The sequence below is a fragment of the Myodes glareolus genome, chromosome 4, assembly GCF_982192425.1.
Source record: "Myodes glareolus chromosome 4, mMyoGla1.1, whole genome shotgun sequence".
Classification (NCBI taxonomy): domain Eukaryota; kingdom Metazoa; phylum Chordata; class Mammalia; order Rodentia; family Cricetidae; genus Myodes; species Myodes glareolus.
The window spans coordinates 86,509,600-86,579,936 of record NC_142029.1 but is presented as its reverse complement, the minus strand read 5'-3'; the positions used below and the strand labels follow the sequence as shown (position 1 = coordinate 86,579,936).

The following is a 70,337-nucleotide window of genomic DNA, read 5'->3' as shown; positions in this document are numbered from 1 at the left end:
TATCTGTTTGTTTTCTGAGACAGGGTTTCTCTGTGTAGCCATGAAGGTCCTGGAACTCACTCTGTAGACCAACCTGGTCTTGAACTCAGAAATCTATCTGTCTCTGCCTCCCAAGTGCTGGAATTAAAACTGTGTACCACCACTGCCCTATTATCAGTTTTTGAGACAATGTCTCACTATGTATCCCTGGATGTCTTGAAAGTCACTATGTACACCAGAATAGCCTTGAATTTACAGAGATCCACCTTCCTTTGCTTCCCAAGTGCTGCAATTTCAAAGCAGGAGATATCATACCTGGTCCATATTTAATGTTAGTTATGTATTTAGATTTATTTACTTTATCTTATGATAAATGTCTTATGAGTGCTTTGCCTTCACGTATATATGTGCACTATGTGTGTCTGATGACTGAGGAGGTCAGAATAAGGCAGCAGAGCAACAGATGCTTTGGAACTGGAGTTATGGATGGTTGTGAACCACCATATGGATGCTGGGAACCAAAGTTGGGTCCTTGGCAAGAGCAACAGCTCATATTTTAAATAATATATGGCAATTAATTCTTTGGTTGATAGTTATTTCTGGTTTTAAATACTATTTAAACATTTGTAATGACTATTAATGACCATTTTGTCTATGTTTTTATTTTTCTTGGCACTATATCTATTATAGGGGTAGATTTGCTGGGCCAATGGTTTTCTTCCTTTCTGTCTTTCTTCCTTTCTTTTTCTTTTTTTCCAGGACAGGGTTTCTCTGTGTAACAGCTCCGGCTGTCCGAGAACTCACTTTGTAGACCAGGCTGGCCTCGAACTCGCTAAGATCCACCTGCCTCTGCCACCCGAGTCCCGGGATTAAGGGCATGTGCCCCCATGCCTGGGTTTTCTTACTTTCTTGAGACAGGATTTTCCTATAGAGTTCAGACAAATCTCGAACTGACGATCCTCCTGCCTTGGTCTCCGAGCACTGGACTTACAAGTGTTCACCACCATATCTGACCCCACGTTAAGTTTTGGGAGGTAGGCTGGGCAAGCAGCACAGTGACAAAGCATGTACTTAGCATGCACCAGACCCTGGGTTACTTCCAGCATGGCAAAAAATTAATTAAATTTAAGGAATAGCGAAACCATATTCCAAAGTGGTGGCACCACTTACACTGCGTTAGTCTGGTTATCCCTAGTCCCTGCCAATACTTACATGAGCGTGAGTTGGTGTGCACTGACTCATTATGTTGAGCGTGCATTCATATGATTATTGGCCACTCCTATGAAGAGATTTTTATTCAGATTACTTGGATTATCTGTTCCTGATGCTCCCTTTCTGGGGATTTAATTCAAGTCCTTGAATATGCCAGGCAAATGCTTTACCAGTGAGATACTTGCCAGTTTTATCTGCCTATTTTATTGTTTTGAGACAGATCTTATGTAGTCTTGCCTACAACATTCTATATAGTGTTGAGGATGACCTTCCATTTCTGATTGACTTGCTACTACCTCTCAAGTGTTAGGGTTGCAGGCCTGAACCACACACCTAGTTTATGCAGTGCTGGGAATTGACCTAAAGACCTTGGGTTACCTAGGCCATGTCCTCAGGCCCCTTATTTGCCCATTTTAATTAATTAATCACCTTATTAGGGTATGAGGATTAAATCTAGGACCATGTGTGTACTAGACAAGTGCTCTACCCCTGAGCTATATGTCCATCCTTTTTTTACTGTTTAAAGAGTTTTAAAGATTTATTTACTTTATTTTATGTGAATGAGTGCTTTTGCCTGCATGTATATATATAAACCACACACATGCCGCGGCCCCCAGAGATCAGAGGTCAGAAGGAGGCATAGGAGCCGCTGGAACTGGAATTATGGGTAGTTGTAAGCCACCACGTGAGTGTTGGGAACCAAACCCAGGTCTTCTGCAAGAGCAACAGAGTGATCTTAGCTGAGCCGCCTCTCCGTCCCACCTTTTCTCACTTTCTGTCTGAGACAGGAGCTCACTAAGTTGCTCAGACTGACCTTGAATTCAAGGTTGCTTAGTCTTTGTGCATCTGATTTCCTACCTGAGCCTCCTTAGTAGCCTGGATGACAAGCCTGTTTTATCAGGCCTGGCTTGATACTACTACTACTATTATTATTATTATTTTGATAAGGTCTAACTTGGCTGTCCTGGAGCTCACTACATAAAACAGGCTGACCTCGTATTCTCAGAGATCCTCCTGCTTCTGCTTCCTGAAGGCTGGGTTTAAAAGTGTGTGCTCCAACCCCCAACTCTTAGCTCACTCATTTTAAGTGGGTTGTTTGTCTTTTTTGTGATAGGGCTGTAAGACTTCTTCATAAATATGAACATGAGTTGCTTATTAGATACAGGATTTGTAAATACTTTCTGACATTCTGTGCGTTGTCTTGGGTGCTGTTGTTCTAGTTGGGGAGGAGGGCAAACACAAAGATGTGTCAGTGTGGAGAGAAGCCCAGAGAAGTCTAGGGAACTCTCAGCAGTGCCACCTACCTAGTGAAAGAACTAGATGAGATGACCTGACATCTAGGTTCTGCAGCCAGGGTTGTTTGACCTGGTCTCTTCTGAGAAATCAGGAATGCCTTGTAAGTGTCAGAGACTTGGCATTTCATAAGACCAGAGTTTGGACTGCTGTAATGAGAGCAAGAGACTCTCTTTTGTTTAAAGAAAACTCCATGGCTGGGCATTGTGGTATATGCCTTTAATTATAGCCCTTGGGAGGGTGAAGCTGAGAATCAATAATCCAAAAACTGCCTTGTGTTAAATAGCATCATTCTTCAAAAAGTGGACATGGTTCAGTACTGCTCTTACAGAGGACCTGAGCTGAGTTCCCAGGGCCACCTATGTTGGGAATCTCACAGTGTCCTACCTCCTGATGATCTGACACTCTCTTTTGGCCTCCATAAACACTGTATCCACCTGCATAAACCCATTCACAGACAGATACACACACACACACACACACACACACACACACACACACACACACACACAAACATCAAAATAAAGACAGGCATGGTGGCACACACCTTCAATCCCAGCACTTGGGAAGTAGAGGCAGGTGGATCTATGTGAGTTCAAGGCTATCCCAGTCTACATAGTGAGTTTCAGACCTGCCAGAACTATATAGAGACCCTGACTCAAAACACCACTACCACCACCAAGAACAAAAGAACCAAAAAAACTAAGCGAAATCTTAAACAAACCCCACTAAAACCCCAACAAACAAGCAGAACCCAAAGAAGAAAGGAAGAAAGAAAACTCCAAGGACCAGAGATCTATTACTGAGCTATATCTCTTCTCCTTTGAACACAAAAGGTTCTGAGTTCTATTCCCATCCTCCTTCTCACTGCAAGAGAGAGAGAGAGAGAGAGAGAGAGAGAGAGAGAGAGAGAGAGAGAGAGAGAGAGAGAGAGACCCCATACTGCAAACACCCAAGGGTATGGGTAATAGCCGGTTTTCAAGGGATGTCACAGAGGCAGTGGAATGCCCTCTCAAAACCCTACATCATTACTCGAGGTTCTTTACAGTAAGTTCCTGGTAATTTCTGCCTGAGAGCATTCTCTGCTCAGAAGTGCCCAGAGTAGACACTCCTTGGGTGGGATGCTCACATTGTCCTCTGTGCTGGAGACCCCAGTAGGGTCAAGCTCTGGTTGCCCACATTAGTGGCATGTTCATTATTGTTTCCTACATTGTTTTCCTTCATGTCCCTGTTTCATTTAAAGTAGATCATTTGTATTTACTCCCTTACTGCAGAGTCTGCCTCTGGGAAAACCCTGCCTCTGGGAAAACCCAGCCTCTTAGTTTCATTTCCTGTCGCTGTGATAAAATACCATGACAGAAGCAATTTAAGGGAGACAGCTATTCACATTGCATTCAAGAACAGGACACAGCGAGTTCACATATGCCAGGTTGACAATTAACACTATTACACCCAGCCTAAAAATAATGGATCGTAGGGTCGGAGAGATGGCTCAGAGGTTAAGGGCACTGACTACTCTTCCAGAGGACCCTGATTTGATTCTCGGCACTCACATGGTGGCTCACCACCATCTGTAACTCCAGTTTCAAGAGATCTGATCTCCGCTTCTGGTCTTCAAGGGAACACAAGTGGTACCCAAATATACATGCAGGAAAAACATACATACACACACAGTAAAATAAATAGATCTAAAGACAGATAACTGGTCTTGCATTTCTTAGATCCACCCATTCTATTTACTTGGGTGATTTGATTACATCTCTGATGCTCACTCGCTTCATTTATAAATGGGGATAATAGTGGATGCTTCATAAGATAGTCACAAAACTTAGCATCTCCTTTGATGAATCAAAGGTCCTGTAAAAGCTGATATGCTCACTTGTTTCTTGACCTGTAATGTAGACATTGTCCTGGAGATCCTTGGGTGGACATGCCTCATTTGGCCATAGCTAAACAGGGAACACAGCAGCTTAAAGCTGGCCCTGTGGGTGACTGACTAGATTACTGCTCCCAGTTATTTATATCTCCCTACAATAGGATTAAACATTGCCATTTGTCATACGACTTTCCTCATCATCCTATATGGGAAGCATTTCTCTCTGGACCTATTCTGGGTTTAACTTTATGACATGCTTTCAGTAAAGGCATGGGAGCAGGTGTGGTATCCTTCAAGCTTGAAATGTTAATGTTATTACATAGTTTGGCTCTGGCTCTCCCTCTCTGCCCATAAGAAACACACATCCCCACTGCTGGTACATAGTAGAAGCTAAATATACATTGAATTTTTTTTATGTACCAGACACTGTCTCATATATAATGTATGTCTACATGGGTGCAATGGTTATTGTTAATGTCAACTTGACAGAATCAAAAATTCCCTGGAGAATGGCTTTCTGGGCATGCCTGTGGGGAATTACCTCCTTTAAAAACTATTAATTTTTGTTATTTTTATTCACAAGTGTCATGACTTGAAGAGCTTAAAGACCGGCCTATCTGGGTCTCTGGGGAATGAAGAAATGACAGACACCCATACAGAGAAGTTGGGCTTGACAGGCTGTGCACTCGGATGGAGACTCACCAACAACTGCCTAGAAAGTCAGCTCATTTATTATATGCCGCAAATGAAGAGGAGGCTGGTTACCTAACCTCTATGAGATACATTGTGGGGGAGCAGTCTCAGGCTGTGGTCAGTCCAGAGGAGGAAGCTGGCATGAGTGAGCAGCTGCTCCAAGCACGTATTCCTTGACTCCCCTGTCATGATGGAAGAGATCCTGGAATTGCATGTATGGCTGTGTACCACATACTTGCCTAGGGCCCATCAAGTTCAGAAGGGGGCATCAGATCTCTTGGAACTGGAATTACAGATGGTTGTGAGCCACCATGTGGATGCTGGAATTGAACCTGGGTCTTCTGGAAGAGCAGCCAGTGCTCTTAACCACTGAACCACCGTTCTAGCCCTTATCAGAATATTTTTTAAGCATACATTTATTTATTTATTTATCTATCTATCTATTTATTTATTTATTTATGTGTGTATGTGTGTGTGTGTGTGTGTGTGTGTGTGTTTGTGCAAGCACACACACACATATGCCTGCCACTTTTGGGAGGCAGTTATCTCCATCCCCATGGATTCTGGGCATTGGATTCAGGCCTCAGGCTTGGTGGTAGGGTCCTTTACTAGCTGATCTCTTGCCCTTGAGTGAGTCTTTTATCACAGCCAAAGCAAAGAAACTAAGACAACATATTAATTCATTTTATCTTCACAAACCCCCGAAGTGTGGGTGTTGTGATTATTACTGCCGTTTCACATATACAGATAATTGCAAGTCACTGAGGTGAGCATTTTGCTCCCAGTTACACTGCAGGAAGGGGTCGTTTATCTTTCCTGTCCATCTTCTTAGCCACTGTCCTGTGTTGCTTCTTCTAGTAGGTGAGCGACAAATGCTGGTTAAATAAATGTTTGTTTAAAGGATTATCACCACTACACCATTATCCCCCTCCACTCACGTAAGTCAGAGGGTGCAATGTTTTGGGATAAAAACAGTCTTCTGACTTTGTTTTTCCTTCTTTTATTTTCTTTTGTCTTCTGAATTTGGGCTTGGTCATTCTTCCTATCTCATTTTCTCTCTCTTTTTTATTTTACTACATTTATTTCTTTATTTTACATCCTGCAGCAGTTTCACCTCCCTCCTCTCCTCCCAGTCCTCCCCAAACCCCAGGCTCTGTTCCCACCCCATAATCCACTCTTCCTCCGTTCCTGTTCAGGAAAGGGCAGATCTCCCATGAGTAGCAACAAAAACATGGCATAACAAGTTGCAATAAGACTAAGCATCTCTACATGTATTAAGGCTGGGCAAGATGACCACAGATGAGGAGTATGGTCTCAAAAGCCAGTAAAAGAGTCAGAGACAGCCCCTGCTCCCACTGTTACGAGTTCCACAAGAAGACCAAGTGACACAACTGTAACATACATGTAGAGTGTCTAGGTTAGTCCCGTGTGGCTTCCCTAGTTACTGGTTCAGTCTCTGTGAACCGCTATAAGCCCAGGTTAGTTGATTCTGTGAGTTTTCTTGTGGTGTCTTTAACTCCTCTGGTTCCCTCAATCCTTTTTTCTCCTTTTTCTGCAGGATTCCCAGGACTCCGCTTAATGTTTGGTTGTGGGTCTGCGTCTGTTTCCATTATTTACTAGATGAGGTCTCTCTGATGACAATTAGGTTAAGCACCAATCTTGTCACAGGAGATGATCGGTACAGGCTATGTATCTGCTATTGCTAGGTGTCTTAGCTGGGGTCATCCTTGTAGATTCCTGGGAGGTTACTTTGTGCCAGATTTTTACCTAACCCTGTAATGCCCCTTCCTTTCCAGTTGTCTCTTTCAGTACTCTCTCCTTCTGCCCCTCAACCTGACTGGTCATGTTCCCATGCCTACCCACCCTCATCTTTTTTCTTAATTGATAAGAGTCTTCATTGCATGGTTAGGGCATGTTATTTGTTATTATTTAAAAGTAATTTATTTGTTTTAAGTTTTATGTGCATTGGTGTTTGGCCTGCATGAATGTGTGTCTGAGGCTGTTGGATCCCCTGGAACTGGAGTTACCGACAGTTGTGAGCTGCCATGTGGGTACTGGTGATTGAACTTAGGTCCTCCGGAAGAACAACCAATGTTCTTCATTGCTGATCCATCTCTATAACCCGGAAAAGTTATTTATATAGTTAGAATTTTCTTTGGGCCACCAACTAGATCCCAATTAGAGCACTGAGACTTATTATTAATTATGAATGCTTGGTCTTAGCTTGGGGTTTTAACTTAATTTAACCTGTTTTTGTTCAGGCTAGTGCTTTTTACTTTTCTTTCATTCTGTACATTTTGCTTTCCTGCTTCCTCGTGTCTGGCTGTATGGCTCCTGGTGTCTCCCTGGCATTTGTTTTTCTTTCTTTACCCTAAATTCCTCCTCCTACTTACTTTCCCTGCCCGGAAGTTCCTATACCTCCTTCCTTGCTATTGGCCATTCAACAGCAGCACATCTTTGCATAGCTAAACAAATATTCTGAAACATACTTTTGATTAGTGTAGTTATTATGAAAAAAACCAACATTTTCCCTGTAGGGACCATATGAGCCACAAGTTGTCTCTTACAAATTTCATGAGGATTCAGGATATTTCTCCTTGCTTTATCATCTCTACAAGTCTCCTTTTGTTCCTTTGTCTCTCTCAGGCCTCACCAGTTCATTGGTTCTCTCCATAGCTTTGAAATCCATCATAAACTTGTTTTATTGCAGGGATAAACAGCAATGATATAATATATAAGATACTGATAAATTGTCATGTGCTGTTAAGCTAGAAGCAGGGGATCCCCCCCCCCATGCAACATTGCTGACACAAGCATTTTTATATCAGTGTCTTCCAAAGCCCTTGTCTGGGTCAGGCCACCCCTGCTTCTGTGACAGGGAGAGAGAAGAGCAAACAGCCCAAGAGTAAAAACACTGTGCTCTTGAGAACAGCTGGATGCGCCTTAGCGTTCCTTATCCCACGGTCTAAATCTGTCTACAATGTGAACAGAAAACCAGAAGCTCTTTGATGGAGACACTCAATGGGGGAAGCTGGTCTCTACTAGGTATTGTCAGCCCCTGATCTGATGATGTTTTACCTTCTATCTGCTCCTTGCCATTTCTTCTTTTACTTTAGCTGGCTACCTACTTAATATACTCACTCATTTGGAACTGAGAGTACAGGGGCTAGAGAGATGGCTCCAAGGTTAGGAACACTGGCTGCTCTTCCAGAGGACCTGGGGTTCAATTCCTAGTACCCTAACGGCAGCTCACAATCGTCTCCAGTACCAGGGGCTCCCATGTCCTCTTCTGACTTCACGTATATGATGCACGGACATACATACAGGCAAAACGCCGATATACATAAAATAACGACAATACAATAATTGAAAAAGAAATGGAAATCACGGCTATTGTAGAACATTCTCTGGACTATATAGAATAAGGGACCACGTGGGTGGACTGAGAACAGAACTAAAAGAGAACCTAGTGTCCTGTCTGTCACTCAGGACTCTTCTTTCTGGTTGGCCTGGTGGCTAATGTTCTTCCTGCTCAGCCCAGTCCCTCTCAGCCCTTCTTGCCGCTTCTGCACTTGCTCTTGTCTGCTTTCCTTTACTACCTCCCCTTTCATGCCAGCTGTGGGACTGAGCCCCCCACACACTCTGGCAGCCTAGAGCCAGACAATGGACCCTTGTTCTGGGTAAAGAATCCCTGCAGTGTTTCCCACCCACTGAAGCCTTCATCCAGGCCCAGGGTGGTGTGGGTGAGGGGCAGAAGCAACTGGTTGGCAGGACAGGGAATGGCTTTGGCTGTGGAGAACCCACAGGGGCTCACTATGTAAACTCCACTCATGGTAATCTGTCTTCCTACTCGCTGCTCTGCGTCTCCAAGAGTCTCAGAGCCTCACAAGTTCTGAGCTTTATGCATTTACCTTGGTCTTGTCTCATTCTTGTTGTTCACATCTGTATCTTACTTACTCTTTCTTTTGTTCTGTCTTTTTTTTTCAAAGCCATTCCTTTTCTTTCTATTCCTATTTATTTATTTAGAGACAGGAGCTCATTCTGTATCCCTGGTAGCCTGGAGCTTGCTATGTGATTAAGACTGGCTTCACACTTCATTGGTCACATCGCCCATGTCTTGCAGGGGCTAGGATTATAGGTGTGAATCAACACGCCTGCTTTCTTTCTGTTTCTGTAACTTTCTATACTCACCCCTCTTTCTTACTTTTTTTGAGACAAGGTCTCACTAAGTAGCTCCAAATGTTTGAAACTCACTATGTAGATTAGGCTGGCCTCAAACTCGCAGAGTTCAGCCTTCCTCTGGCTCTCAGGTGCTGGGATTAAAGGTGTGCACTATCATGCCCGGCTTTATCTCTGCTTCTTACTTCATCAGTTATCTAGTTCTTTATTTAAAAGACTTATTAATTTTATTTTATGTGTATGAATGTTTTGCCTACTTCCATGTGTGTGCACCACGTGCAGATCTGTTGGATCCCCTGGAACTGGTGTGATGGAACCACCCTATAGACGCTGGATATTGAACCTTAATCCTTAGCAAGAGCACAAGTACTCTTAAGTACTGAGCCGCCTCTCCAGCCCTTCATCAAGCTGTTTCTTACTCTTTCCCAGTACATCCCAGAGGCCTCTGAGAGTGATATGGGGTTTATTCTCCCCACTTTACAGGTTTGGAAGCCGAGGCATTGGTTGCTGGCACCTCTCTCCTTCTTAGGCACTCACTATGCTCTTGTCCCCCAAGGTGCCCAACCTGAACTAGGCATGGCCAAGGATCTAGCACCTTGGACAGCTCCTGCAAGGTGAGGGAGGCGGGGTGGGGGGGGAGAGGGAGGAGTATGACGACGACGACTGTGCCTTTCTTCTCGCGAGCGCCAGTGGACTGGCCCTAGGAGCCTAGTGGGAGTCTCGCGAGAGTGGTTGCAGCAGGCACAGCGGCGCGGGAGCGCGCAGGGCCCGCCTCGGACGCGCGCGCACGCTCCCCGCCCCCAATCCGGGAGCCGCTGGCGGCCGGCTCCGCGCCTCGTCGCCGGGTGCAGCGCAGCTCAGCGCGGTGCAACACGACTGCCTTTCTGCAGCAGAGTGGTGGGGTCTGGTGAGTCCTGGGCCTGGAGACCTGAGGAGGGCTCTGCAGGGAAGCTGCGAGCTGGGCTGGAGAGGCATCCGTGGCTCTGGTTTCCTGCCTTCAAAGCGTGTCCCTTTGCATTCATTTGAGGGGGCAAGCCGAGGTGCTGGAGAAGTGGGGAGTCGAGGTGACCTTCCCTGTTCGGGGCACCCCTAAACCCTCTTCCCCATCCCCAGTTTTCTCATCTGTCCCCGCTTAGAGAGCCCGGGATTTGAGTGACCCTTGGATGCTGGTGCCTGGGCCCTCCTCTCCACAACCCCCAGTTCCACCTGGCATTCTCTGAAAACCGGCCTCCCCCCCTTTTGGGATGGCGCATGCGGCCGGGGATAGAGGCAACTGGGGTCGGGTGATCCGTGATATCACTAAAGGCGCCTGCAGGTGGACCCAAGTTGTACTCACCTCTGGGCTGCCGACCTTTGTACCGCGGGTCTGAGCAGCCTGATTTTCGGAGGGGGGGGATGGGTGCACTGACTAGGGCCCGGATACTACCTAGGCTTTGGATAGTGGGATAGGGGTGCTGGATGTAGTGCATCCAACCTTGTCACCAGTCGGTCACGAGGAAGGAGGGGAGAAGTGTAGGAACCAATCTCTGTCCTTGCCTTGGGGTTCTCCTGATCTGGAGGCCGGGGGAGTCAATAAGGCTAGGACTGAAAATTGACTGTCAAAGGCCTCTTAAACCTGCGCGATGTCCCAGCTTGAGGAGGTCAGCAAAGGCCTGGGCAGGAGACAGGAGAGGCGTGAGCTGTCAGTAGGACTACCTGGAGGTGGGGTTTGGAAGGAGGCAGAGCAAGAGAGGGCTTCTCAGGGTGGTGGTATGGGCCAAGTCCAGGATGGGAATGAAGAACAGATGCTCCACCCAGCCTGTCTGTGGTGTGCCTGGGGGAGGGGTGGTCTAGAGAAATTTGCAACCTGTGCTTTACCCATTATGTCTTCACCATTAGGACTGTGAAAGGGGAAATGGTTCTGGCAGAAGCATGGTTGGCAGAGAGATTTTGCTTGGGGTTGCTAGTTTAAGTTCTGTGGAAACTTGGAAAGACAGGGAGCCAACTCTCTATTGCTGAGAGAGAACCATGTCATGAATGGGCCACAGGAAATGGAGGGGAACTCTCAATTAGGGGGTCCTGGGCTTTGTGACTCCCTTTTTCTTTCTTTCTTTTTTCTTGTAAGTTTTAAAAATATTGTATTTATTTTATATGTATGGGTGTTTTGCCTGCATGTGTGTGCACTGTGTGTGTGTGTGTGTGTGTGTGTGTGTGTGTGTGCACAGTGTCCTCAGAAGACAGAAGACAGCATAGGAGCCCCTAGAACTAGAGTTACAGACGATTGTGATGTAAGCTGCCTTATGGGTACTGGGAATTGAACTTGGATCCTCTGGAAGAGCAGCCAGTGATCTTAACCACTGAGCCATCTCTCCAGCCCCAGTGTGGCTGCTTCTTTAGCCCTTTCTCTGGCTGGTCACTGCTGAACAATTTGGTTCCCCTCTCTATGTATCTTTCTATTAACCCTTTCTCTAGGGACAGAATAATTGAACTAAGTAGTGACCTCCCTTGAGGAGGTGGTGTGTTCTTTTAGAGAAGAACCCTCTGAGTTCCTCCTTTTCCCTCTTCTCTTTGCCTGTCCGGTCTCCTCCCCACCAGACTTCCCCTCCAGGCTGCACTTCCTGCCTTTCCTGAAGGAAGTGTGATGCGGCTGGGTTAACAGAAGTGCTGGCCTTAGCCTGTCTAGGGGAAGGCATTAATCTTCCCATCCCCATTACTCTGGGAGGGTATCCAAGTATGAAGTACTAGATATGGGCCTCTCTGGCCTGATCTGAAACCTCCTCTCCACCAAGGACCTGACCTCACCTACTGCAGGACCTGTTCCCACCAACTTCATACTAAGGGGTGGAGGAAATTATCATCTGTGCTCAATCTCCAGATGGTACATAACTCATTGGGATGGCACATGCCTGTAATCCCAGCAGTTGAGAGACTGAGGCAGGAGGATTTGGGGAGAATTTAAAGTCAACCTGGGCTCCTGAGCAAGGCTCTGTAGTCAACACAGAACAGCCTCCATCTGAGGGCAACGGAAGGATAGACGGGCAGAGTGAGCTAAGTCCCCAGTGACTGCTGTAGAGTTTCAGCAGTAGGCTGCGGAGCAGGGATGTCTAGGAAGCCTTCCCAGAAGACGTGTGAGATGTGATGGGTAGGGCTGCTGGTTTGGGGGTCACTGAGGTGGCTAGACATGATATTCTGGGTGACAGAAACTGGTCAGCCTGTGGTAGAGAAACGGGCTATTGGGGAGGGGGTATTTGTAGCCAATTGGTGTAAAGCTTCAAATGCTGGGTGCAGGATCTGTAGGAGCCTACTACAGCGTCATCAGCAGCGTGGTAGCATGGCCAGGAGGGTGCTGCTTTCTGAGGGTGATTCACAGGTTTGGGGCTTTGGGGCTACAGATGGATTAGATAGACTCCAGATAAGGATAAAGGGGTGGAGGTGGGGTCAGAGGTAGAACAGGAAGTAAAACTTCCATCTTGCCTATAGGCTGTGGGCAAATAGAAGATTGACCATTTTTTGCCAGAAGATGCGGGGCCTTTGCTGGCAGGCTGGGAGCACTTGGAACTAAGTAGTGCCAGGCTCCTGGCTAGACCGGAAGCTGGGCTTGACTTCCCTCGGTCTACCAGGCACCTTATTTTTTACTATCATGGGAGCAGTCACTCTAAGGGTTTGAATAAATTGCAGTCTAGGTTACACTGAGTCAGATGTGATGGTGTGTTCCTGTAATCTCAGCAACTGGAAGGCTGAAGTAGGAGTGCTGGAATTTCAGGGCCAGTTTGGACAGCCAGGGCCACTGAGCAAGAGCCTATGTCAAAACAGACTAGAACAAAACCAAAACAAATTTCAGATTATGTTTGGTATTTTATTTGATAATAAGATGTTTTATTAAGCCCGTATTTTTCGGGAGCAAAGTAACATGCCCCCGGTTACAAAAGATTCTCACTTAGGAACAAATTGCCACTTCTCCATGTAGGAACTTTGGTTGCAGAAGCCAGCATTTTCTTTATCTTGATCACCCCTTCCCCTACGCCTATATCATCCCCTCCCCCAAGAAAAAGGTAGCCTTATCCTAAGGACAACGAGCCCTGCAGACTCCCATTTCTGTGATTTCAGCCTTCTGTAACCCTTCTGAGCCCTAACTTAACTCTGCTTTTACCTTCAGTAGGCAAACCAGGCCTTTGCCCTGCATTATTCCCTTGTGATTTGTTGACTTCTCCATCATGGTGAGCTCACCTTTGAGAAACAACTTGGGGTGCGTGATAAGGGTCAGGCTGGAGCCGGAATCAGGGGAGCATCCTCCCTTGAGACTCTTTAATTCAGTTTTTGCTCCCTTTCCTGCTGGTCTTCCTTGTTTTTTTTTTTTTTTCCTGGAGGACTTTATTGTGGGAGCAGGCTCTCATTCCATATCCTGTAACATGAGGGGCCAGCTTGTTAAGGTTTCTATCCCGCCCAGTACCCCACAGCCGGCAAGTCCCAAAGAAAATCACACAAAGTCTACATTAGGTTATAAACTGATTGGCCCATTAGCTCAGGCTTCTTGTTAACTCTTGTAGTTTATATTAACCCATTATTCTAATCTATGTTAGCCATATGGCTTGGTACCTTTTCCAGCTGTCAGCTCACATGTTGCTTCTTCGGTGATCTGGGTAGGAATGGCCGAGGGAGCTTCCTGCTTCCCAGACTATTCCTGTTCTCATCGCCCCGCCTCTACTTCCTGTCTGGTTGACCCACCTATACTTCCTGCCTGGCCAATCAGCGTTTTATTAAAATACATGATTGACAGAATACAGATAATTCTCCTGCACCAATATCCCGTTCTGTTTGGGAAGGCAGTGCCTCCTCCAGCCTGCCCTGAGTCTTGCTATCATTGGCATATGGTCCCTTACTGCAGGGACTTAGCTGCTGTGGGCCACGGGGCTGGAGAGGGGACCTGCTGTCTCTGTTTCCTCTGTTGCATGAGCAGTGCCCCTTTGTGTCCTCAGTCTCCATGCCCTCAATCACTGGGCCATTTTGCCTACATGCCCTACCCCGAAGACTCCAGTTCTGGATTCTACACGCAGAATGAGGGAAACTTCTGGAGACTGTCAGACTAGGACAGTCTAACTCTGCTTCCAGCAGTGTGTCCTGTCTTAGTCATCACCCTGTGTCACCTAAAAAGCCTGGATATTCCTCCCTCATTCTCATCTGCTCTGCAGTCAGTGCCATGGGAGGAACAGTCCAACTTGGACTGCTTTCCCAAAGTCCTTTTTTCAGGTAGAGAGTGATCAGGGTGTCCTAAGGGAGGCAGAGCTACATCCATGTTCCTGCCTCTCTACCTGTCTGTGTGCTCTTTTTTAAAATAAGAATTTTAAATTTTTATTTTTATTTTATGTATATGAGTGTTTTGTCTGCATGCCTGGTGCCTTAGGAGGCCAGAAGAGGGTCTTGAATCCCCTAAACTGGAGTGGGAGCTGGTTGCGAGCTGCCATGTGGGTGCTGGGGATTGAGCTCTGGAAGAGCAGCCAGTTCTCTTACCATCATCTCTCCAGCCCTTTCTTCTTCCTTTTCTCACTGTTTTCCTTTTGAGACAGGCCCTCATCACGTAGCCCAGGCTGCTGTCCTGTACATGTTGGTCTTCCTTCCTCAGCTTTCAAGTGCCGGGATTATATACATGCGCAACATCACTGGGCATTTTTCATGCCTCTCTCTTTCTCTCTCTTTTGGATTTTCCAGACATGGTTTTTCTGTGTAGCCCTGGCTGCCCTGGAACTTGCTCTGTAGACCAGGCTGGCCTTGCCTTCTACCTCCCCAGTGCATGAGCCACCAGCACCCTCATGCATCTCTTGAATTCTAGTACGGAATAGCCTTGTGGAAAAGGCTTCTCGGTACTATGGATACTGACCCTTTGTGTCCCCCCGGAGTACCGCTGACCATCAGTCACTTCCCTCCTCTGCAGTATCTTGAGCCTCTCTATTGCCTCCTTTGATATCTTCCTCCTGATTGGTAAATGTAGTTAAGATTCCTAACCTGGAAGAAAGCTCTCTAGCCCAGTGTCATATCTGTTGTAGTTTTGCTCGTTTATTGAAACAGGGTCTCATGCTGTAGCCCAGGCTGTACTTAGCCTCCTCTTTTGCAGGGGATGGGGGGTTATAGGGATGTTCTCATGTAGCCCAGGATGGCCTGTAACTCGCTGTGTAGCTGATAATGACTTGGAACTGATCCAGAATTATGGGTGTGTTCCACCACACCCATTTGTAGGGTGTAGGAGACTGAACTCTGGACCTTGCGCAGACGAAGAGCTCCAGCCCAGCCCTGGTCTTGTTTGCTTTTGATGTGGGCTCTTGTTCTATAGCCCAGGCTGGCCTCCCACTTTCTCCTCCCAAGTGTTGCTGTGATGGGCATTCACCATCAAGCCTGGGTTTTGTTTTTTAAGATTTTAGTTTTGGTTTCGTGGAGGTGTGTGTATCTGCATGTGGGTATGTGCACGTGAGTGCAGGTGCCCGTGGAGGTCGGCTGTGTCACATCCCCTGGAGCTAGAGTTACAGGTTAGGGGCCACATGGTTTGCGCTTAACCACTGAGCCATCCTTTCAGTGCTAGATTTCTTCCCACTCGTATTTTCCTAGTTTTTTGGCAGCATGACTTTTACTCTACGGCTTCCCTGAAGCTGTGACCTTCCAACTGTTAGGTCTGCCCTTGTCACACCCGACTGCTCCACAGCCATGGCCATTGTTGACCTAGTTAGCCAGTCATTAAAAAGATTAAGATAGATCTGTACTCATTAATAGGAAAGCTTTCCTTTCCTTCTTAAAATATTTTTCTTGGGGCTGGAGAGGAGGCTTAGTAGTTAAGAGCACTGGCTGCTCTTCCAGAGAACCTGGGTTCAGTTCCCAGCACCCACACAGCGGCTCATAGCTGTCTAGTGCAGTTCCAGGGGTTCCAGTGTCTTCTCCTGACTGTGGAAGGTACCAGGCATGCATGTGGTAAACATACATACCTGCAGCAAATCAGTTCCCAGCACCCACATGGTGGCTTACAGTTATCTATAACCCTAGATAACTCAGGGGATCTGATACTCTCCTCCCCAGGCATTGTGCACACGTAGTACACAGACATACATGCAGGCAAAACACCCAAACACATTAAATAAGTCTTCTTAAAATAATCTTTTTTTTTTCATTTATTTACTTACTATGTGTACATGTATGTGCTACATGGAGCACATACATACGTATGGAGGTCGGAGGACAGCTTATGGGAACCAGCTTATTCCTGCTACCGTGTGAGTCCCAGGGAGCGCAGGCGGTCAGGCTTGGTGGCAAGTGCCTTTCTTTACTGACTTAGGAACATTTTGTTCCTCTTCAGTGAGAGTCATCTCAGTGTGGCCTGGGAGCGTACGTATGGGTTGAACCAGCTGTGAGGTCTGTATGGACAGTCTTGGGTGTTTAGCTCACTTGGCTGTGTTCAATGACGGAAGAAACTGGATTGAGATCCTTGGGTTCTGCAGTGCTCCTTTGCTGTCATTTGCTTTTTGAAGCAGGTATTCTCTATGTATCTCCATCTGATCTGGAACTCACAATGTGGACAGGCTGTGCTTGAACTCACCAAGAGCTGCTTCCCTCTGCCTCCCTAGTGCTGGAATTAAAGGTCTATGCACATTCCCAGCTTCTGCATTATTTGTGCTTTCTCTCTCGCTTTTTCTCTGTCTCTCTTCTTTTCTTTTTGAGGCAGTGTCTTGCTTCTTAGTTCCTGTTGTCCGGGCTGGCCTTGAACTCAGGGCCACCTGCCTCAGCTTCCCTCCCAAGTGCTGGGGTACAGGTGTGGGCCTCTTACAGAAAGATTGATTTTATTCTTTTCAATCATGTGTGTGCATCTGTGCATGATCTATGAATGTGAGCATAGATGCCTTTGGAGGCCAGAGGTTCGCAGACTTCTGCACATCTGGAGTTACACAGGGTTCTAAGTCTCCTGGTGTGGATGCTGGGAATCAAACTCAGGTCCTCTGCAAAAGCAGCACCTGCTTCTAACTGCTGAGCCATTTCTCGAGCCCCTTCCCCTCTTCTGTAACCTAGGATGTCCTCAGACTCAAACTGTAGCCCAAAGATGACCTTGAACCCCCTTCCTCTGCCTCACAGAGGCTGGGATTAAAGTCAACAAATCTGACTTTAAAAATTTAGTATTCTTGCCTTTAATCCCAGCACTCAGGAGGCAGAGGCAGGTGGATCTGAGTTTGAGGCCCTTCTGGTGTACAGAGTGAGTTCCAGGACAGCCAGGGTTACACAAAGATACCCTGTCTTGAAAACAGAACAAACAAACAAGCAAAAACCCAAATACACACACACACACACACACACACACACACACACATGCAAAAGAAAGCAAAGAAATGATTTTCATATAAACCTAAACTTGATCATTAAGAGAGATGGACATGTAGGGAAAGGAGAGTGCACACCCACGTCTGGGTGCAGGGTTCTCAGAGTTTTGCTGAAACATTTTTATAAGATGTTGAGTGGGGCTAGAGAATGGTGGCTCAGTGGTTAAAAGCACTGACTGCTTTTCCAGAGGAGCTGGGTTTGATTCTCAGCATCCACATGACAGCTCACAAGTGGCTGTAACTCACATCCCAGGGAATCTGATGCCCTCTTCTGGCTTTGACAGGCATTGCATGCACAAGACACAGACATACTTGCAAACAAACAAAATAAGATTTTTTTGAGTAGGAAAAAAAAATCAGATTATGAGAATTCCAGGCCAACCAGAGCTACACAGTGAGACCCTGTCTCAAAAACTCAGATTATGACCCAGCAAAAACTCAGATTATGATCCAGCATGTATAATCTCATTTTTGTGGTGTATGTATAAGTATACATTAAAATGAGGGAAAGGATGGGGCTAGAAGTTTGGCTCAAGAATAGAGTCGTTGATTAGCATCCGTGAGGTCCTGGGTTTGATCCCTAGTACCACAAAGCAAATAGAAACTGAAAGTCCTAAAACTTGGGCAGTTTAAGGAATGGCTTCTGAGGAAGTAGATTATGGGAAGGTATGAGTTTGTGTGTGTATGTGTGTGTACATACATGTGCATACACATGATGTATCTATGGGTAGATATGGAGGTCAGGGACAACCCTGTGGAGTCAGTTTTTTTCCACCTTTGTGTGGAATCTGAGGATGGAGTTCAGGCTTCCAGGCTTGCTTGGCAAGCACCTTTGCCCACCGTCTCCAACTTGGCTATTTTTTTTTTTTTAAGACAAGGTTTCATGGTAGTCTAGGATGGCCTCAACTCCTGATTTCTAACATTTTTGTCCCAAGCACAAGGCTTATAAGTATGTGCCTTATAAACTTTGATTTTGTTCTTAAAAAAAAAATTCTTAGGAAGGAGAGTCAGTACTCCCCAGGAATGAGCTAATTGGCTATTTAATAGGACATGGTCATCCCTAAATACATGTATATATGAACAACAGTAAATGTACTCACCTGGCCGTTGTGTTTATTTATACATATGCACATGTATGAGAATACTAGAGAAAAAGAAGCCGTGAACATGAGGAGGCATGGAGGAAGGGGGAGTAATGTAAATACAGTATTCATATGTAAAATTATCAAAAATATTTTTTAAAATTCCCCAGTGTGGTGGTGCATGCCTTAATCTTAACTCTTAGGAAGCAGAGATAGGCAGATTTCTGCAAGTTCAAGGCTAGTTTAGTCTACATAGTGATTCTAGGTTAGCCAGGGCTATATAATAAGACTCCTTCTAAGAGAATTTAAATTTATTCATTTGTGTGTGTGTGTGTGTGTGTGTGTGTGTGTGTGTGTGTGTGTTTTGGACTGGTGCGTGTGCTTATGCCTTGGCTCATGTGGAGAGGTCCGAAGACAGCTTGAAGGAGTCTGTTCTCTCCTTGTAGTTCTGGGGGATTGAACTGAAATCATCAGACTTGATTACCCTCTGAGCCATCTCTCTGGCCCTGATATTGCCTTTTTCTTTTTCATTTTGTCTTTTTTAAGACAGGGTCTCCTGGAGCCCAGTGTGCCCTCAAACGCAGTGATGTAGCCAGAGGCCTTGCCCGTGCATCCTCCTGCTTCTATTTCCAAGAACTGGGGTTAGAGGTGAGCACCACTCCCCTATGGCATTTTCAATGTGAAGGGTTTCTTTTTTATCTATCTATCTATCTATCTATCTATCTATCTATCTATCTATCTATCTATTTTTTGTTTTTTGAGATAGGGTTTCTCAGTAACTGTGGAGCCTGTCCTGGAACTCACTCTGTAGACCAGGCTGGCCTCGAGCTCACAGAGATCCGCCTCCCTCTGCCTCTCAAGTGCTGGGATTAAAGGTGTGTCCTTATGTGGCTCTCTCATAGCTGCCTTGCTCTGAAGATCCCCTTCTCTGTTATGGGAGAGCTGGGGAAACAGATCGGCTACTGCTCTGCCTGGCATTTACATGGGTGCTGGAGAGTTAAACTCTGGTCCTCAGGCTTTCGAGCGGGTGCTTCATCCACGAAGCCATCTCCCCAGCTCTAGAAGTTTTCTTCTACAGCTCATTTTCTTTTACATTTACTTATTTATGTTGGCTTATCAAGACAGGGTTTCTTTGTGTAGCCTTGGCTGTCCTGGAACTTGCTCTGTAGACCAGGCTGGCCTCAAAGTCACAGAGATCCGCCTGCCTCTGCCTTCCGAGTGCTGGGGTTAAAAGGATGTGACACCATTGCGTGCTTTTATTTTCTATCTATCTATTTATATTTGTGCATGTGTTTGCATGTATGAGTGTCAAAGAACAACAGAAAGTGCTCTTAACCACCAGACAGTCTCTCTAGCCCCTTGCAACTCTCTTACCCATCCTTTTCTCCTTCCTCTTCAAGCTCTCTGCTCAGTCTGCCTCTGTATTCCTTGAATAGGGATGCATTGTTCCTTTGGCCTGCTCTGCTTCCTTTACACGTTTTGCCCAGCTAACTCCTATTTGATCTTTACCTGTTCAGATCTGCTATTGTTTCCTTTGTGGAGCCCTTGTTGGCACCACAGGCAGGTACCAGGGAGGTGCTTTGTTCCCCACAGCTCTGTGTTTACTGTCACAGAGCACTTAGGTGGTGTTGTAATTGCCCATGTGCGGAGTGCCCTGCTCTTGGCTCCTTCCTCTCATTCCAGCTTGTCCTTCTGGTACAGTGTCCCAGGGAGCATGAGGCCGACTCCTGCTGTAGTTCAGTGCCCCACACCTGCCTGCGTCTACTTTTCTCACCTATTGAGTTCATGGCTCAGCCTACCTACTTATACCAGGGTTCCCCCCCGCCCCAAACTTCCCCTTTTAGATTCTTCCTCCTCCATTGATTATTACTTTTTTTTCTGTTTTTGTGAATTTAACTCGGTATCATGTGTGTGTGTGTGTTTGTGTGTGTGTGTGTGTGTATAAACACATAAGGAAGCTGTCTTTTTGTGAACAGTTTGTTTTTCTCTTTTAATAACCGTCCTCCCCTTTGTGAGGCCTTTGGTAGTTCAGGTTGGTTTTGAACTCCTGGTCCTGCTGCTTCCACCTCTACTGTGACTGTAGGCATGCTCAACCATGCTTGACTCATACTTACTTTCAGATTAAGTATTTTTTTGGCAACGCCATTACACAGAAGAGTTCCGTGCACACATTGCCTTTTTATTCTGTTATCATGAATGCTAAGTTTGATCATTTGGTCTGCCGAATTCTTTTCATTTAGGAATACTTTCTCTCTCTCAAGATTCATAAACAGCCTAAAATGTGACACCCACGCTATTGCTTTTCTATAGTAACCTTCACATGGTGGTTTTGGTAGCCAAGTAATTTCTACCTGTGCCCCTTGTTATGTAGGCGTTGCAGAGTGGAGATGTGTGTGTATGTGTGGTATATTGGTGTGTGTGTGTGTATGTGTGTGCGCGCGCTCATGTAAGTTTATACAGAGGTCAGAGATGAATGTCAGGTGTCCTGCTCTGTCACAGGAGGACAAGATCTCTCACCCAGAGGTTGCTGTTTTTGGCGAGGCAGGCGGCAAGCCCCGAAGATCCTTTGGTCTCCGATGCCAACAGCAGTGGGTTACAGGTGCATGTAGTCACATCCAGTTTTTTTATTTACGTACCGGGGATTCACATCCAGGTCTCTCATGTTTGCACAGAAGGCCACCGAGTGGTATCTGTAGCCTCAGAATGGCAACTTTTAAGAATCTGCCATTTCTTCTACTTTATCAAAAGAACTTTGCAGTGACTCAGTGGTAATAGTGCTGGTTGTTCTTTCCAGAGGTCCTGGGTTTGATTCCCAGCATCCGCATGGCAGCTCACAACCATCCATAACTCCAGTCTCAGGGGATCCAATGTGCACAGACGTACATTCAGGCAAGACACTCAGACACATAAAATACCACACCTTAAAAAAAAAAGAAAACGGGACTTTGCCTTGTCCTCTCCCCACACACTGTGTTTAGGGTCTGATGATTAGACCCGGGGCTTGTGCATTCTATGCTATGCCTTGCTATTTATTTATTTATTTATTTAAAAGAAAGATTTAGTTTCAGTTTATGGGTCTAGGTGATTCGCCTCCATGTATGTATGTGCACTGTGTACCATGTGCCTGCCTAGTGCCTACGGAGGTCAGAAGAGGACACTTAGTCCCTGGAACTGGAATTACAGTTTTGAGCTGTGATGTCTGTGCTGGGAACCAAACCTGGGTTTTCTGCAAGAAGAGAAACCAGTGCTCTTACCCACTGAGCCATCTTTCAACCCCCCCTTTTAAAAGTTTTACATTTATTTAGTGTGTGTAGGTACATAGGCATGTGAGCCTCGTGGAGTACTTGTGGCAGTTAAAGGTCGAGCTGTGGGAACTGTTTCTTTTCTACCGTGCGTGACCCAGGGGCTGACCTCAGGTCATCAGGCTTGGGCTCAGCTCTTTACCCGCTCAGCCATCTTGCTTGCCTAAGCCATGTACAGTCTAATCATGTGATCTCCCACTGAGCTTTATCCAGGGTCCCTTCATTTTTCCTCTCTAACGCTGCATCCCACACTGACTTTCACCTTGTATTCGTTCTGTCTCAGTGTCTTGAGCGCTGAGATGACATAAAGCATGTACACCGTTTCACTCGGTGTTTTGTAATCCATTGTTGACATTATTTATATTTCCCTCTGACTTTTTCTTTTTGCTTCCTTGGGACAGGGTTTCTCTGTGTAGCCCTGGCTGTCCTGGAACTCGCTCTGTAGACCACGCTGGCCTCAAACTCACAGAGATCCGCCTGCCTCTGCCTCCCAAGTGCTGGGATTACAGGCGTGCACTGACACCACCTGGCCTCACTAAGTCATCTTGCCCAGCCCTGTGTCTTCACTTTTAACATCGCAGATTAGTTTTGCTTGAAAACAAAACAAAATGGAACTTTAGATAAATGTCAGTCAAGCTTTGAAAATGGCACATTGCATTGCCCTTGACCATTTTCTGATCTTGGTCACGTCCAGGTCCACTAAGGGTGCTCTTCCAGTAGGTGATTGCACAGTGGCTTCAATGACCTTATTTCATCAGTGATGACTTAATGTATGTGCCAGCGAAACTTCTGCTGAATTTCTGACCCTGTGTGTTCCAAATGACAGCACGAAGCGCTGCCTGGCAATCTTCTCACCGTGCCCATGACACAGCTTGTCTTCCTGGCCCCTGTACCTCTTCTCACACATGCTTCTGGTTGAGAGCCATTATCATTTGCCCAGTGGTATACGTGGTCAGGAGTCTGCCTGATTGCTTCCTTCCTTTTATTCCACACATCCTCCCCCAGGTCCCTAGTAAGTAAGCTCTTAAATAACCTTAGAAATCCCAGTGGCCCAGGTTGACCTTGAACCTGTGATTATCCTGCACCAATCTCCAAGTGCTAGGGCTGCCCGGGCACACCAGCGCAGAAGGCTTGTTTCCCTTGTGTGACTGCCTGCAGGGGCTCTGGACTGCTTCATGTGCAGGGTACAGGCCGTATCTGCCTTGCTCTGTCTCTTTCCTTGGTACCTGGCAGGTAATGAAGTTCTAACAAGTGAGCATATGGCAGGAAGGAGGCCAGCTTCGCCTGTGAGGGTGAGAGAATGGGATGCTCTTTCCTACCTTCTGTGAGTTTTTTGTTTATTTGTTTACCTCTTTATTATTGTGTGTGCTACATGTGATCAGAGGGCAAGTTTCTCTTCTTCCCTTGTGGATTCCAGGGATTTGACTAGTCATCAGACATGTGCGGCTTTTACCCAGCTGAGTTACCTCACTAGCCCTGAGTGGGGTTTTCTGAGGATAGACTTTGTGCCCTGAGGCAAAAGGTGGATCTAGTTTTATTTCTTTTGCTGTTATTAAAACATCCTGATTAGCTGGGGTTGGTGGTACATGCCTTTAGTTTCTATTCAGGAGGCAGAGGCAGGTGGATCTCTGTGAGTTCAAGACCAGCCTAGTGCACATAGGGGTACCAGGCCAGTTGGGGCTGCATACCGAGACCCTGTCTCAAAACAAAACAACGAAACAAAATACACGGGCCAAAAGTGACTTAAGGGAGGGAAGAGTTTGTGATGCCTGTAGTTCCAGGTCCATCCCTGAGTGGAAGTTAAGCAGGATCTTCAACAGCTAGTTACATCCCATTCATAGTCAGGAGCAGAGAGAAGGAAGCACAGCGATGCCGCTTGGTTACTGGCTCATGTTCAGCAAGTATTCTTCACTTACAAGCCCAGGATCACCTGCTCAGGGAATGGTGCCTCCAGCAATGTTCTAGCTCTTCCCACATTAATTAACAACATTAACATTCAATACAGCCCCCCCCCCCCACTTGCCCGTACCAACTTGATCGAGGCAGCTTCTCAGTTGGCGCTGTCTGCCCAGATGATTCTAGATCGCAACAAGTTGGCCTTTAAAACTGACTGGCACGGTGGAAATAGCTAAGGATGTGGATGATGCTGTGGCGGCTCCTGCAGGTGAAGAGCTGCTCCATCTGGGCTCATGCCACAGCGGGAATGGGAGCCTGTCATGCCTCAGCGTGAAGCACAGCCGCAGTGTAGAGGCGAGCCGCGTTAGATGATGTTCTGATCCTCATTCCCGTCTCGTTTCTCTTTCCTTCCAGTTCAGGACAAAGGTGTGAGCAGACTACTGGGCTGGCTGGTCCATCATGGCGGGTAAGGAGAAGTGGGCCATGTTGGGGTAGACATGAAAAAGGCATAAAGTAATTGGCCCTTGTTGGAAGTTCTGCTCTTTTTGTATGCACTCTCGTCTTCTGGTTTCTTACCCCTCACCCCAGTGTGGCTTGTCTATCTGAGAACATAGTACCGTCCAGTCCTAGGTCAGATTTTGAGCCTGGGGACCTGAGTCAAGCATCTTGATGGCCCTCTTTCCGGCCAGCAGACAAAGTAGCAGCTTTGTCCCTGTGTTACTTTGTTGTGCCCAGATCACGACCCTCAGAAAAAGACCACCAGAGAGGCCCAGACTGTAATAAGCAAGGTTTAATCAGCATAATACAAACATGTTTGGAACTCATCTCCATTCCCGTTACAACAAAGTAGAGAGGAGTTGTATCTCCTCTGTGGGGTAAGCTTTTAAAGGCATAACTGCAAAGAGAATTTTTGAAGATGCTTTGGCATGGGTACAAGGACTTTTGCTCCCTCACATTTTGTTAAGCCAGTTTTTTCCTTGTTTTTAGAGCAAGGCCACTGTTCTTGAGTTAGGCCATCTTTATCAGCCTGTACCAGGTGGCTGGCTGGGCTGAGCTAAGTGACCTTTTGCTCACAATATCCTGGGTGGGAGAGGGGAAGGCCACTATCTTCCTGGGAAAACATTCTGCTAGGAAATTTCTTCTTGCTCCTTTGAGAATAAGGGGTGAAGGCCCCACATTCCCCACTCCTCTTGGTCCTAAGAGCCTCTTGGTCCTAAGAATCAGCTCAATCATGAGCTGGTTTTGCTAACTTTGGCCAAATTGTCTCTTAAACTTAGAGTCTTTTTATGTTTCTTTTGACTTAGCATTTTAAACAGGGGTTATTGGACAATGTATTCTTTTAATTGCTTCCAGCTGACTTTGGGGTGTCATTGTCAAGGGTTAATAAAGGTGAAATTCTAGTCAAAAAGAGAAAATCTTAGGAACATTTGGTTTGTGGACTTTGTTGAAGAGCCAGGGAACATTTATATCAGCTAGACTGGTCCATATCAAATTTTTTAGCAAGTCCATGGTCCACAGTCATTTGGAGCAGGTTACAGTCAGCAATTAATGTTTGTTTGTGTCCGCCAACCAAGGGGAAACCTGTTGAGACATTTAAACTAGGAACAGAAGTTAATACATTTGAAACTTTTAGGCCCATATTAAAATCCATATTATAGAAATAGCAAGTAACAGATATTTATAAAACAGTAAAAATAGACTTATACCTTTGAGTCCCAGCAAAAACATAGAAAATCCTGAACTTGTAACCCAAACAGTGTGTAGTCAGTGTTTTATTGTTTATTAGTATTATTTTAAATTATTTTTTAACCCTTAATGTTTATGAACTTTTATATCCTTAGACCTTTATATATAATGAGTTAACAAGCTGGCTATAGCTTTGTGTAAGGATCTGAATATCCTTTTTGCTTTTAAATTGATATTATAGTTGGCCTAGCCATTAAATATAATCAGAGATCTTAGAAGGATAAATAAATTATACTTAAGTACAGACAAAACAGAAAAATGACAGAGACCAGCCCATATACAGGCATACCCAGGTCTCCATAGCATTGGAGGCAGCAGTATCAGAACACCTGGCTTTACCAGGCCCATAAGGTGATTGGTTTCTGTGGAAGAGAGACATGGAAAAGACTGGCCTTATTTTGTCTGGCAAAAGTGGTGCAATCAATTCTCCAAGGTCCTACTGTTTGTCCACAGTCTGGGCTGGGTCCTGGCAGCAGGTCGTATCATCGGGGCATTTCTCCCAGTGGTCAGCGTCGTCGTTATCCAGGTGGAGACATTGTGGTGTCCCACAGTCTTCTTTGGAGACCTTGGGTCACTGTTAGGATCTCAGAGTCTCTGTCTGATATAAGCTTTTTAAACATTGTTTTAAATGCCATTTTCTATAGATCTCTGAAGTATTTAGGGCTGTCCAGGTATCTCTGATTAGGCAGACTTTATTATTAAAAATTATTTGTTTTAAGCTTTAAAACATATATAGGGGACTAAATAAGGCTTATCCATGTACTTATATCAGTATTTGAGGATGACTGATTATTAATTTGTATTTTTAACAGTCCAGAACTATATATCATATTTTTGTTAGATTGAACTTGTAATGATCTTAGCAAAGACAATGAGGCTAAAATCTAAATATTAACAATATGAAATATTTTATAAGCATATATGTTTTATAACCTATTTTATTATAGTTGACATGTCTGGTGACTATTACCTGGCATTGGTGGTTTTTTGTAGTTTTTTTGTAGTTTTTTTTTTGGGGGGGGAGTTTAATCCCAGATATTCCCGGTGGTAACTGACTTTCTTGTATATCAATAAAGAACAGCATAAAACAGTTTTAACATTATCTATATCAAAAAGACATCCAAATGTTTGCGAACCCGAATCTAATGAGCAGAGCTCAGAGAAGAATTACAAGTACAAAATTTATAATTACCAAAGACTAATTTTTTAATAAAATAAATATATATAATTTTTTAAGAATAACCATGACCCTTTAACAGGACAAATAAAGCTTTTTAAAACCAGAATTAACCGTTAAACAGTTAGGTACAAGAAATTATAGCAAATATCTTTTGGTCTTTTAAAAACCTCTATTAAAAACCTTTTTAGACAATGTGTAAATTTTTATCAAAGTCTTTTTTGTGATTTTATTTAGCAGAACATTGTATAAAACAAAAGCAGAAATATGCATCTTAATTAAAGGTGATAAGTATTTGTAACCCATATATTTTTTTTCCTGTGGAAACAAAAGCATTTTTAAACATAATGTATTTTTTGACATTTACTTTAAAATCAACATTTTTTAAAGTTACAGGTTCATATAATTGAAAACTTCTTATAAGCAGCAGTATCAGGACAGGAAAGGGTTAAGACAGGAAACTGCTGGCCAGTAGAAGAGACCTTTGAGTGTTATCATATTGAAGAACTTGGTTCAGAAAAGAAAAGGGGGCAGCAGTAGTAGGCACAGAGGGTGTCCTTGACTGTCAATGTTTTTTTTTAAAAAGTTTTTTGTTAACTTTTTTAACCATGATCTTAGATTTTTGTTTTGTTTTGTTTTACATTTGCACAGTTTTTTAATTGCAAGCGGTCAATTCTCTGCCATCTGCATGTAGATCCCTCTCTCCTGCCTAAGGCAAAGACCCTCAAGATACAGAGAGAGAACAAGGGAGAGGGGGCTGCCCTGTTCTGCTGCAGCCGGCCTCTCTCAGTCTTTAGCTCCACCACCTGCCTTTTGAAGAGGCATTCCTCTGCCCTCAGCCGGCTACATGATGATTTTGCCACCCGCTCCATCGGAGCCCCCCAGCCCTCATCCAGATCCTCTGCCATATTGCATTTCCCAGACAGTGTATTCTCTTGCCATCAGACCTGGCTCAGGGCTAGGGATACAGACCCTAGATGGGCTGCTGTCAAGTCATTTGCATTTTATGTTTAAGTTTTGTCTTATTATTTTTTTTAGTCTAGTCTTAAACATAATAAACAAAGAGACAACAGTTTTCTGGAACTCCAGGGGATCACCACGTACCCAGTGTAGTAGCCCCAACGACATTATAAGTCACAGGCATGTATTCCCTACCCTCTCTGCTCCTAGTTCCTTTTGGGTGCTCTCCAAGATTTGCTTCTCTCCTCTCCATGCCTAACTGCTGGGGGGAGGGGCCTGGGGCTCCATAGGAGCCTCGAGAAAGAAAACAAAGCAACAATTACTGTAACATAACATATAAGTACTTTGACAAATTTCAGGGACAAGACACATAGTGACGTTTTCTCCCACTATGGGAGAAACCCAAACAGCTGTCTCTGAGGTAGCTGCAAATGACCCAGGGTCTGTAGAATGCCGGTCCCTGTCTAATGACCCGGGAGCAAAACTCCCTGTCTGAAAATGACCCGGAGTCAGCAAGGCCCCTGTCTGAAAATGACCCGGGGCCAGCAAAGCCCCATCTGGAAATGACCCGGGAGCAAAACTCCCTGTCTGAAAATGACCTGGAGCCAGCAAAGCCTCTGTGTGGAAATGACCCGGGAGTGGGAGAATTCTCATCCCTGTCTGGAAATAACCCCGGGGCCAGAAAGGCCCCTGTCTAGAAATGACCCGATTTCTTAGGGATCATCTTGGCAGATTAAGGAAATAGAGACAGTTGGGAGGGGATAGCAAAGCAGCCAGAGCACAGGGCCAGGAGTAGATAGGTTCTGTAGGCAGCCGTGCTAGGGCATATAGGACCTATAGGATCAAGAAGAGGCCAGGAGAGATGTCCGGGTGATGGCCTGCGGTGTATCTCGCCCACAGAGAAAGTGAACAACTTCCCACCGCTGCCCAAATTCATTCCGCTGAAGCCATGTTTCTACCAAGATTTCGAGGCAGATATTCCTCCTCAGCATCGCAGCTTGACCAAGCGTCTATATTACCTCTGGATGTGTGAGTACTGCGGGAATGAGGGAGAGGGGCTGGCTTTGGGGAGGAGGAGTGGGGGGGGGGGCTGCTTGCGCATGCGCATCCGGCTTTCCAACTGTCGGGTCTGCATGGCTTGGGGAATCTTCCCCCTGCTGGTCCCTGGCAAGCTCCCTCCTACCGGTCAACTCTACTGCTGGGCCTCGGTTCCTTTCACTGTAGACCTCTTTTTCCTTCCCCTCCTGCTCTCTCTTGTTTGCAGAGCCTCAGAGCAGGGTTTGTTTTTTCAGAGCTATTTCTCTTTTGCCTCTCTACCCCGCCCCACTGGAGTATTTTTCCAGGGAACCCGTGGTGACTGCCAAGATTCTGGATTTGGAGAAGAATCCTTCCTTTAAAGCCTCATGTTTCTTGATGTCTTGCTCAAAGAGAAGAGCATTCAGCTGTGAATTAGGGGACATGGAATCCAGTTGGTCTGCTCTAGTTCCCAAATAGTAGGTTCTCTGTGGAGAAGGAGAGAAGGACTCCCTGATAGCTGCAGCTCCAGGTAGCGGTGTGGTCAAGAGTTCTAGTGCTCTAAGGATCGAAGGATGAGGATGTTTCTGGTGCTCTGTGGCAGGTTAGCAGGGTGGTGTCTTCATAGTTAGAAGACACTGCTTAGGCATGTGTGGGGACAGGCTGCGGTGTGACTGTTCGGATGCCTTGACTAGACCTGCACTCAGCTGTGCCAAGAAGGTTGTAAAGAATGCTGTTTGGGGATAGTGCAGTATCTCAGTTGTGAATGTGGAGTGAGCACACTTGCCCCAGCCTGACAGCCTGAGTTCAATACCCGGAACTCACATAAAAAGTTGGATGTGGGGGCTGGTGAGATGGCCCAGTGGTTAAGAGCACTGACTGCTCCTCCAGAGGACCCGACCCGGGTTCAATTCCCAGCACCCACATGGCAGCTCGAAGCTGTCTGTAGCTTCAGTTCCAGGGCATCTGACATCATTACACCAAAAATGCGCATGAAATAAAGTTAGATTTAAAAAAAAAAAAAAAAGTTGGATGTGGTGGCACATACCTGTAGTCCCAGTACAGGGTGAGATGGGATGCACAGACAGGAGACAAGCCCCCAGAAGCTAGGAAGGCAGAAACAAGAGAGACCCTGCCTTAACAAGGTTGATGGAAAGAACGGCTCCTGAAAGTTTTCCTTTGTGCACTATGGCAAACACAGACACACCACAGACAACACAGACAGTCACATCACTCAGATACCCACACAGAGAGACACCACACACACGCGCACACACAGACACACTCAGACAAACCACACACACACACACACGCATGCACTCACGCATGCACATATGAGACTCAGAGATTAACCACACACGTACCCAGATATACACCACACACACATATGATGGAGGAGGATTAACTGTCTATGTGTTACTTTCATTGGTTAATAAAGAAACTGCCTTGGCCTTTTTGATAGGCCAGCCCTTAGGTGGGTGGAGTAGGCAGAACAGAATTGTGGGAGAAAGAAAACAGAGGCAGTCAGACGCCATAGCTCTCCTCCCCGAGATGGACCCCGGTTAGACTCGTCCTGGTAAGCCACACTCAAGTGGCAACACACATTAATAAAAATGGGTTGAATCAATATGTAAGAATTAGCCAATAAGAGGTTATAACTAATTGGCCAGGCAATGTTTAAATGAATACAGTTTCCGTGTAATTATTTTGGGTAAAGCTAGCCAGGCAAAAATGTAGCCCACCGCTCTTTTTACACACATACACACACTCAGACAAATCACACACATACATATATATATATATATATATATATATATATATATATACACACCATACACACACTGCCATACACAGACTCATCACACACTACATACACACAACACAGACACACATGCACTTACGCACGCACACTTGAGACTCAGAGACAAACCACACACATACCCAGATATATATACACTACACACACACACAAGACTCAAACAGAGACGAACCACACACACACATCAGACATACACACACATCAGACACACACATACACACACACACATATTGAAAAGCACCATCTTTGCAACAGGCCCTTCATGTGACAGTAGTAGCAGAGGGTCAGGCTCACAGACTGTTCCAGGATCTGACTTGGCCTATGGGCAGAAAAGGTTCCCCTGTCCTGTAACATAAGAGGAGGAACTTGACAGATATGGATAGCCTATAGGTGTTGGAAGGAAGACGAGATTGCTCTTAATGGCTTCTGTTTTTCCCATTAAATAAGAAAATGGGTGGGACTGGAGAGATGTCTCAGTGTTGAGTACTATCTACTCTTCCAGAGGATCTGGGTTCACTTCCCAGCACCTACATGGAAGCTCACAACTGTCTGTAACTCCAGTTTCAGGCCTTCTTCTGGCCTTCACAGGCGCTGCACATACGGCACACAGATACATATGCGGGCAGAACACCCATACACATAAATAATAATAAAAGAGAGGAGGATTGAGGGTGGGGTTTTTTGGGGGAGGGAAGGTGGGTGCCTGTGTTCATAACAGAAGGTGAGGTGAGAATGCCCCTGCTAAGATCTCTGGGGTTTGCATAGGGTCATCTGATGTTGGTTTCTACGAGTTTCTAGGCCTTCTAGTCTTCCCCAGGGCAACCTTTTCTCCGTAGGCACATTCAGCTCAGCAGGGATGTGTGTTTTAGTTGATGCACACTTTTAATTTCAGCACTTAGAAGGCAAAAGCACATGAATCTCTGTGAGTTCGAGGTCAACCAGGGTCATACAGTGAGAACCTGTCTCGAAAGGAAAGGTGAAAGGAAGAGAGTATAACAAAGAATCACAGAGGATAGCCAGGTAGACATGGCGCAAGCCTTTAATCTCAACACTCCACATGGTGCATGCCTTTAATCTCAACACTCCGGACGAAGAGGCAGGCGGATCTCTGTGAATTTGAGGCCAGCCTGGTCTACAGAGTTCCAGAACAAGCTCCAAAGCTACAGAGAAACCCTGACTTGAAAGACAACAACAGCAAAACCAAACAAACAAACAAAAAAAGAATTGCAGATTCTAAGCTGGACAGGGAGAAGAGTAAAGACAGAGAAAGCCTCTGGCTGGAGAAGCTAAATCAGGGAGTGTCTATCCCAAGGACAGAGAGGAGAACTGTGCTCAAACTCCGAAGCAAGTGAACTAGAGATGGGTGGGCCTGGGAAGAGTGATGTTAGCCATTAGGATAATGGGTAGTGTCTTTTTTGTGTGTAAAGCAAATACAGGCCAACAGAATAGTTCAGCAGGTAAAGGGCTTGCCATGAAGGCTTACGACCTGAATTTGATCCCTAGAGCCACAGAGTGGAAGGAGAGAACCGACCGAATCAGGGTTAGGGTTGCAAATTGTCTTCTGACTTCCACACATGCACTATGGCAAAGACACAGACACACACAATGTTGTTTTTAAAGAACAAACAAAATCAATAAGAACAACAAAGCTCTAGGAAACTTTGAAGCAGTGACAGGAATGCAGGAAACATCTGGAATATACAGGAAGTGTCCATATTTGTTATGGGGGGAACTGAGATGGGTGTAGCTGCACTGGTAACATAGTTAGCAGGCCAGGTCAGGCTTAGGGGTGCATTCTGCCTGGCCCTAGGTTCCTGAACTCCGCCTTGTGAGACGATCTGGCCCAGAAGCTGGATTTGAGGGCTAAAAATACCTCCTTAAGTCTTTACTAGGTGCCTGTCAGGTGCTTTGTCCCGAAACAATGTCTCTAAGCCTTGAGGTTCAGAAGATGAGCTTTGGAGCTTGGCTGTTTGAGGCCTAGATTGAGCCCACCTTCCTTTGTTAACTCAGCAGGTCTTTGGGGACTCAGCCCGATGTTCAAGGAAGGGGTTTGTCTGGGGTCTGAAGGCCTAGGCGTATGTTAGTGCCAATGTCTGTTTTTTAATCTGTAAAATGAAGAGCCTTTAGACCTCTGCCAGCTGTGATTCAGTGATGTCCTAGGATCTTCTAGGTGAGGTGAGAAAGAGGAAGAGGAGTCTTGATCTCACCACTGAGTAATTTCTAGTTTGGATGCTGGACTGGAATTATATTTGGGGAACTGCACAGCAGCCCAGATCTGCAGGTCAGGGGAAAGTGGGATAGGTAAGGAAGACATCTTGGAAGAATCATGGTAGTCAGAGAAATGGATTAGATAAGGACTGAACTCCCAGCCACTGTTGTCTGGTCCATTGTCATGCCAGGCTGGTGGACCAGTGGTTTGAAGAGATGCTTCCAGAATGTCTTTTTCTTCCCTGCTTTCATGTTTCTATTGTGTAAGAAAACGTATAAGATGGATCTCTTGCCTTGGGGTTGGTGGTTGCTGTAGGTTTGGGGGAGCCGAGGACTGAGTTGTAGTCTTAGGGATGGACCTCAGCATCTTGCATGCGAAGCTCAGTTCTAACACCGAGCCCCCTCCACCCTCACCCCAGAGGCCTTTCTTTAAAAGGACAGGATCCTGAGGCTTTGAAGTCCTTCCAGGGGGCTTTCTGGGCAGAAGCTCTGGGTTCTTGCTCTAGAGACTCTTGATTGTTGGGATTTCTCAGATTCCTGGGATGGATTTGGGGAAGGGTTGGCCCAAGCTCCCAGCTTTCTTTCTTACAGTCTGTACTCCCTCTGTGTGTGTCTGTCTTTGTGTATTCATTGGTATGATTTGTGGGTCATCTGTGTGTATGTTTGCACTTGTATGTATATGTCTGTATCTTGCTGCTTGTCTCTTGTTGCTATGCATTTGGTTGTGAGTCTATATGGAATCCTGGGCGAATGCCTCCATGTTTGGATACTCACATCTCTGTATGGACTTTGGTGTCTGTGTGTGTATCTGGTGTCTATCTCTGTGTGTGCATGTGCTCCTGGGTCTGCAGTGAACAGCGTCACGCTGGCCGTGAACCTGGTGGGCTGTCTCGCGTGGCTGATCGGAGGCGGGGGAGCCACCAACTTTGGCCTGGCCTTTCTCTGGCTCATCCTCTTCACACCTTGCTCCTACGTCTGCTGGTTTCGGCCCATTTACAAGGCCTTCAAGTAAGTGGTTGGTGTTGACCTCAACTGCTACCCCAATTTCCCTCTGTCTCCTATCCCCCAAACTCTGTCTGCTCTTTTCTTTGTTAACCATTGACTGGGACTGTCAGGTGGGGTTTGGGTTTCCTGGGAATTCCAGGCTGGGTTGAGAGGGTTGAGAGTGGGACCCTTCTTATTTCCTTCCCTTTCAGTCCATCCTGCTTGTCAGATTTTGCCTATGGGGTTTCTTGGTGGAGCTGTCCATCCTTGTACCCGTGGGAAATGACTGATCTGGTACCAAGAAAACCCTTTTTCATGTATCACTGGAACCAGCCATCCAAGAACCACTGACACTGTTCATGTGCCAATGATGTCATCTAATACTGTGCCAAAGGGAATACTTATCTATGTGTTGATGGCGCTAGCTGTCTTGGTGCCAGTGAGTGTCTACCTAGTGCCAGCTGGGATTTTCAGTCTTTGTGTCATTAGGGCTGTGCATAGCAACAAGGCTGTCTTGATGCCTGCAGAATATACATTTCAGTGCCAATGGAGCCTTAAATCTCTTTGTCAATAGGACTAACCACCAGTCCCTTGGTAATGGAGCTGTTTGTTTTTCCCACAGTGGAACCACCTGTCTCCATGCCAGTAGGGTCATCGATCCATGTGTCATGGGTGGTCCTTTCATGAGGACATTCTTTCTTGTACATAGGCATAACTCATGGAAACCTTTAAAGATCTATGGATGAAGGCCATCCTATTTAGACTCTTTTAAAGCCTTTAAATAGCCTTATCATTTATGCCCCGAGGAATTTTGGGTTCATGGGTACAGGGAAGCCCAGTGCTTCTGCCCAGGTGACAAACCATCTTTTCTGCCACAGGACGGACAGCTCCTTTAGCTTCATGGCCTTCTTCTTCACCTTCATGGCCCAACTGGTCATCAGCATCATCCAGGCTGTGGGGATTCCAGGCTGGGGTGTCTGGTAAGAGACAACGGACTAATCTGGGGCTAGTTGGAGTAGCATTCGGGTTGTTTGTTTACCTGTGTACTAGGATGATTTGCTTTTAAGGACACCAAGAGGTTTGTTGTGGGTAGCACGAGGGGTCTGGGGATAGTGGAATAGTTCACCATAGGATTAGAGGGGAAGGAGAAACAGGAAGGGGTGTCTGGGTGACCAAGGAGAGTCAGACTTTGTGCGAAAGCTGGGGAGGAAAAGCCTGGCTCAGGAGCTCTGGAAGCATCGATTATGGAGTATTAGAAATGGGGTCCCTCTGTGGGTAGTGGTGTAGCTCCTTCCTACATTATTATCCCTGGGATGGCTTCTGGGTTCCCTTTTCCTACCATCCCTAGTCCCATAGCTGGCTTCTCCTTACAGTGGCTGGATCGCCACCATCTCCTTCTTCGGGACAAACATTGGCTCGGCAGTGGTGATGCTCATTCCCACGGTCATGTTTACAGTGGTGGCTGTCTTTTCCTTCATCGCCCTTAGCATGGTATGTGTGAACCTCAGGGGTGATGGGGCAACTTTGGGAGGGGATTGTGATCTGAAACCAGCCATTCTCCAAGTTACAAGAGGATTCAGGTGCTGAGGGGTGGTGGCGGCAGAGGCAGGTGGATCTCTGTGAGTTTGAGGCCAGTTTGGTCTACAAAGCAAGTTCCAGGACAGCCAGAGCTGTTATAGAGAGAAACTCTGTCTCTAAAAACAAAAACAAAAACAAAAAAACAAAAAACAAAAGAAAAGAGGATTCAAGAGGTTGGGGAGCTGGTGGGTAAAGTGCTTGCTGCATAAGAAAACCTGAGTTTAGATTCTCCAGAATCCACAGCCTGACCTGGTGGCAGATGGTTGCAACCCTAGAGCTGGGAGCAGAGCAGAAATGGGCAGAGTCCAGGTCTCAAGGCCAGTCAGTCTAACTGAAGTGGCAAGCTTCAGAGTCAGAGACAGAGGACATTCTCCAAACATGAGGTGGAGAACAATGGAAGACCATAGTCAAAGTTGACCTCTGGTCTCCACATGTACATACACAGGCAAGTGCACCCACCCCCTCTTGTGCTTGCATACAGCACATGCCAGTGGGGTCCTGGGGAGATACCTCCGTGGACAAAAACACACTTGCCGTGCCACTGTGAGGAGCTGAGTGTGAATACTAGGAACCCATGTAGAGCCAGGCACTGAGCCAGGCATTGAGCATCGGTATCCCAGTTCTTTCACAGCAAGATGGGAAGTGGAGACAGGACACTGTGGGCCAGCTAGCCTGATGCATACAGTGACCACACAACAAGATACCTTATCTCTCAAACCAGGTGGAAGGCAGGAACTGACACTGGAGGTTGCCCTCTGACACCTGAGGTCACATAAACACACACACACACACACACACACACACACACACACACACACACACAAAATCTTCAGACTTACTGTGAGGGCTGATCTTTGACAAATGAATCCCATCTGTTTCCTGAATGGCTGCCTACCCTGTTTAAAAAAATATATATTTTTGGTTTTTTGAGACAGGATTTCTTTGTAACCCTAGCTGTCCTGGAATTCACTTTGTAAATCAGGTTGGCCTTGAACTCAGAGATCTCCCCCCCCACCCCCCCCACTCCCCCCCCCCACCCCCCCCCACCCCCCGCCCCTGGCCTCGAACTCACAGAGATCCGCCTGCCTCTGCCTCCCGAGGATTAAAGGCGTGTGCCACCTCTGCCCAGCATTATATTTTAGACAGCCTCTTGAATCATGCGTCTCCTGCCTCTTTGGGAATTGTAGGCATGCAACAACCCTTTGCTTTCCTCATTGACTAACCCTCATGCTTTCGTTCCTGCAGGTTCATAAGTTCTACCGGGGCAGCGGGGGCAGTTTCAGCAAAGCTCAGGAGGAATGGACCACTGGTGCATGGAAGAACCCACATGTGCAGCAGGCAGCCCAGAATGCAGCCATGGGGGCTGCACAGGGTGCCATGAATCAACCGCAGACTCAATATTCTGCCACCCCCAACTACACATACTCTAACGAGATGTGAGCCAGCCAAGCCCACCAGGAGGCAGGGCTGGGGGCCAGTGGGACAGGGGGCTCAAGCCACATCATCTGTGTGGTGACCAAGCAGGGTTCCCCCTTCCCTTTTCTCCTCCCCAACTTTGTACAAAGAATCAGAGTTATATATATATATATATGTAAATATATATGTATATGTCTATCCCCTGTCCCCACCTTTTGGGTCCTGCTCTTGGCACCTCGAGAGCTGTGGGCTGCACAAGGAGTGGTCCTGCGCACTAGTGGCCGAGTCCATGTCCCTTCGTGAAATAATGTGCAGTGGCGATCTCTTGTTGTGGTGCTAGATGTATGTTTAGAACTAAACCAGCTCCCCCCTCCCCGGTCCACCCAACTGCCCCCTCTGACCCTGGCCCAGGGACTCCTCACGGGGCAGGGGGAGGCCTAACAGAGAGTCTGGCACCCTGTGCATGGTTATGAGCTGAAGTTCTTTCCCCCTTTGGTCCCACTGGGAAGCAACAGTATTTAGCGTTCATGATGATGAGTAGGTTCTGGAGGGTGGGACAGAGTGGATGTTTCCTTGCCCCTGTAGTCCTCCCCTCAACCTCTTTCTCCCCTTGTTTCGTCCTCACTGTTAGACTCTTTGTGCTCTCTTCCCTAGCTGGCTCTCCCAGGATCTTTCTCCTCTGCGGGTAGCTTTTCTTTGTCTTCCTAAGACTGGGTGTCTCAGTTATGTCTACTTCCAAGACTGCCCGGGTCCCCAGATCTGATCTGATCCTCAGTTCAAGGAAGCTGACATGGGAGCTGAGCTAGCCCTGATGTGGAAGGGGACACAGCTTGGAGATGGAGAGCCCGTTTGGTACTTGACACCCAGGGAATGGAAATGTAGGCCTTTCTCCTTGGTTCTGAAAGCCTGAGCTGCAGAGGCAGGCTTCTTTTCCCCCTCCGACTCCGCTCCTTCCCTCCCCAGATCCTCCTTTAGCTACTCTGTGTTTCCTGTGGTGCTGGGCCATGTTAACTGTAAGGGCACTGCGGGAACAGAGGGTGTAGAACTCATTACTGGCTCCTGGGAGAAGTGTGGTTGGCCCCAGCCCATACAGACTTCTAGGTATCTCAGAGTGACCATTGGATTCTTGGGAGGAGTAGCTGTTCTATTTGAGTATGGCAGAAAGGATAGAGCTTGGGGAGCCAGGTCTGAAAGGGGTCGGGGATCAAAAGGGAAGTCAAATAGAAGCCCAATGAGAGGGTAGCTTACCTCTCCAGTCCCACTTGCCCTTGGCTGCAGGACAGATTCTGTGGAGATGCTCCCAGGCCCAATAAAAGCCACAAGCACAATGTCCTGAATGGCATTCCTGGTGGCCAGGGAGGGAAGGAGAACTCTGCGTTTAGATTTTCATTTTGTGCATTTTGCCCCTCCCTCCTTTTCCATTCAATTATAGGACTTGGTTCCTGGTCTTTTCTTAGTTCTGTTAGAATCTTCTACCCCTTCATGACTGATCTTAGACCCTGGGACTGTCTCTTCCAAGCAGTGGGTAGACATTGCCTGGTCACGGATCCGGCTGTGTGAGGCCTGAGGTGGGTAGGCCTTACCAAGGAGCAGCTGCCTGTTTCTCACTCCTTCCAACAGAAACTCACCCGGGCTCAGTGGACTGGAGAACCAGGCTGCACTCGGCCAGTCCAGGCTGGTTTGCCTTGGTTTCAGGCCACCTTGAGCTTTGATTTTCAGCTTCTTGTAGGAGAAGCCAAGTGTCTCTGGAAAGTTCCTTTCCTAGTGACCCCTTAGGCTTAGCTGATTCTTTCCCGTACTGTTTTCTCTCTGGAGAGCAGTTGTCACAGTCCCTGGTATCCTGAGACCCCAGGGCGAGGCCCTTCCTCCTTTTCCCTCCTCCTGACCCCAGACTTCTGGCTCCCTTTCTCCTGATCCTCTGGTAGTTCGGGGAGGGCTGTGCCCAGCTGCCAGCCTAGCATCCACTAGCTATTGGATGTTACCTCTAGTCAGTTTCCTGTCCTCCTTGCCGTTCCTCTTTATTGGCCATGCCTGGCGCTGACTTGGGAAAGCCTGTTACCAGTGTCTGGCCCAACTGCTCAGGCCCTGGAATGCTGCATCTCCAGGCAACTATGCACTTTCATGAGGAGGGAACCAGGATGAGAAATGGGGCTGGGCACGGATGGTTTGGTTTGGGGGTGGGAGGAGGGCCCGGTTGGTTCTGGGGATCCTCCTGTCTGTTGCCAGCCAGTGACCTGCTTTTGCATTCTCCTGGTGCCCAATGCCCCTTGTTTCTGAGAGACACAAACTATTCCCTAGCTGGCAGTTGACCTGCCTGAGCCAATGTGTCTATCTGTGGTAACTGGATGAACTATAATAAAGGGATCATTTGACCCTGTCTATTCCGCCGTGTTACTTGTCTTCATGTGGATTTTAATGAAGCCTTGATGTGGGATGTGAGGCAGGGGTGTAGGGTTGGGTGGAGTGGATCTGTGATGCCCCAAACTCTATGTGATCCTTTCCTCGAAGCAGTCTTGAGAGGGCTATGAAGTAAATGCCACAGCTACCAGTTAAGAAGAAGAAACAGATGTGGCCTCTAACAGTGAGTGAGGGTAATGGTCTGGGTCGTTCATGACCGGCAATGGTAGGACTGGAACACAGGCCCTCAGCTTCCATGGTGGATCAGCTGAAGCTAATTCAGCACCTCAGTGAACACAGGTTCTTGAGATCTCTAGTTGTTGCAGGGTGATAACAATTATTCCAGTATGCCGAGTCTTTGCCAAAGGTGTGCCCCATTAGGAGTGCTGTCCAGATCCTCTGTGCTGGTCACCCCTCAAGATACCTCTCTAGTAGCTATGATACCGTAGCACACTCCTTTAATCCCAGTATTTAAGAGGCAGAGGCAGGCAGATTTCTGAGTTCCAGACCATCCAGAGTTACATCATCATCATCATCATCATCATCATCATCATAAAATTTAAAAAAATCATCATCATCATCATCATTATCATCATCATCATAAAATTTAAAAAAAATTCTCCAAACGATCACTTCAATTACATGGCTTTCCTGCTTAGAGTTTGGCTTAGATCCTCCAGCTTCCTCGTTTTTAGCCTCTAATTTTCTGCATTCCTGTTTGTCTCAAATGCATAGCTGTCTTTTAGAACAAGTGTGGTAAATAGTATTATTAAGTGCCTGAATTCTGAACAGGTACGCGGGGTTGTTAGCCAATCACAATTATGTGGGTCCTGTAGCAAGCTCTAGGGAATGTACAAAGTACCTGGCGCTCCAGTGACTACAACTCCCAGAAGGCAGAGAGTTAGACTACGACTCCCAGAAGGCCATGCGATCACGTAACTTTCTCGCGTGCCATTTGGAGACGGAGGGTAAGGGCTCCTAGATACCGCGATACTTGGGAGAAGCTGGAGCCGGTGAGCTTTGGAAGGTGCTGGAAATCTGTATCCCTGGGTCCCGCATTGGTGTGGCGGTGGGAGACACCCCTCTGACTATGGGTCCGAGTGAGGGTCTTCGTATTATGTGTGTGATGTGGTGCCACGGGTTTGATTTCGAGTTCAGAGTTGGGGGTTAGCAGCTGCACCTGTGCCCGCTGACTTTATGCTCTATCCTTGACCAGAGTTGATCAGTTTAAAGGCGGCGCAGTAAGAACACCCACACTTGACGCTTGCCTTTGAAAAACTGCAGCATAAGCTGCCGCCAAAGAGATCTAGGAGCGTCCCGAAGTGCAAGGCTTTTTAAAAATGACATTTGTTTTGAAGGAGGGTTGCTATCACGGCGTGCTTGTGGAGGTCATAGGACAACTTGCGGGACTCAGTTCCACCTTGTAAGTCCCGTCATTTATATCCAGGGCCTCAGGTTTGGCTGCAAGCTACCTCACTGAACCAACTTGCCTCAAACTGTATTTTAAATTAATAAACTAGAGAAAGGAAAGCCCTGAGAGTGTTTAGCTGCTTAATCCCTAAACGTGCCAAGTGGCATTTAAAAATTAGAGGGCAGTTTTTGTCCGATAAAAAAAAAATTCCTGATCACTGACCATTGGAATATTGGAAGCCAGAACTAGAAAATGGGCAGGAGAGATTCCCAGCTTCAGGAAGTGGTGGATGCTTGGGAGCTGGTTTCTCTCCGATGTGTGTCTTGTGTCCTCAAGAGGTACCCAAATGGAACTGCAGGAGCTTTAGAGCCAAACATGTCTCCTTCTGGTTTGAGGGAAGTCCATTAGAATGCCAAGGCTTTTGACTGAGCGAACATTCCTTGCTCTTCCTACTGTCATAAGATGGGTTTAGGTGCCGGGTAGCATGGGTTTTGGTGTAGGGTGGTGACATTTTCCTGGCTACATTTTTACCCATTTTGTTATTGGCAGATATCCATGAAACTTTAAACTTTGAGCTTGACTAAATGAGAGGAGACTTACATGTCACACAGAGGTTTACCCCTCCCCCCCCCCCCCCCCCCCCGTGTGTGTGCGCACACTCTCTCATGGTCTTAAGTTCCTTTTTTTTCTTTTTCTGTCTTCAAGACAGGGTCTCTCTCTTTATCCCTGGCTAGCCCAGAATGCACTATGTAGACCACACTGATCTTGAACTCATGGAAATCTGTCTGCTTCTTCACAAGTGCCAGGATTAAAGTCATGTGGCATCAAACTCCACTTTTTGTTGAATATGCATAAAAGTAAGTGTAAGTTCCTGCCACGTTCTGTGGTTATAATACAGGTCAAGTAAAAATATAAAAAAATGTTTATGCATATGCCGCTTAAAATAAAAGCTGCTAGACCAGTGGAAAGCCAGCACATTGGTAATAGAGGCGTCTCCCTGAACCTCTACCTCAGCCTATGAAGGGTGGAAAGAAAAATTTACCCTAAGTTCAAGGATAGCCAAGAGTAACTCAAGTTGGACTCTAGAGGTTTAAGCAGAACATTGAACCGTATGACAAAACAAGCTTGTCTTTTGAGTTTTTTCTCAGGAGGGTAAGTGGTGGTGGGAGAGAATTAGATATAATGTTCAGCTCCTGGACATGTCTGAACAAGCATGATACATAGGTCAGGAAACACAGACATTCACTGACTTGTCTATTCAAACCAGTGAACTCTGTATTTAGGACGGAGGGTTAGCTATCCCAGAGCCAAAGGATGTGTGCGGGAAAACTTGTGCTCCGAAGCCTCAGAAGGTACATCACCAAGCAGCTAGGAAGACATACAAAAGGATCCATTTTAAAGTGTAGAAAAGAGTTACTCTTGTTGCTGTGTTTCAGGGGTTACGTTTGTTATGTAAGCGAAGGATTTTTCCCTCTTTCTGAAGGGTAGAGAAAGTGCAGGTTTCTGGCTGTGGCTTCTCCTGCTTGGCTGACCGCCCTGGTCCCTGAGCTCAGCCTGTTAGTAGTGACCTGCTGCCTGCTTGTCCTCTCTTCTCTGCTGCTCACAGTTCTTATGAGTGGCAGGAGATAGGGAAGTAAGGTGCTGCCTGTAGTCACCCCAACTGTCGATGAATAAAAATTTAAAAAGTCTTTAATAGAATCTGGGTGGAGGAAGAGATGTAATTGGCTGAGAATTTGATCTTAGCAAACCCTTGCCAACTGTCACTCTCCCTGGGACCCTCAGTTTTAACATATTTGACCTCGTTTCCAAATATCGGTTAAATAATCTAGTTTCTATTCTTCAATTATAAATCAGTCTTTCTCCTCCTCCGCCTCCCCTGTACCCCCAGAAGAATGGCTTTGGTCCTGAGCAAAGCTTGGCTAGCAGATAAAGCAGTGTATCTTGGACCACAGTGCCTGTTATGGGGAACAGTTGGATGAGCAGTGCAGAGTTCTGCCTCTAGTTTAATTGACAGCTTTGTGGAACATGACCCTTGGGAATTTTATCTTCTTGAGGTTCACAAACTGCAGAGACGAAATTGTGCTTCTGTCTTGTAGGACTCTTCCTGTTCTTGCGCCATTTGGCTGAAGTAGGACGGGGTCAGGGTTTGAGGACTGACAGGTAAGTTTTGCTGGAGAATCAAGAACATGCTTCTCATGGAACTGGGCTCCTGTAGAGGACCTGAGTTCCATTCCTATCACCTGTGTGCACACCCATGCCAGGCAGCTCAGAACTGCCCAAATCCAAGGTGATTGGATGCCCCTGGCCTCTGCGAGCATCTGCACTCAAATGTACATAGTCACATATGTCCATAAAATTAAAAATAATTAGCAACAACAAAAAACCAAATGTGTCTCTCACCCGCTGGTGATGTGTTTTGGGGAGCTGGCTAGTGGGTCCCATGGACTTTGTCAGTTATCAACAGTGTGCGCAGACTTTTTGGTGGACTCATTTCTCTAACAAGCCTGGTCCTGGTTGAGGTTCCAAATTACAGAAAAGATTCAAAGTGCTGTCAGCAGGGGGTGGGAATGGAGGGCTCAGTGTTGTCCTCCTAGCCTGAGGAAGCTCTGTTTCCTCGGACTCTTTCAAAGCTACAGCAGGAACTTTTCAAAAAACTTCAAAAAACTCAAGATTCAAGGGTTCAGGTGGAATCCTGCTCCCCAGAGGCTGAATAGCAAGCAGCTCACCTCATGTCTCCCAAGTTCTCTCACTCCTTCTCACGCCTCCTAACACCTCCTTATAAACCCTTTTCCACCTGGCTCCTTCCTACAACTTCCTGTCAGCTAGTTGCTGATATAGCCTCCTGACCGCAGGTGAATTTTATTTAATCAGACAAATCTTTCATCATTAAACATGTGTTCCAGAGCATAAACAAAAGTAACACAACTTAAAATAATATTCTACAACAGCTTGGTGATTAAGAGAGTATATACTTCTCTTGCAGAGGACCTGGGTTCGATTCCCTAGACCCACATGGCAACTCATAACCATGTGTAACTCCAGTTCCAGGGAATCTGACATGCTCTTCTGGCCTCTGTGGGCACTGTACACAACTGATGCACAGACATACGTGCAATCAGAATACCTGATGGTAACACATAAAACATACATAAACAGTAAATATGTAAATAAAGCAAATCTTTAAAAAGTGCTGGCAGGTAGGGAACCAGCCTGTGCTTAATCCTTTTGAAAAGAGTAACTCAGCTTTTATGGGTATAATTCTGAATGGTTTAGGCAAATGCCAAACTGGTGCCTGTGGGTATCCCAGGCATGGAGGGACCTGGAGCTACTAGGTTCTCCCTCCATGCCGATCTTGACCTTTTGGAGTACATCTAGGGTTTTCTGTCTCGTAAAAAGAGCCACTTATCTCTGTCTTTTGCATTGACACAGGCTGTACTGGAGGACGCTTCAGAAATCAGCTGTCCCTAGCCCTATGTCTTTCGTATAAACAGAGTTTTGAGGAGGGGATGGTTCTGGTCCAAGGCCATACACTGGGTCAGGAGTGCAACCTGGTGCAGGACCCAAGACTCCTGCTTCACAGGGCAGGTCTCTGCATGTAATGTATTCACTCAGCAGATACTGAAGACTGTGAAAGTGAGGGGAGTGGTCTGCTCATACTTAGGGAAACTGTTGGTAGGGGAGAGGCAAAGGAAACTGATGTATACATCGAGTGAGAAATCATTGGATAGGTTCACTCTAGAAAAGCGCCAGCTCGAGCTCGTCCAGAGTCTCTAAAGGCAGCTGCCCTCCACCCATCTCTGCCCAGAGTCAGCCCTCAGTGGCGGTGGCTGACGGAGTGGGGTGTGCTGGGCCAGCCGCCAGGGCAGAGGCTTCAGTGTGTGCAGCAGCCCAGCATCACAAGCACCTGCCAGAGGAGGACCCCAGCCAGCTGCTCCCACGGAGTGCTCTGCCTCTTTGTGTTTGGCTCGTAGAAATCAATCTGCAGGTTGTCACTCAGCCTGGTCCACAAATATGGGACAGGATTCCAGAACAAGTCTCTTGGCTGCAGAAGCACCCTTCTTGCCTATGGTTCCGCTCACCAGCATCTTTGGACCTCATCCTTTCCACTCTCTTCAGCAGCCTGCCAGGCCCACTGTAGTAACTCCCCACTCTCCACCACTAGCCATGGTTCCCTCCACACATTGCCAGCTCCATTGCCATCTTTCTCATAGCAAAGCGCCAGGTTCTCACCACCCTTGACATTCTGGCCCAGATCTGATCATGCAGCCCGCCTGGTCCTTCCTAACCTCCTCATAACTCTTCAGCTTCTCTCTTAACCTATACCTTCTTCCCCAGACCCTCCTTTCTCCTTCAGACCTCTTCACTTGGCAGGGTTATTCCTTCTGAAGTAATTTCTTTCTGTCTGAGAAAATGCTTGTTGTTCAGGAATCAGCCTGAATGACATCTTTATGTGACATAATCTCTGGCACAGTCACTGGGCAGCTATGGCACAGGTATAGCGCATCCAGCATTGTATGGAGAGGAGGCCTGATTTGATCATCACACACTTTCTCCCAGAAGCTGGGAGATGGTCGAGGACATAGCACAAGCTGCTTGTTGTATGACTGTGTGAACAGAAAGGATGCCCTTTATTTTGTTTTAGATTCTAAACCTGGGCTTTCTAGGCTCCCAGAAAGCCACCAGATGCCACATGGAACCAAGGGCCCCATGCCCAGCTGCCATACCCTCAGTGGAGAGAAAGTTCCGTGTTCTCGTGGGGGTCACTGGAAGCGTTGCTGCTCTGAAGCTGCCCCTCCTGGTGTCAAAGCTTCTGGACGTCCCCGGGGTGAGTGTCTTCTCAAGGCAGGCGTAGTGGCTTCTGGCGCTAGGGAGTCAGTGCTCCCGGGCCAACACACTGCTGCAGTAATTGGGATGTTCTTTTCCTAGTCCTGGGGTGTGCTGGTGGTCGGGACACACAGGAGATGGGCATGTACAAGGTAAGCAGAAGGTAGATTAAATGAGATAGTGGGGGTAGAGCATGAGAAGACAGCGAAAGGGCGCCGTGAGTGGAGAGTTTGGATCCCATACACTGACCCTGAGGAGTCCTGTTGTCCTGTGGTAGGAAGGTGCTCTGGAGAAGGGCAGAGAGTCTCAGTGCTCCCTGCTCCCATTTTCTTTTTCTTTTTTTTTTAATTGAGCTATTTATTTTTTTTCCACTCCTCTCCCTTCCTCTCCCCTCTCCTTTTACCCTCTCCCATGCTCCCCAGGCTCCCAATTTACTCAGGAGATCTTGTCTTTGTCTATTTCCCATGTAGATTAGATCATTAGATCTCTTAGGGTCCTCATTGTTGTCTAGGTTCTCTGGGGTTATGGACTATAGGCTGGTTTTTCTTTGCTTTATGTCTGAAAGCCACTTATGAGTGAGTACATGTGATAATTGTCTTTCTAGGTCAGGGTCACCTCACTCAATATGATGTTTTTAGATCCATCCATTTCCTCTGTGTAGTGTTCCATTGTGTAAATGGATCACATTTTTCTTAACCATTCTTCGGTTGAGGGGCTTTTAGGTTGCTTCCAGGTTCTGGCTATGACAAATTCTGCTGTTGTGAACATAGTTGAGTACATATCTTTGTGGTATGATTGAGCATCCTTTGGGTATGAACTCAAAAGTGGTATTGCTGGGTCTTGAGGTCAGCTGTTTCCTAATTTTCTGAGGAATTGCTGCACTGATTTCCAAAGTGGCTGTACAAGTTTGCACTCCCACCAGCAATGCAGGAGTGTTCCCTTTACCCCATAGCCTCTCCAGCATAAGTTGTCATCAGAATTTTTGATCTTGGCCATTCTTACAGATGTAAGGTGGATTCTCAGAGTTGTTTTGATTTGCATTTCTCTGGTGGCTAAGGTTGTTGGGCATTTCCTTAAGTGTCTTTCAGCCATTTTAGATTCCTCTGTTGAGAGTTCTCTGTTTAGGTCTGTACCCCCCTTTTAAAATTGGATTATTTGTTCTTTGATGATCAGTTTCTTTAGTTCTTTGTATATTTTAGAGATCAACCTCTGTCTGATGTGGGGCTGGTGAAAGTCTTTTTCCATTCTGTAGGCTGCCATTTTGTCTTATTGACTATGTTCTTTGCTTTATAGAAGGTCCCATTTATTGTTTCTCTCAGTGTCTGTGCTGCTGGGGTTCTATTTAGGAAATGGTCTCCTGTGCCGATGTGTTCAAATGTACTTCCCATTTTCTCTTTTATGTTGCTCCCATTTTTATTCCTCCCTGAACTCCTGGGCTTTGCTCTTCACCATGTCAGACGCGCTGTTTGTCCTTCAAACACAGAAAGCCTCAGGGGCCGTTCATTGCCTGAACTTCTTGTTTTGAACCTCGTTCCCTCCGGGTGCTCAGAGATAGTGTGATAGAGCGGGAGATTTTTCTCCCTCTGTTCTTGGCCAGGCCACCTCCACTTTGACTAGTTTTATATATTAATATTCAAAGACTGAAATACTGCCAACTGCAGCAGGTGGACGGCTCACTCCCCCAGAATCCCCTGTGGGTCCATGTAGCCTCCTGCTATTCCTGTCTTCTGCCTAAAGCCCATTGCTTTGGGTGGCCCCTGCCTCTAACTGCCCTTCTGGTCACCAAGTCTACAAACCCTCGCTCACACACCTTCTGTCACTCCCAACCTGGTGGCTTTAACTCCTTTAAACTCATTTGACACAGGGCCATAGGCTGCTCTGGGCACTGCTCGTGTTCATCCAGCACTAGTATTGGGGGGCAGACATTGTTAAGACATGGAGAGAGTTATTTTCCTTGTGTCTGCATAGGCCCTGAGGTGGGGCCACCTAGTGGCTGTGTCTTACATGTCCAGCAGAGGGTGCTCCTCTCACACAGATGACAGTTGTGGGGCCTTGCGGGTGTATGGGGGGGACTGGACAGACTTGTTTCTTTACTTTCTATTAACTTCTACCCAGAATGTCACCTCCTCTCTCTAAGTCCCTCCCTCCCCCAGGCTGAAATAAGTGAAGATGCCAACCATGCCACTGTCAGGAAAAGGGAGAATCTCATGGCTGCCCTCTGCCTCTTGAGCCCAGAGCTTTTGGTAGGAGCTGAATAGCGAGAACCTGGAGGGCAGGAGGCCTGGGAAGGGGTTATGACGCTGTCACCACCCCCTGGGGAGAGAGGGACTCAGAATAGTTCCTTTTCCCATAGCCCTAGAGCAAGAGAGTTTCCGGGTAGGAGGATGGGGGTGGGGAGTCCAATCCCAGGAAACAGATGGGCAGCCTCAGAGCACAAGGGAATGGCAACTCCACCACTTCCTCCCTGCCCACGCAGTGTGGGGGTGTGAGGAAAGGGCTGCCTGCTGGGTGGTGGCTCCACCCACCCCAGGCTTTTTTAGCCTGGGCCCTTGGGAGGGAGGACAGGCTCTGTCTGGAGCAGGCCTTGGCCCGCTCTTTCTCTGTCTGGGGTTGTAGCCCAACTGAGGCAGCCAGAGGGCACCCAACTGTGGAGGCCTCCCTGTCACTTACTGCCTTTCTTGTTTTAAGTGGGGATGAGTCCTCCTGCCCATCCCCCAGGTGTGGAGGGGAAAGGCAGATGACACAGTGACAGCAACTTGGCTCAGGGCTTGGCACGTGGAAGCACTTAACAGTGTGTGTTTCCTGTCTGGCACCCCTCCTCTGCACTATGTCACAGCCTTTGGGCCATCAACTGGCTTGAGGTATTGAGGTTGTTGAGATACCAACATGGAAAAAGCCGTTGAAACTACAGCCCCTTTTTGTATGTGAGGGTCCCTATGTCCTCATCCTGAAGATTGGCAGCTGGCTAAAGTTAGCTTTGCCTGTGGGCCTTGTGAGGTGTTGATAACCAGGAGTAGACCCTAGTTTGTTTGGTGGATACTTCCCTCCCTTCCCAGCACTCCTTTCGTCCAGTTTCTTCCCTGGGGTACTGAGCTTCCCAGTGCCCCTTTACAGCGGAGTCCAGGTCCCTTGGAGCAGCCCCCTCAGCTCTCTACTGGGTTGATCAGTCATGTGAAGAACGCTGTTCCCAGTTCTCTTAAGGACAACCAGCTTGTGAATAGATAGTGAGCATCTGAGTATATGGGGATGCGTGGCGGGGACATTCTGCATACATCCCTGGCATGCAGGCATATGCAGATGTCCTGGGAGAGCCGCTGGCCTCGAGGCTGTGCCATCACCCCATAGCAGGTCAGAGAGATGTGAGGGCCTTTAGCAAGTGGAATAAGCAGGCATGAGTGATGGACTTGCATAAACAATTGAGAGGAGTTCACCAGCAAAGCCCAGGCACCTTTTTGTGAGGCCAGCATAAGACAGCAGGGAGTGGGAGGAGAGGCTGAGCCAGACCTGGTAGCACACACCTGTAGTCCGAGTACTTGGGAGGTGGGGGCAGGAGGAACAGGAATTGTCCTCAGCTGCAGGAGACCCTGCCTCAAAAATAATAATAATAATAATAATAATAATGTCTAGAAATGGTAGCTCAGGTGGATGCCTAGCATGCAGAGAGTCTGGGATTCCGATCTCCAGCACCGTGTAAACCTAGAGTGGTGGTGCAAGCCTGTAACCCTAGCACAGAGGCAGGAAGACTGGAAGTTCACGATCCTCCTCAGCTACATATCTAGTTTAGACCAGTCTGGCCTATGTAAGACCCCGTCTCAATAGGTAAAAAAATAGGAAGGAAGAGACATAGAGGTTTCCCCACCCCGGGACTCTGGGCCGGTTTACTGCTGTCTTTGTCTTCTTTCTTAGCCTTCATCATTTTATCCATGCAGTGGAGAGAAGGCAGGCTTGCAGGTGGTCTGTCCCGGGATCTTTTTTGACTCTGGTATTGGAAGATTCTAGACGCGAAAACAGAAGGGACTAGGACCCAAAGGCCATCTAGGAGAATGTTTTGTAACTCCATAACTATTATATATGTGGACAGCATTTTCATCCAGGTTGTCAGCTCAGTATTTACACCTTGTGGGCAAGTGTGGCCTGAACCAGGAAGAGAAGACAGCACCAGAGTTACTTTTCAGGGCAGGTGGCAGCAGGACTGAGGACAGAGGGAGGGAGTTGGTAAGTAACCATTGGGTTTACAGAAAAAGTAAACCCAATGTAAGTTTCTAGCATTTCCATCAGGACACCCTGGGCTGAAGATGAGGAAGGAGGGCTGTATGAAGTAGATTCTGCTTCTCCAATTAGTTTGTCGATATACAGAAAAATTTTAAGTGTTTATAGCCTTTATTTCACTCCTAGAATTGAATCCTATGGTTGCAAAAGTTCACTTATGTACAGGGATGCTCATTATAGCATTGTGGATGTTTTGAAAACAAACCCTGAGTCCAACAGTACAGAGTCTGGCGTACTCATGGTGCAGCCTCTCATTGGGTTACTCTAGTGGATGGGAGCAATGAAATGATCCCTTGCTACTAGTGTGGAGCATCCCAAAGATGGGAGGAGCAGAACAGGATTGGGCTATGGCCCACCTGTAACCTTAAATGGTTCTATGTACAGCCTGTTCCAGGAACAGAAATCATGGCTTTGTTTTAAAAAGTTAATAAGCAGTTATCTTGCAACCTTACCTTTGTTTCAAAAGGGTTGTTATGACTACCTTATTATGATTACCTGTTATTAGAGCCACCTGCAACCATACCTTTGTTTCAGGTCGTTAGGACTAACATATTATGATGTTCTGCTCCTGTAACCCCACCTGTTTTGCCCACCAAATCCTCCATTGGAAACCCCCCACCCCTGAGCTACAAAATCCTTGTCTTCCTCACATCTAACTCTGACATCTCAAACCCTGCCTTAGAGGGAGGCAGCCCAAGTACATGAATAAAAAAGCTTGCTTTAATAATTGTTGCTTTAATTTTGCCATGATGATTTGGTTCGGTGGTCTTTCTCCTCACATCTTTGGGACTAGTAATGGCTCAGTGGTTAAGAGTGCATGCTGCTCTTCCAGAGGACAAACTCCAGCTCCTGGGGATCAGATCAGACCTCTGTCTGTCTGTCTGTCTGTCTCTCTCACATACATACACACACACACACACACACACTAATTAAAACTTAAGAAAAACTGGTTGGGACTGGAGAGATGGCTCAGTGGTCAAGAGCACTGCCTGCTCTTCCAAAGGTCCTGAGTTCAGTTCCCAGCAACCACATGATGACTCACAACCATCTGTAATGAGATCTGGTGCCCTCTTCTGGCCTGCAGACAGACACAATACTGTATACATAATAAATAAATCTTAAAAAACGGTTTATTTATTTATTTTATGTATAGGAATGCTCCATCTGCATGTATATCTGCTTGTCAGAAGAGGGCATCAGATCCCACTGTAGATGGCTGTGAACCACCATGTTGTTGCTGGGAATTGAACCTAGGACCTCTAAGAGCAGCCACTGAGCCATCTCTCCAGCCCTAACAATTAAAACTTTAAAAATGAAATATTTAGCTGGGTGGTGGTGGCGGCACATGCTTTTAATTCTAGTGCTCAGGAGACAGAGGCAGGTGGATCTCCAAGTTCAAGGCCAGCCAGGTATACAGAGTGAGTTCCAGGACAGTCAGGGCTACACAGAAAAATCCTGCTCAAAAAAAAAAAAAAAAAAGAAAACAAAAGAAAAAAAGTTTTTTAAAAGTGACAGGCCAGGTAAGATGGCCCAACAGCACAAGATGATACCCTGGAGTTCAGTCTTCATATAAAGATGGAAGGAAAGAATCAACTCTGAAAAGTCCTCTGACCACACATATATACCAAGGTGTACACCCACCCCTAATAAATAAAATAAGTTTTTAAATGACGGGAACTTGAATCGAGATCTATATTTCATGTATTATTTTTCATAATTGGATACACCGACCTGTGCAATGCCTGTGGCTGCCTCTGAGCTTGTCAGTTGGGACAACGTTCAAAGAGTCCCCAGCCCATTCTAGAAAACATTTGTTAACTCTGAATAAATGTAATATGGTGCCTCTAAATGTTTTATATCCAAGACTACCTGCAGTTTTCCCTTTGGAGATACTTGTGGAGGGAGATAGGCTTCGTTTTTATCATTCAGTTAAACTTTTGTTTACTAACCTGCACAAACTTGTATTTAAGACAGTAAAGTTTGAGGTAGGTGGGGTGTATCATGCAATATTCATTTTGTTCTTCCTTTAGAATTTCTGAAAAATCTTACATTTATTTGTGTGTGTGTGCGCATATATGTGCCAGTGTGCATTTCCACGGTGTCTGTGTGCAAGTCTGTTGACAACTTGCAGGAGTTGATCCTTTACTTTTATAATGACGGTCCTAAAAATTAAACTCAGGTCATCAGCCTAGGCCCACTGGCCCTTTGCTTATATTTATTTATATATGTATGTATTTATTGAGGCGGATTATTGCTATGTAACTCAGAATGGCATTGATGGCTTGAATTGCAGGACTGTGCCGTGAAGCTGTGCTTTTTTTTTTTAGTGTTCATCAAGAGAGGTGAGTAGGAGAAACCAGGTGGCTTGGCTTGGGTTCTCCCTTCTTTCTAGTTAATTTCCAGGTGGCAGCCACCTGTGGTCTTGGTTTGGAAACTCTGAGACCTGTATTTGTGCCTCAGCTAGCTTGGCTGGCCCCTACTTCCTCTACTTGCAGGCTTCTCACGCACAGTACTAGGAAGCAAACTCCATGGGCAGGGTGTCCTGTATTCTGGGACCCTTCTTTGATAGGGAAAACCCATACAGACTATGGTTTGATCTTTAGCAGTTTTTCTGTCTTGGGGAAGGGCACAGCAGGATTGGTGTTGCAGGGCCAGCAGATATGACTGCATTCTGGGTAAAAGAAAAGGGCCATCAAAGGACTGGGTTGTCCCAGTGGGCTGGAAGACCTCCTCAGAAGCCATGTCAGAGAGGAACTTACCCTGCCCAAGACCTCTTAGTGAGTAAGGTGCCAGAACAAGGCTAGTTTCCTGATTCCTGTCATGAGTGAACTTGGGGAGCTCAGATCTCAACCATGGGTTTTCTCTACTTGAACTCAGGAAGTTGTGAACTAGCCTCTGCCTATCAGAATTACATATGCTGAACCTCCTTGCTCAGCTAAGCTGCACTGAGGGCTTTGGTCACCGTGGCCTATGTATGGTAAGCTCGGTAAAGCCTTCCTGAGGCCTCTCCTTGTGAGAGATGAGCCACCTCTTCTCCTCCATAATTCTGTCTCCTGTGTGCCAACTACTGCTCTGGACATCAAGAGTCTTTTTTCCTCGAGTATATCTGCCACTCTTATCCCTGGGGTAAGCTTGTCTGACCACCAGACCATAGGCATAGATTTATAACATACGCGGTCAATACTGATTGACCCAGTGCCAAGGTCCTTCACCGCATGTGCCAACCAAGAGGCCCAATGCTAAAACTCTGATGCGTTGTCTTCATCCCAGGGTAAGTACATGACAGATGTTGTTCGAGTGAGCTGTTCCCCGTGTTCTCAGGCATTAGAGTATCTGTTGGTGGGGCTGTTCAGCCAGTGTAGGAAGTCTTGCTGGAGGAAGTGTGTCACTGGGGGTGGGCTTTAAGAATTCAAAGATTCACATCCTTCTCTGTTTGCTCCCTCTGCTGCCTGCTTGTGACTTAAGATGTGAGCTCTCAATTTGCTGTTCCAGTTGCCTGCCTGCTGGTACTCTTCCCCACAGTGATGGTGATGGACTCTTATTCCTCTGAAAACATAAGCCCAAATAAACCCTTTCTCCTCTAAGTTGCCTTGGTCATAGTGTTTACCACAACAGCAGAAAAGTAGCTCATACAGCAGGCATTTCCTCATTAAAGCCCTTGGTTCCCGTGGGGACATAATTACATGTAGCTAGAAATACCCACTCATCTCTACCTGTGCAGAGATCTCAAGTAGTCAGTGGCCACCCATAACTGGTGGTGACCACACTAGTCAGTACTGGTAAGGCATTTCCATTATTGCTGTGAGTTCTTATTGGGTAATGTAGGTTCGTGGCTCTCCGCTAGAGCAGTTGAACAATGTCCAGAGACAGATTTTGGTTGTCATAACTAGGGATAGTCATGCTACTAGCTTCTGGTAGAGAACAGGGATAGAGGAGGAAACTCTGACCACGGGATTTCGCTCACACTGTGACTATGAAATATTTCTACACAGATTTCTTTGATCGCTGTCATAACCTGGACTAGACCAGGGGCCTGAAGCAGAGGTCAGGTATCACTGCAAACTCGGTTTCTATTACCCATGCCCCCCAATTCTCTAGGATCCCCAGATTCCAGAAACAGCAGAGAAAAGGAAACCAGACTTGTGAACTGGTTTCAGGAAGGAATCTCTATAAATGCTAGACAAAATGCAGACAGCTTATGCAATCGCGTCTGGCCAGACTTCAGTCACATCACACAAAGAAGTACAGGTTAAAAATACTCAATACAAAACCTAATCTTAAGAGCGATCTCTAGGGGACCAAGCACAGACCTGCTTCTCAGGAGTTATGCAGTGTGGAGGAAAAGACCTTAATGCTCAGCTCTGTTCCACTAGGACCCACAAACTCTTCAGATAAAGCACTGGGGGTCTCTTTCCTCGGCATTTTCTGCACTGCCAGAACTCCTTGGTGTTTATTGCCTGATGTGAATGAATGAGTGAATTATCTCTCCGTCCCTCGCTCTTACTCTCTCTCTCTCCTTCTCTCCTCTCTCTCTTTCTCTGGTGTGTGTGTGTGTGTGTGTGTGTGTGTGTGTGTGTGTGTGTCTGTGTCTAGAGTGCTGATCCAGAACCTACCCAACCCTTTGCTCTCAGGACCGTTTGGCTAAGTGAATGGAGATGAAATAATAAATCCACAGGATTGATGAGCCAGATCAAGTGCCATCCCTTTAGAACCAGCCTGGGCTTGCTCAGTAGCACTAGGCTTGGGGAAGGGCATAAAGAAGGACCTTCCTGTCACACGTTCTTCACATTACTTCTTAGGTGAATGCACTGCCCCAGGAGGCTCCCTAGCAGTGTGACTGTATACCCTGGGAGTGTAGCCAGAATGCACTGGCTAAGAGGTAGTACAAATTTGGAAGGAAAGATCTCAAGCAAAGTTGTTGCCTAGAGTAGGAGGCCTAAAGGATGCCTGGGTGGAGATCCTCAGGAGGTGGTGGGTATGGGGGAGGCACCATAATGACTCTGAGACACTTTATGGCATGTAGAGAGGAAAGGAAGTGAAGAGCCAGAGAACCCCTGAACAAGGACAGTACCAATGTGGGAATGTGTCTGAGCTAGCCCTAAGTAGTTTTCCTTAGAGCTGGCAAGAGGCATGTGTATTATAGTAGAGTCCTTAGAGCTTCAAGAAGCAGCTTTCCTAGAGTAGAGAAAGACAAACTCAGTGTTGAGGATAGGTGGGAAGCTCTTAGAGCTGAAGGCTAAAAGCCCCTTACCACATTGTGTAGGTTCGAGGCTAGTCTGGACTGCATAAAACCTTGTCTTAAAATAAGACAGGTGGTGTGTGCCTGAGCTCCAGGCCAGCCAGGACCACACAGTGAGACACTGTCTCATAGAAAATAAATAAAGAGTGGAGTTCTTTAGTGCTCACCGGGAAAGGCATGACAGTATCGATTTTATTCATGTCTTAGAGTGTGCATGTACCTACAGAGGCCAGAAGACATTGGGTCCTGTGAAACTTAGTTTACAGATAGTTGTGATAGTTGTGAGCTGCCAAGTATATGCTGGGAGCCAAACCCAGGTCCTCTGCCAGAGCAGCAAACCCTCCCTTCAGCCCTTTAGTTGTATCTTAGATTCGAGATTTGAGACAGTGTTTTCGGGTTTAGATGTTTGTGGTTGTTTTGTTTTGTTTTGACCTAGGATTAGAATCTAGGACCTCACACATGCCGGGTAAGCTCTCTGTCACTGGCTGTATTTCCTAGCCCTACATGAGCTCTGTAATGGATATCTTCCTCAACCACATGGAGATGGGTGTCAGGCTGTTTATAACCAGTGAGAGAAGCCCTTCTTGTTGGGGATGTACCTGCTCAAAGGCCTTTGTCTATCCTAAGAACCACGGAAGATGTGTGTGATGGCACAACTCTATAATCCCAGCATGCAGGAGGATTAGAAGTTCAAGTTCATCTTTGGCTACATAGGGAGTTCAAGGCCAGCCTGGGTCAACCTCGTGTCACACACAAAAAAGAAGGGTACATTCTTGACTCTCTTCCCTGCTTTCCTTCCCCAAGTGTGTGGGCTTTGTGGAATGTCTCTTGTCCGTATCAGTGTCTTTGGGGGCTCCTGATGGTGGTACAGGCTGAGAGTAGCCATGAAAAGCAGCAGGATTAAGATTTTTGGGGCTGTCATAGACCAAACAAGCAGTGAGCCAACTCTGATAGGTGTAGGGATTTACAGAAAACCCTGAGGGATTACAAGCCTGGATGTGGCCCTAGTAGTAGCATGGATGAAGACTTCGTGAGTTTCTGCTGATTGCAAACCCTGTATCCATTTGTGGGAATCGTGGCTGCAAGAAGAGCCACTTGGGACTTGGTTTGTTTTTGTGCATTTGTTTTTGAGACAGGGTCTTTCTGTATCTCAGGAACTCATGATCCTCCTGCCTCAGATTTCTGAGTACATTCATTTTCTTTTTTCCTCCTGCGTCTGCTCCTCCTTTCCCCTCTTTCCTTCTTCCCTCTCTCCCCCTTTTTTGAGACAGTGTCTCGCTGTGCCACAAGCTAGCCTCAAACTCTTACTCTGCCTCAGCTTTTCAAGTGCTGAGGTTCTGGGCATTGCTGCCACACGTAGCTTAACTAAACAGGCTTTTTTTATCTGTTTAGTTTTTTTTCTTCTGTTATTTCCTTGTGGAATTTATTGGTCAGACTTAGCCCCCCTAGATTGGCCTTCTGATTGTTTTCATAGTTTTGTTTTTGTTCAAGTATATACTACCATTTCTAGCTTTGCATTGAATTAAAAAAATTGTAAAATTTACTTTTTGACTCCTGAGACAGAGTCTCACTATGTAAACTGGACAGGAACTTGTTACAAAGATCAGGCTGACCTTGGTCTCTCAGAGATCATACTGCCTCTGCTACCCAGCTGACATTAAAGATGTGAGCTGCCATGCTTGGCTGCACTGAAGTTTTATTTCACTATAATTTAAATTTGCTAGAGTTCTTTCTGTTCCCTGAATAGTCCTTTAAAAAAAAAATAGCACTGATGGCTCATCAGTTAAGACATTGTCTGCTCTTGCAGAGGACCTGGTTTCAATTCTCAGCACCCACATGGTAGCTCAGAGCTCTCTGTAATTCCAGTTCTAGTGTGTCTGACGCTCTTTTCTAGCCTTTGAAGGCACTACATGCACATGACGTGGATATACATACAGGCAAAACATACACATAAACAGAAAAGAAAATAGCATTATGTTCTTGTTTCTTGGGTGCCTCCCTCAGCTCTAATTTTCTCCCTTCATTGTCTGTGAGTTTCTGTTTTCTGTTCAGTTATTTAATCTTGTTCTCTGATCTGGAGGATTTTCTTCAAATGGCTGCACCTATTTGACTGTGAAAATCTGGGTGGAAACTTCTCTCCATTGCCAGGCACTCAGCTGGGAGCGAATGTTTCTGTAGGGGGTCCTCAGAATTTAATACCTCAAAATTTCCTTCCCCACAACCCTCTAGTAGTCCCAGGGTCACTTGGGTTTTCCAGGAAAACCCTCCCAGGTCTCCTGCCTGTAGAAACAGTGTGAGGGCTCAGTTAGAGCCTTCCAGTGTCTGAGCATTCTGTGGTGCACTTCTAGCCCAGGCTCTCTGGCCTCTAACAGCTCACATGGCTGTTAATGTCTGGTTGCTGGGTTGGGATAGAAGCTGGGAGTCTTTAACTGTCCTGTAGGGGGTGAAACAGCCCTGCATTCAGCTCTGCCTCTTGCCTGTCCTCCAAGGTGCTCTGCTCCTCTGGTCCCCAAGATGTCCCCCTCCTCTCCTCTGGTGGGCTTGTTTTCAGTGGTGTTGTGGGCTCTTGGTATTTGGTCTTCTAATCTCATCTGCTAATGTTTCCTTCCACTTTAATTTTCAATAATAAGTGTGTTGACAAGTCTTAACGGCTGTAATTTCCCTCCTCTGTTCTTGAGAGTTTAATTTACTTTACTTAGCTGAAAGCGTATTTTATTATTATTTTATTTGCAGTATTGGATATCAAACAAAGGGCTCACACATGCTGCTAGGCAGACCCTTTGCCACTGAACTACACTGCTAGCCCTTTTCTGTCCTGCTTTGAGACTAGGTATCCAAGGGGGCTTCGTAGCCTTTGGCCTTGGTCTTCTGAGAAGCTGGGGTTATGGGCATGTACCACTGCACCCAGTTTGAATATGAATGTGACTTATTTTACATTTTTATTTATTTGTCTTGTGTGTATGCATGCACTGCACGTACGTGGAAATCGGGGCAGCTTGAGGGAGTCAGTTCTCTTTTCCTACATCAGATTCCAGGGATTGAACTCTAGGTTTAGTGGCCAGTGCCTTTACCTACTGAGTCATCCTGCCAGCCCAGAAAATGTGTATTTTGATCAGAAGTGTAGGCTATTATATATTTATGTTTATCACATTTAGAATTAATTCTGGCATCTGCTATTTTTCTAGTGTTGGAAATTGAACCCAGGGCCTCTACTACTGAGCTTATGCCCTAATCCCCTCCCCCCACACACACTTTTTTTTTAAAACTAGATACAGCCTCATGTATCCTTGGACGGCCTTGAACTCTAGATCATTATTGCCCAAATTGCCTTGCATTTCTGATCTTCTGTCTCCACCTCCTGAGTGGAGGGTTATAGACGTGTGCTACCATGCCTGGCTTTATATGTGGGGATCAAACTTAGGACTTGGTGCCAGTTAGACAAGAGCTCTACCAACTGAGCCCTCCATAGAGTCTCACCTTAGTCCAGGCTGACCTTGAACTCATAATCCTCTTGCCTTTACCTTTTGAGTGCTGAGATTGCAGACGTGTGTCCCCATCAGCGGCCACTTCTGTTGTTTTATTTAGTACTTTCTACCTATTATGTCTTCTCTTTGCTGCTTTGCTTTTTCTGTCCTTTATTATGTAGACTGCATTTTCTTCTCCTAGTTGAAAAGTTATGCATGATTGAGTTTGTTATCATTCTTCTCCTGTGTAACTAATTAAGCCCACACTTGACCTTTTCATTATCTTGTGTCCTTGCCCTGAAGACCCTTAGCAGGCTCCCCCTTCCCTTGCTCTCCCTGCCTTCGTGGATCTGGACTGTGCTCCATGACTGGTTTCTGTGGAGAGACAGGGCAAGCCAGCCTGTTCCTGGGTGTCTTAGAGAGGCCTTCAACTCTCAGTGATGATTTGCTTTAAAGGATAGCTGAAGATATCCCTGAGGTTTTTTTTTTTTTTTTTGTGGGACTAGGGATGATTGGTAGGAGAAGTGAGACAGAATGAACAGGTCAGTAATTCTTGGAACCCTAGACCTGCAGCTACTACTCAGTTTTCCCTTTGAGACGTCAGCTTTTGACTCCAGCTCTGTTCTCAAGAGTTGTACATGGCATGGTGCCCCCTGCTCTGCAATGGGAGAAACGTCCTAATGGGAAGGAGTGGCGACTAGATTGTGTGCAGAGGCAGCCTTGAGTCGACGTCACCAAGTTCTTATCAAGCAGGAATGTGGATCCAGCAGCCTCAGAGCTTTCAGTATTTCTATGGCAGGCAGGAAACTGGGTTTCCTGTGTGAAATCTTCCATTTATACATTGGGTGAAACTGCTTATAACTCTGTCCAGGCGTTATGGCCAACTCTGGTCAGACACTGTGGCCTTTGCACAAAGCCCTGGTTGTCAGTGATGCTTTCTGTCACCCTGTCCTAGCTGTCTTCCTGGATGAATGTCCTTTCCTGACTCTGGTTTCTCCTAAGGCGTGACTTTCTACTCCCTTCCTCACCTAGTAAAACATCCTCTTTGTTTGTATCAGTGCATTCTCAGTAGTTGACAAGGTGAAGACACACCCATTCTCCCCCACGTGAGGGCACAGACTTTCCCACACCCAGGCCTTGTTCCTGAAGTAGGTGAGGGACTGTGTTCTCTCACTGGAGCGTGGATGCTGACATAGCATACACACACCAGCTGTCAATGCCTTGGCCTGTAGCAAGCAAGCTCTTGGCATAGGGCTTGGTCTATGTCTCCTTGGTTGATCCCTCCTGCCTGTGGTAGACTAGAGTTTTCTCCCATCATCTGCCTCCCACTGCCTCTGGCCTCTACTGCATGAGTGGCAGTGGCTGCGGCTTTATATACTCGAGACAGTTGGTGACTCATTTCACAGCAGCCCCTTAAATAGGGAAGTGAAATGTGTACACCTGGCAGGGCCTGGCCTTTGAGTGACAGCGGAAGTAGCTGTGTAAACATGAAGATCATTGCTAAGGGGAAGTCTTGTTCACCACCAGGCTAAGGAGAGCATCCGCCTGCACTCGCCCTCGTGTGGCCTCTATGCCTGTGACTCTAGTAACTTTTTTTTCTTTCTCTTCTCCCTTCCCTCCACTTTCTTGGTGACAGCTGGAAGTCACAGTGGTAACCACTGAGAGAGCCAAACATTTCTATAGCCCTCAGGATGTTCCTGTCACCCTCTACAGTGATGCTGATGAATGGGAGGTCAGTGCTGGGCCCATTGTTTTTCTTCCAGTAGGACAGAGCTATCTTCCTTCCAGCCTATGGTCCTGGCTGCTGGAGCACACAGTCTGGGCTCAAGTCAGTGGTCAGGGCCATCTGGGTAGAGGCAATGAGGAAAACATCTGTCTAGTTTCTGGCCTGCGGGAGGCCCGTAGTCCCGCCTTCCTCAGGCAGAGCTCAGCTTTGGCCCAGTGCCTGGGGTTGAGTGTCCTTGTACTTATCTGGGCTGATGAAACCACAGAGGAGCTCTGTTCCCACCACCCTTATCCATGTGGCTCTCAGCGTCAAGGCAATCCAGAGTGCTTCACTTCCCACGGCCGCTGGCCATGCCTCTGCCCTCCTGCAGAGGGGTGGGCACCAGCTGATTTGCCAGGCGCGCAGTGTGGGCCTCATAGGGCTGCCCTGCCAGGCATTTTAAAACATTCCCAGCTTCGAACATTTCTGGCTGGCTTGCCCTCCCGTCCTCCCCTCCCCCTTCATTTCTCATCGCCCCAGAGCCCTACTGGCTTGGACAACCCAAGCATCCGCCTCAAGCAGACAGGCCAGGAGTTCCCTGCCAGATGTCAGTTCTCTTGAAAACCAAACCATAAAGGGAATAAGCTCAGAGAGACAAGGAGCGTTTGTTTCCTCAGGCCTGGTTTCTGTCAAATTGCTGGTTCCATGGCCAATGCTTGCCAGCTTGACTGTGAGAGGGGACAGTGGAAAACTTTGAGGGAGAGCTAGGTGGTTTCCTTGGGTTTCTCTACTTATTGTACCTGGCCTATTTGGCCATCATCCCCTCCCCACACACACACTGAGAGTGACTGGGTTGATGGCCCCTATTACTTTCTTTTGGCAGATGTGGAAGCGCCGCTCTGACCCAGTTCTCCACATTGACCTGCGAAGGTGGGCTGACCTCATGCTGGTGGCTCCCCTTGATGCCAACACTCTGGGGAAGGTGGCCAGTGGCATCTGTGACAACTTACTTGTGAGTGACTCCCAGTGTCTTTCCTCTCCAGTCTTGCTCCCAGTTTGCTGAGTGACAGATTTCACTGCAGAAGTAAATCTGTTATTATTGGGGTGCAGGCCTGTTGAGCAACCCCTGCCCTGGACCTTTAGCACAGAGGCTGCAGGTCTGGGTCCGATGAATCGTCTGACTTTGCCAGTGCTGTCTGGGGCTGTCCACCTCTCTTCTGCCCTCAGTGGTCAGCCCCCTGCTCTCCCATCTTCCCTCACCATAGGCTGCCCTCTGCATGCACCTCCATTGATTTCCATTTGTTCTGCCTTCCCCCCAGAATCTAGAAACACACTGTATACTCTAATAAGAGTGTCTGCTTCCTCATGCATCTCACATGCTTATTTCTCTATAGTCATTTGAGCCCCAAATCTAAAACCCAATTCTCACATCTATCAGAGAAAGCTTAGAAAGAAACGGGAAAACACAGGTGAGAAGCGATTGCCAGGTTGACTTATGCCCGTGAGACTTCTTGGGAGCCGCTCCCTTAAAAAGCATCTGCCTTAAAAAGCATCATCCTGAGGTCTTATGGTCAACTCCTCCCTCCATTTCTTGACCTTTCACCTCCCATGTTCTGGGAGCTTATACTGAGGACACAGGGAGCACTTGGTCTGAGAGAGACTTGTGATCACCCATGTAGGCAGGAGAAATACTCCATGTTGACTGCTATAGTCTTTTTTTTTAAGATTTATTTATTTTATTATGTATACAGTGTTCTGTCTGTCTGTATGTTTGCAGGCCCGAAGAGGGTACCAGATCTCATTATAGATGGTTGTGAGCCACCATGTGGTTGCTGGGAATTGAACTCAGGACCTTAGGAAGAGCAGTCAGTGCTCTTAACCTCTGAGCCATCTCTCCAGCCCCATGACTGCTATAGTCTTAAAAGACCCAATTAGTTTGTGGAGCATGCTTGGTGTTGGGCATTAAGTAGGCATTTACTAATACTGCTTGTATGTGATAGGAAGTAATTTTTCATAAATATTTTTGTTTGAATTTATTTGTGTGTGTGCATGCATGCGCGTATGCATGTGTGCATGTGTGAGAGGAAATGCAAGCTTGTCTCAAACTTTCGGCAGTCCTCTGCCTCCGCCTTCTGAATACTGGGATTACAGGTGTGTTTTACTACACTCAGCTTGTTTTTAGAGTTGAAAATGGTGAAGAAGGGAATATTGAAGATGCATCAGGAGCTTTAGAAGGTCACATATGAAATTAATGTCCTCTCATCTGGGCCTGGTGGCATAAGCCTGTAGTCCTGGCAGTTTGAGAGGCTGAGGCAGGAAGATCAAAAGTTCAAGGCCTGTGTGGGCTTCAGAACAACTCTCTAAGTGGAAAGTGAAAAGAGGGCTGGAGACGTAGCTCAGTGGCAGAGTGCTTGTGTATTGAGTGTGAAACCTTACGTTTACTCAGTCCTTGTCTGCTTATTAGGAGGCTCTTAGCTCCTCTTCCGGGAAACTGCTGGTGACTTAAGCATCATTAGACTAAGAATGTAGGATGGGAGGAACACCACGCTGATGCTGTGGCCAGAAGCAGTCTGGGTAGACAGAGAAGCAGAACCGGGTACAGTATGGTCCTTGCTGCCCAGAAGGACTGGGACTGGGCAGCAGGACACTCAAACAGGAGAGGGAGTTGCTCGGCCATGTACCCCAAATCCCTGGGCTTTCATTGGCAGGTTAGCAGCAGCTGATGTGATAGAGCATTAGCCTCAGAGCTGAACCCCAGCCAGCTCTCTTAGGGCTCTTCCTACCCTCTGAAAACTCAGGTCTCCCTTCCTTTTTGTTGTTGTTGTTGTTGTTAGCATTATTGTCATTATATGCCAAGGTTTGTTTGTTTTCAAATATAGCCGGTAGCTGAGCTGGAGAGATGATTCAGTGGTTAAGAGAACTGGATGCTCCTCCAGAGGATCCAGGTTTGATTCCCAGCACCCACATGGTGATTCACAACTGCCTGTAACAATCTGAGACCTTCTTTTGACCTTCATGGTCAGCAGGCACACGTATGATGTATGAACATACATGCAGTCAAAATACCCACACACATATAAAACAAATAAAATCTCACATAGCCCACTGGCCTTGAAATCCTGATCATCTTGCTTTCCCTGGCCAAGTGATGGGATCACAGGCATGGCCTGAGGGCCTGGCCCCTACACTCCCTATCTTTGAGGTTCTTCTTCAGGACTCTTCTTCAGGACTGACTGAACAGTGGAGCATGTCCCCACACTAACCATTCTCCTCAAACAGCTTTACCTGAACACAGATGTTTCAGACAATGTCCGGTGTTAACGGTTTGAACTGTAAGCATCCTTGGTTGTAGGGCTACCTTCTGCTCAGTGGGTATCTTCTTCAAATCCTGAAAGGAAGCTCAGCCTGCTTCCTCTTTCCAAACCTCCTGTCTCCATTGGAAAGGTGCTGGAGAGCAGCATCTTGTTACGTCGTTCTGCAGTCCTGCTCTCCAGGCCCTCAGCCTAGGCATGGCTGTCTCTCTCTGCTCTAGCCTCTCTTCTGCTAAACTGTCAGGTCCAGAAAGAGGAGGTGATTCCCCAGGCTTGACAGTCTGGCTCAGTGCAAGTCTCTTGACTAGGATCCAGCCTTCTGCCCATCCTGAGCAGGTTCCCAGGGGCAAGGCTGAGGCACTGAGCACAGTGCCAGCTACGGCTGTGGGAACCAGTGTCCTCCTCTCCCTTCCTAGGCCAGTTGCTCTAGAGGAGCTGTGGTTTGTCCAGGAAGCGCTGAGCTCCCTGTCAGACACTGGGGAAGCAGTCCTGTCAGAGGAGGGCAGGGTTCTTGCTGTGAGTAGTGTGCTCTACTTTGAGAGTGCTTAGAACCCAGCCCAGTCCCATCAAGGGCCTCCTCTAGGTTTGCAGAAGCAGCAGGTGGCACAGAGCCAAGAGGAAGTGTGACTGGAATTGTCCACTCATAGCCAGGTTGTCGTATTGAGAGCAGTTGGTGGGAAACCAACTCTGGTGTCTGGGATGACGCAAGCAGCCAGATTCTGTGGCTATTTTTTTTGTCCCAGGAGAGGGTAATGACACTGAGGGGCAGGCACTGGCTCTGGTCTGTATGTTGCATTGTTCTCTGCTCCTTCCTTCTTTCCCCAAAGGACTTTATTTCTGGGGAGGGGTGTCACAAATGCTATCTCCCCAGGAGTGTTCAGGAGGAGGTGCACAGGAGCTATTTCTTTGGGAGGTGGTCCTGAGCCTGTGCCTTTGTTGTGGAGCCCAAACTTAGCGCTAGGCCCTCAACTAAGAACTTTGAAAGCTTTCACACTTTCGCTAGGATCTGGGGTACCCACCTCTAATTCCACCACCTAGGAAAACAGGAGACCAAGAGTTCAAGGTCATGTGTTACATAGCCAGTTCAGAGGTCAACCTGAACTACTCGGGACTCTGCCTCAAAGCATTACTGCCAATACTATATCGCCATCAAAAACATTCGCATTCTGTTTTAGCTAGTTATTTATTTATTTATTGGGACAGGGTCTCTCTAGTCTTGCTGGCCTAGAACTTGCTATATAGACCAGGCTGACTTCAAACTCAGAGGGATCAGCATAGCGTGCCTCTGTCTCCCTAGGGCTAGGATTAAAGGAGTGTGTCACCATGCTCAGCTTCCTTCCTTCTTTCCTCCTTCCCACCTCCCTCCTTACTTCCTTCCCTCCCTCCAAAAAGGGTTTCTATGTGTAACCCGGCTGTCCTGGAACTCACTCTGCAGACCAGACTGGCCTGGAACTCAGATATCCGTCTGTCTCTGCCTTCAAGTGCTGGGATTAAAGGTGTGTGCCACCACTGCCTGGCAGCTCTTTCTTAAAAAGAAAAACAGACAGACAGACAGACAGGGTCCTGGTATATATTCCAGGCTTCAGGTTGTCCCTGAACTTAAGATTCTCTTACCTCAGCCTGCAGAGGGCTGGGAGTATAAGCATATGCCCACATACCTAGCATTCAACCATGGTTTGATTTCAAACTTGTATGACTTCAAAGTTCACAACCGAAAGACTCTGAGTTAAATAAGAAGGGGGGAGGAGATAGAGAGGGAGGGAAGAGGGAGAGACAGGAAGGGAGGATCTTAATTAAGCCCTTTCACAGCTTCTCTCCTGTGTGACCTTGGTGTGGTCTAGCTTTGGGAGGTGGGGAGACTGTCCAGTCCAATGAGTGCTTGAACAGGACCTTGTTTGTATCTAAATGTAACCTTGGGCAACTGTATATCAATCAGGGAGTTGCAGCTTGCTCATCTGTGAACAAGGGACAGTACTTTCCTTATAGGGTTACAGTAAGGGTTCTTGAGATAATAGGTGAGAAAATGTACCATGTGTTGGATGTTTTCATTTTCAGGGTTTATTTGACCTAGAAGTAGAGCTGTTGTTGAGTAGAGCATGAACCAGATTTGGTTCCTAGCCTTCCAGTGAATAGTGAAACTAGCCTCCTGCCCCTAGGATTGCTTCCCAGCCCTGCAGTTGTGAGCTTGTGTAAAGGCTTAGACTGGTGGGCAAGGAGATTGCATACAGAGTGGAGATCTGTTGGAGGTATCTGGGGGCATTGTGAGTGCTGAGTATCTCTTGTGTCCAGGACTATGCCAGAGCCTGAAGGGAGATGGTGTGGACTAAAGAGACAGTCCCTCCCTGCTTAAGGATACAAGAACAGATCTCTGTAGGTGTGTGACACCCAGCCACCCCTAGTCAACAGCTGTTTTGCTGACTGAGGTTGGAGGGCAGTAGGGGACTCAGGGTACTGAGGAAGGGTGGTAGGCAGAGCATTCCCCTCTTCTTCACAGACCTGTGTCATCCGGGCTTGGGACCTCAGCAAGCCTCTACTCTTCTGCCCTGCCATGAACACCGCCATGTGGGAGCACCCTCTCACTGCACAGCAGGTGGACCAGCTCAAGGCCTTTGGCTATGTGGAGATTCCCTGTGTGAGCAAGAAGCTGGTGTGTGGAGATCAAGGTGGGTTTCTTGCATACTCAGCCCAGAGCTATAGAAGGGGCCCTGCTTTCGGGTCACCTTTAGGTTCTATGGTTCAGTGGTTCTCTGGCCCTTGTGACCTTGGATAGAACCATTTTTTGAGCTCAGCTCTCATCTGGCAATGGCCAGAGTGCTAATTCTTGTTTCTCAGGTTCATTAGACTGGAGTGAGACAGATGTGTGGAGTGTCTGGTAGAGTTCCTCATAGTAGAACAACTCTGTTGTTGGAGTGAGCCCAGGGCCTGTCCTGGGATAACTCAGAAGGGATATGGTGGATCTAGCTCACACAGAGCTGGGCTTGGACTCCCCAGACCTCGGATGTGGGCGAAGTGCACAGATTAGATCTGAGTAGTAGCCACAGGCAAGGTTAGTTCATATGAAGACTCTCAGGCACAGATGAACTTTGCTTCCAGGTCTAGGAGCCATGGCCGAGGTGGAGACCATTGTGGGGAAAGTGAAAGAAGTACTCTTCCAGCGCGGGGGCTTCCAGCAGAGCTGAACTGGGGTTTTTGTCCTGGTGTCTGTGCACCCAGTGAGTTCAGCCTGAGCTGCTGAAGAGGGACATCACCACAGCATGAAGAACCTGTGTTCGTGAGGAGGGGCTGGCGTGCACCTTCTCAGAGCTGCCTGGGGACTGACCCTCTTCAAGTTAAACAGAACTACAGACCCAGGTCCTACCTTCTTCCAACCAGGAGATGCTGCTTTCCTGAGGCCCTCCCGTTTCTTCCTGGGATAGGCCCAGAAAGCTGAAGCTGGGCAATCATGTTACTACTGGAAGAATAATTGAATGACTGAGGACCTCCTGCTTGGAAATGCTTTTAGGAACACGATGGCTGAAGCTGGGCATGGTGGCTCATGTCTGTAATCTTAACACTCAGAAGGCTGAGGCAGGATTGCCACAGCTTTGAAGTTTCTTGGGCTACAGAGTGAGCCAGGCCTGTGAGTGTGACAGCCTATTTCAAAACAAAAACAACATGAAGAAACACCATAGCTCAAGATCCCTGGCACAGCAGGCTCCTGATCAAGCCTTGGAAGCTTCCATTCTTTGGTGCCCCAGTGTCACACAGTCAGGAAGTCTGTGAGGTGGCAAGACTCTTCACATTTCCCACAGACTGTACTGGGAGTCGGGGCAGGGACGGTTCTGGGAAATAAAGAAAAGTGACCTCAGGAGACTCTGCCCTTCTTTACATTCTGCCTGTGGCCTCAGAGGTTGAGTGCATGGCCAAGTGAGGCCAGAGAAGGTTCTGGGCTCGCCGGTGACTAACACTCCCACATTCCTATGCAAGGACAGCTCCTGAAGTACAGCTTGGGTCCAGATGACCAGCTGTGGACGGACCTGACTGGCCCTCACTTTCCCATCCGTGTGGTCATTCTTCCACAGTGGAACAGTTGGCAGGATCAAGTGAGGCATATGTTAAAAGTACATTGTCTCATATACCCACAGGGGGTACATTGCTTGGTTCCTAGCAGATTCCTGAAGCTGTGGTACAGAACACATATGATGTCTCCATAAATTAGGCCCAGTAAGAGATTAGCAACAATAACAAAATAGAACAGTTATTTACTTTGCTCTGTAATAAACTGTTTTCCATACTGGAAAAAAAAAAGATTAACAATGTAAAGGGGCTGGCAAGATGGCTCAGTTCATAAAGGTGCTTGCCACCAAGCTCACTACTTGAATTTGATCCCTGGGACTCACATGATGGAAAGTGAGACCAGCTTCTGAAAGTGGTCCTCTGGCCTCCACTCTCACACTGTGGCACATGTACTATTTGCACATGCACACACACACAATAAATATAATAAAAAATTTAAAATACTATTATAAAACCTGTGTGAACATGGCCTCTTAGCAACTTCAACATACAATTTTAAGATTGTATTAAGTCAGAAACTTAGACTTTGTTGTTGTTTTTAGACAGGTCTTTTCATTTTTCTTTGTATCCCTGGTTGTCCTGGAACTCACTCTGTAGTAACACTGCAGTAGTTGATCTGATAGCACAGCTGTGGTAGCTGGCTGGCAATCATATATCACATGGACACGCTGGACTAAATGATGATTCCTGTCTGGTTGGGACGGCACAGGGGGTGTAATTGTCAGATAAATGGGCATTGAAACTGTGTGCGCATCTCAGAAGTGCACACACGTGACAGTAACTTCCCTAATGGTTGCTGAAATAGTCCATCTCATGTTTGGGGAAGTAAGACCCAAAGCCTAAACTGGCATGGCCCTTTATGAAGGTGACAAGTCATCGGCAGGGTCGCAGCCTTTCCCGAATTCCAAGCCCCTCCCTTGCCTCCTGCTCTCCATGTTGGCCCTCTGGTTCCCATCCTTTTAACTTGTTGCACTTGCCTGGAGATACCTGCCCCCATTATAGTACACATGGCCTGGAGGACTAGTCTCAAGAGAGACATTGGCCTAGAAACCTCTTGCTGTCTGTCTCACTTTTGACCTAGTAACTCTGATGTGGCTGTTGTGAGGCCCTCTGTGTATTTGCAGCTGGAGTGGGGACTGCTTTCTACTCTGGCTCCTAGACTAAGCAGTGTAGGCATCCCATGGATGTCCTGAAAGTATTGTGAGTACAGGTGGTGATGTACCAGAACCATGGTCTCCAGCAACCTCCAAGAGCCCTTCTATCTTGAATTAATAAGTGACCTTTTGGGATATGTAGTAACGAGGCCGCCTGTTTGGTTCCCAGCCACCCGACTGACCTGAAATAATCACACAGAAACTATGTTTAAAACACTGCTTGTCCTATTAGCTCTAGCTTCTTATTGGCTAACTCTTACATACTAATTTAACCCATTTCTCCCAATCTGTGCATTACCACGAGGTCGTGTCCTACCAGCAAAGTTTCAGCATGTCTATCTTTGGCGCCTCCATAGTGTCTTACTGACGCCACCCTTCTTTCTCTTTAGTTTTCCCTGCCTTGCGCTGTTCTTTTGCCCTATCACAGGCCAAGACAGTTTCTTTATTCATTAACCAATAAAATCAACACATAGACAGAAGGAACTCCCACACCAAGGATAAAATTGCCTTTAGGCAGTAAAGAAAATATAGCCTAAGTCGTAGGATTAAAAATGGCTCTCTGATTGTGCCAATGCATTGGACACATGGAGAGTCCAAGTTCACACTTGAATAAGAATAAAGGCTTTTTGCTTTTTCATATGAGAGAAAAACATAATAAATTTTAGGGTCAACAGGATGGCTCAGTGGGTAAAAGGTGCCTACCCCTATACCTGATGACCTGACTTCAATAGCTGGGACCCACAGGGTGGAAGGAGAGAACCAGTTCCGAGGAGTTGTCCTCTGGCTTCCACTTGGGCATACTGACATGCAAGCCCACATACATACAAAATAAACAAGGAAATATTAAAAAAGAGAAAAACTAACCTCACTATCCCAGGATGTAATAGTGGAAGAGAGCTTGCTGTCCAGCGTGTGCATGACCCCTTGATGGTAAACAAAACCAGAAACTTCTCAACATCAAGCTTGAGGCCTGTCTGGGCTACAATGTGCGCTCCATGCTAGCCTGAGCTACTTGGTGAGACCTTTTCTCATCTCCCCTTCCCCCAAAAGCCATGTGACAGGTTTCAGAGTGGGAATGTGGGGAGCAAAGCCTACAACACCAAATTCCAAGAGATCTTTAGGTAGTTTCCAACTTCCTCCTCTCACCTCTCCCTGTATTTACCTCAGAGCCCTGCTCATGGATGATAAGACCGACTTTAAGAGAAACTCCTGTCTGCTCTGTGCTTGCTGTAAGTTTCTGTGCTGAGCACCTTAAGGAAAGTAGTTCCTAGAGGTGGCCTCTGGTTACCTCTAGTGGAGGGTGTGTAGGAGACAGCTAAGTGACAAATGCCTTTCTAACAGAAGTGGCCGCAGATTAGCTGGATCTTAGGGTTTCTATTGCTATGATAAACACCACAACCAAACACAATGTGGCAAGGAGAAGGTTTAACTCGGTTGGTAGTCAATCACTGAAGGAGGTCAGAACAAAAACTCAGGCAGAAATTTGGAGGCCAGAACTGAGGCATAAGAATGCTGCTCACTGGCTTCCTCCTGGCTTGTTCAACCTGCTTTCTTAGGGCACCACCCCCAGTAAGCTGGTCCCTCTTACATCAGTCATCAATCGAGACGCACTAAAGGTTCATCACAGTCCAATTGGGAGGGTCATTTTCTCAGGGCCCCTCTTTCCAAATGACTCTAGGTTTGTGTCAAGTTGACATAAAACTAGCCAGCACAAACTATAAAATGCTATGGGAGAGCCAGGCATGGTGGCACATGTCTCTAATACC

At 46.8% G+C, this 70,337-nt stretch overlaps 2 protein-coding genes across 19 annotated transcripts; both read left to right on the top strand.

Moving 5' to 3' along the window:
* The first annotated feature begins 10,011 nt into the window (after positions 1-10,011).
* Scamp5 (secretory carrier membrane protein 5) lies at positions 10,012-39,120 on the top strand. 5 transcript variants are annotated; one of them, XM_087905696.1, is made up of 8 exons: positions 10,026-10,139; positions 19,188-19,289; positions 24,254-24,305; positions 28,623-28,751; positions 33,615-33,771; positions 34,626-34,727; positions 35,121-35,238; positions 36,571-39,120. In XM_087905696.1, exons 3-8 carry the CDS (start codon positions 24,299-24,301, stop codon positions 36,763-36,765), a joined length of 708 nt encoding a protein of 235 aa, XP_087761822.1. In that variant the 5' UTR covers positions 10,026-10,139; positions 19,188-19,289; positions 24,254-24,298; the 3' UTR covers positions 36,766-39,120. The 5 variants fall into 5 exon arrangements, with proteins under 5 accessions (XP_087761824.1, XP_087761820.1, XP_087761825.1 ...); XM_087905697.1 differs by having other exon boundaries at positions 10,029-10,139; positions 19,192-19,289; XM_087905694.1 differs by lacking the exon at positions 19,188-19,289 and having other exon boundaries at positions 10,013-10,139.
* Positions 39,121-40,053: 933 nt separating this feature from the next.
* On the top strand, positions 40,054-67,208 carry Ppcdc (phosphopantothenoylcysteine decarboxylase). 14 transcript variants are annotated; one of them, XM_085688793.2, is made up of 8 exons: positions 40,055-40,165; positions 41,255-41,406; positions 42,646-42,709; positions 45,214-45,374; positions 59,982-60,077; positions 60,934-61,062; positions 65,856-66,024; positions 66,455-67,208. In XM_085688793.2, the coding sequence occupies exons 4-8, from the start codon at positions 45,240-45,242 to the stop codon at positions 66,538-66,540; spliced, it is 615 nt and encodes a 204-aa protein (XP_085544919.1). In that variant the 5' UTR covers positions 40,055-40,165; positions 41,255-41,406; positions 42,646-42,709; positions 45,214-45,239; the 3' UTR covers positions 66,541-67,208. The 14 variants fall into 14 exon arrangements, with proteins under 14 accessions (XP_085544921.1, XP_085544919.1, XP_085544920.1 ...); XM_048416966.3 differs by having other exon boundaries at positions 40,056-40,165; positions 45,192-45,374; XM_048416968.3 differs by having other exon boundaries at positions 40,092-40,165; positions 41,259-41,406; positions 45,192-45,374.
* Positions 67,209-70,337: the final 3,129 nt, after the last annotated feature.

Coding starts and splice junctions, on each gene's coding strand:
- Scamp5 (XM_087905694.1), top strand. Junction 28,752..33,614: donor TCTATATTACCTCTGGATGT/GTGAGTACTGCG, acceptor CTGGGTCTGCAG/TGAACAGCGTCACGCTGGCC. Junction 34,728..35,120: donor ATTCCAGGCTGGGGTGTCTG/GTAAGAGACAAC, acceptor TTCTCCTTACAG/TGGCTGGATCGCCACCATCT.
- Ppcdc (XM_085688793.2), top strand. CDS start 45,240: ATGGAACCAAGGGCCCCATGCCCAGCTGCCATACCCTCAGTGGAGAGA. Junction 61,063..65,855: donor GCATCTGTGACAACTTACTT/GTGAGTGACTCC, acceptor TCTTCTTCACAG/ACCTGTGTCATCCGGGCTTG. Junction 66,025..66,454: donor GCTGGTGTGTGGAGATCAAG/GTGGGTTTCTTG, acceptor CTTTGCTTCCAG/GTCTAGGAGCCATGGCCGAG.